The 60948-nt window shown below is 36.6% G+C and overlaps 2 protein-coding genes and 1 pseudogene across 2 annotated transcripts; all 3 read left to right on the top strand.

Annotated features, from left to right (window-relative positions):
- The first annotated feature begins 581 nt into the window (after positions 1–581).
- Positions 582–17747, top strand: LOC127431240 (leucine-rich repeat-containing protein 74B-like). The gene is made up of 9 exons (XM_051681589.1): positions 582–731; positions 7129–7314; positions 8165–8297; positions 8907–9113; positions 12830–12939; positions 15078–15198; positions 15600–15676; positions 15857–15952; positions 16059–17747. Exons 1-9 carry the CDS (start codon positions 582–584, stop codon positions 16239–16241), a joined length of 1263 nt encoding a protein of 420 aa, XP_051537549.1. The 3' UTR covers positions 16242–17747.
- A 2792-nt stretch (positions 17748–20539) lies between these two features.
- On the top strand, positions 20540–27127 carry LOC127431236 (protein NipSnap homolog 1-like; annotated as a pseudogene).
- A 426-nt stretch (positions 27128–27553) lies between these two features.
- LOC127430511 (cytosolic arginine sensor for mTORC1 subunit 1-like) lies at positions 27554–52749 on the top strand. The gene is made up of 9 exons (XM_051680343.1): positions 27554–27848; positions 39511–39581; positions 42530–42723; positions 47423–47558; positions 48368–48491; positions 48913–49023; positions 49111–49193; positions 49539–49633; positions 50441–52749. The coding sequence occupies exons 1-9, from the start codon at positions 27733–27735 to the stop codon at positions 50507–50509; spliced, it is 999 nt and encodes a 332-aa protein (XP_051536303.1). The 5' UTR covers positions 27554–27732; the 3' UTR covers positions 50510–52749.
- The last annotated feature ends 8199 nt before the right edge of the window (positions 52750–60948 follow it).

The raw sequence follows: 60948 nt of genomic DNA, 5'->3' as shown, positions 1-60948 counted from the left end.
ATACAGAATAAGTAACAAGTAAAAGAACAAGTGGTAATATTTAAAAATTATAAATAAAAATGAAATATACAAAGCTATAACAACTTATTATAATTAATATTCCAATTATGTGTTGAAAGTTGCTGCTTCTTTAGCTTTTAGATAGAAGCTGATATTACTGAGAAGAGAAAATACAATGTATTTTTAGTCTTATATACAGTACTTGTTTCTTATACCAGTCACTGCAGGAAATGATTGAGTGCAACATTTTTAGAGAGGAATGACACCATGGCAACCATTTAACAAAACAATTGAGTTGAACAATAGGCCATCCTCACTGTTCAGCCTCTCCTGCTCATTGGATGATCTGTGCTAAAATGCAGCTCTGCAATTAGTCAGAATGAATGTCATTCAAATACGATCCTCCCAGAGCAGGTTAGTCTGGCAGCAGACGACACCACTGCACTGATTTGCTTTCTTTTGGATTTGATTTTATAAAGGATATTGATTCTGTCTGGCTTAGGAAACCAAGAGAATCAGATGTGGTTTAGTTTGATTACAACACTCTCCTTCACAAGATTTAACAAACACACAAATACAGAATGGTTGTGGTCAAAAAAGTTAAACAAGAAAGTATCCTACCATCAGTGTGTGAAGATGAAGGTGAAAATGAAGAGGATTTTAGAGGAATCGCAATCAGGCCAGCCAGCAGACCCAGAAGTCTATACAGCAGAGGGAGTGTGAATGGCCAAGTGAGTGTCACTGCTTCTGATATTGATGACTTAGAGTAGTTCACCCAAAAATAATAATTCTGTCATAATTTACTCACTCAAACCTTCTTCCAAACTTGTATGACTTTCTTCTGAGGAACAGAATCCCATTCTTTTTATGTCATTTCTTATGCTTGTATGTTATAGAATATGTATTGTTGTAAGGGTAAGTGGGCTTAAAGATCCCAATAAACAGCTTCACAAGTGCAGATTTATTTCCAGTGTTGAGGTATTTCCGATTGAAACAGGAAATTTGAGTGGGACAAAGTAAACGGTTGGAAGAGGGACATTCTCATTCTAGACTAGAGTGCATTTTATTGGACAAAAATTAGGACACAGTCCTGAGTGATAATGTATCAACATTGGTTCAGTTTTCCCTGGAAGAGAAAAACTGTAAATCTTTAATGCACTGTATATGGGTGTTTCTTCAACACTTGGGAACTTCATGTCCCAGGGGTTTATTTGTATTATAACCAATAGATTTCAACTTTTCCCTGTTTGTTATGTGAAGGTTACATTAAAACTGACTTGGAACTTGTAACCAGGCCTTCGTCATTTATTTTTGATACTTTTCAAATATCATTTATGTACATATTTTACTGTTTTACCTTTGTCCTAGACCCAGACATTCAATATTAAAATACAATAAAATGTCAATACAAAATACAAATTAATACATGTTTAAAATGATAATAATGACATCACATTAAAACTGATAATCTAGAAAAAAATATTTTTATAAATTTTTCAATTCTGAAAAATTTACTAAAATTCCCAACATTTTGCCCCCAATAACGTTTCACAAGTTAGTGTACTTGTTAATCTGTGAAGAGCATGCTTGACATGAAATATGAGACAAGTGATGTTTGACGAAAACAAAGAAAAATCAAGTTATCACTTTTGAGCAGAATATTTTTATTGGGCGTCATTTCCAATCAAGCTGTAATTTTGCCAAATTTTGCAAAAAGTGTGAAAATAATATTTAATTGTGTGTATTTAGCATACATAAAATGTTACCTATGAAATAAGCCTTAGCAAGACAAAAACAGTGACATTTTATTGAAAAGTAACATTAAAAATGTCATTTTCATCAGCGTCATTTACACCAAGAATTCTATTAAACACAATAAAGACTTTGAGATGGGGTGGAAATTACACTGTAGTGGGAATTGTCATGACTTAAAGAGAAAACATTTTTTTCCTGTGGTGCAAGTACATACAGTACACTGCTGGACATTTTTGCACCCAGGTGTAAATACAGTAGAATCTGCCACACAACATGGCTATTTGCACCCCAGTAGTCTAGTGGAAACATACTTCCTTAAAAGCATTGTTGCAGTGGCATGGGGTGTAATGCTGGCGTGATTGTGTCTTTTCGTGTGGGCATCCCGGGTTCAAATCTGCCTTTGTCCTACTCTTTTTCCATTCTGTTTTCTGTCTCCACTCTTAATATTTTATTTAATACTACTTATAATAATAAATAAAAATTAATATAAAAGGTAACTTTAGTAATATTGTAGTAACCATGTTTTTGGCGGAAACCATAGTTTTGATGCAGTTAACCATGGTGTTACTACAGTAATATGGCGTTAATATTATAGTAACCATGTTTAATTTTGTGGTTACTATGATTTAACAACAAAATACCATGGTGATACTATGGTAACAGTAGTAAAACCATGGTTAATTTTTGTAAAGGAAGCAGGCCCGGCTCCATTTCTAAGATGTAAAGTGGGCCATATGACCCTCTGAGTGGGTTGAACAGTTGGAGGCGTGGGTGTGGGTGTGGTTGTCAAGGTGGGCCAAGCTTATAATTGGGTGGGCCAGGCTCCCATGTGGAGCCGGGCCTGAAAGGAAGGTTGGGTTTAGGGTTAGGTTTAGGTGGAGGGGTTTGTGTAGTGTGTCTGTGGGACACTAAATAAACACAATAAACACAATGCAGTGATGACCCTATACTGTATGTTAGTATTTAAATAGGGGTGCAAATAGTGTCTGCCACTATTTGCACCTAGGTGCAAATAACATCTACAGTTATTTGTACCAGGGTTGGGGCGCAAATAATATTTAAAACTATTTGCACTGAGGTGTAAATAGCATCTATCTTTATTTGCACCAGGGTGCAAATGGCATCTGCCTATTAAAAATTAGTAAGAGTGTGAAAAATGTTTTATTGAGCCTTTAAAGTCTAGAAGTCCACAATGCAAAAAGTGCCTAAAGTTGAATAAACATCCAATATATAATGAAGTTTTTGTTAATTTTAAGGAGTTTTGTCAATGTTGTCGACTTAAAGATGGACACTCACATAAACGTGGACTAAAAGCCAAAAGAAAAAAAAAATGTGTATTAGGGTCTTTAATATCTTTTAGTCAAGACATGCTCTCAGAAAGATAAACAACCTTGTTGGTCCTGGAGCAACGCTCTTATCAAACAATCAGATTTTAGGGTTCGGGTTAGGGTTAGGAGCCAGCGTTAGAATTAAGAAAGGGGCTGGGGGAACCCCATGGTTACTTGTAGGCTAAGCTAAAGCAAGATACTGTTCAAGCATATGCTAAACAACAAATTAGTATTGCTGAGTATATGTCTATGTATGCTTATTTGAGTACAAGCGCGTCCTTGAAGTTTTGTATTCAAACAATTTTGCTTAGAGAGTGCCGAGATCACCCAGCCAGTATCAAATCATAAAAGTGGGGTTTCAGAATGACTATTATACAGATGAGGAGGAAGGTGAGGTGGAGGAAGGTAGAACTAGTTACCCAGGTGACGGACTACAGAAGGAGGGCGAGTGTGTAATCTGTGATGAATATTATGACATAGACCTGGAACTCGACAGCTTTCACAGTAAGAGTTCTTATTAAAAGTGAGAGTGTGAACCTGGGCACACAGAGAAAGTGGGCCGCCAGGGCTACGTGGGTGATGCACGTTCTGATAGAGGGTGTCCAACAGTTAAGGGCCACAGAATATGATGTTGCCACTCAACAGGGAATAAAACAGGCAAACGTCCATGAGTCATGCCTGTAATTGCAGACAAACCTCTCTCACTCTCTCTCATTTTTCACCTGCTTGTTCTGCAGATAGCGAAACACCTACACACTCTTCTACATATACATAAATCATGGCTCCATCCATCTCTTTAGCTGTCTCTCTGATGGCTGTTTATTCAGCTTATTAGAGGTGGCCATCTGCTAGATTACTGCTGTGTGCCTCCGCATAGCTTAATGAATGGCTTGGGAATTTTCCACATTCATGATAATAGCGTATCTCAATGAGAAACAATGATGTATTGTTGTCGTATTTGGTTTACAAACTGACACCAGCTCATTTCAATTGAGGTGTGGGGTTGCATGTGTGACTACACATAGGTTATCTTCCTTATTGACTGCATTTATTAGTAGTGTTTGCCAACACATGCATCACTATTACTGTTACACACACTGAGAATTAGGGATTTGAACAAACCCCTGAACCTTAAAGAGCACCTATTATGGTTTTTAAACATGCCTAATTTTGTTTAAAAGGTCTCATACAATAGATTTACATGCATCCAAGGTCAAAAAACACTTTAATATGCTCATAATTTAAATTGCAGCATTACCTTTTTTTCCCAGTGTCAAAAACGACTCGTTCAATGATCCGTTCTAAAGGATTCATTTTAAACTCTTCCTTTCAGAGAGCCTACTCTGCTCTGATTGGTCAGATGTCCCAGTCTGTTGTGATTGGTCTACCGCTTAGTGTAGTGTTTGAGGGCAGTTCAAAGCTGTTCGCGAGCAGCCAATGAAGACCAGAGGTGGATTTTTTGTTACCATGTTAGTACAGGAAGTAAGTCTGGAATTACTAATGACTCGTTTCAGGTGTTCAGAATCGGTTCTTTCTTTTGGGAGTCAATAACTCCATTTGTCGTGCGCTTTGATTTTTGAAACTTTGCAGACTTTTTTACATTCACAAACAGCTATATAACACACTACATGAAAGGTAATATTTGAAAAACCATAATAGGTGCTCTTTAAGTATTAAAATTTGGAGCTTTATTCCCACACTGTTTGTGCTAGGAACATGAATGATACCTCAAATTGTGTTCCTTGTTGAAGGGAGGTGTGCTTTCTAAGCAATCAGATTTACGGCGAAAATGGGTGAAAAAGTCCCTTAAATGTATTATGAAGGAGGGAATCCGAGGTAGGTGTGCACCAGCTGTGTGTAAGTTCTCACTTTATTTGGGACGTTAAGTTCAAAATAAGGGCTTTAGTAACTACTAAAAAAGTTTTTGAGTTAGTGCTTAACTTGGTTGCACCACCAGTTCTTAATGCAAGACTATGGTCATAAGCTCTGTGTAAAGCATAAACGCATTAATCGATCCAATAAGTAGCCTTCAAATTGGTAAAAATAAGTATTGAAAAAAGTTTTATCATGTTACGGTTTATGTTCATGCCCTTTTTATCCACTATGTCCTTATTGTTTTATGTATATTCCTTACTGACTGCAAATATTCTGTATGTATATATATATATATATATATATATATATATATATATATACACACACACACACACACACACACACACACACACACAGTATATATAAACAATATAAAATATCCTAATACATTTTGTGTGTGTATGCCAGTGACACTGCTAAATGTACAGGAAAATGCTCTGTTTAGATTGGTTTAATGCTGAAGAGCCGCTAAAAAATAATTTACTACTAAATGTAAAACTAATGTAAATGAGTGTACATGTCGACATCATCACACATGAGCACATTAATGTCATTCATTAAGCTTGATTTTTTTTTATTCCCTCCTGGTAGGAGGCTTCCATAAATATTTTGTTTACACATAAGGTTACATTTCACCTAAGTTTAATGGTGCAACACTAAATTATTTAGTAGTAGTGCATAACTTCGTACCCATTTATGCTACAACTGGTTTAAGTAACTTATGCATGTCTGGTACAGTTGGCCTCAGAATATCATTAGGGCTTTTCACACTGCCCTTAACAACAATTTATCGTCTTTTCAAACCCCGCTTTTAACCTCGGGTAAAGGGAGTTGGCACAGCTTTTAACCCAGGGTTATGAAAAATTAAAATGCTCTCTTCATTTACTCCCCCTCATGCCATCCCAGATGTTTATGACTTTCTTTCTTCTGCTGAACACAAACATAGATTTTTAGAAATAAATATCTCAGTTCTGTAAATCCATACAATGCAAGTGAATGGTGGCCAGAACTTTGAAGCTCCAAAAAGTAAATAAAGGCAGCATAAAAGTAATCCACACGACTCCAGTGTTTTAATCCATGTCATCTGAAGCAATATGATGAGAAACAGATCAATATTTAAGTCCTTTTTTACTATAAATTCTCCTCGTTCCCCCGTAGCTGGCAATATGCACAAAGAATGCGAATCACCAAAAACACAAGAAGAAGAATGTGAAAGTGGAGATTGATAATAAAAAAAGATGTAAATATTGATCTGTTTCTCACTCACACCAATCATTTAGCATCTGAAGACATGGATTTAACCACTAGAGTCATATGGATTATTTTTATGCTGCCTTTATATGCTTTTTGGACTTTCGAATGTCTGGTCACCTTTCACTTGCATTCTATGGACATACAGAGCTGAGATATTCTTCAAAAGATATTTGTTTATGTTCTGCAGAAGAAAGAAAGTCAAAAACATTTGGCATGGCATGAGGTTGAGTAAATGATGAGAGAATTTTCATTTTTGGGTGAACTATCCCTTTAAGCATGACCCTGGGTTAAGAATTTCAAGTGTGAAAAGCCCTATAGAGACTTGAGGATGGGTGTGGTGATGTGGGTGTGGCTGAGCGACGTCTGTAGAGAGCGAGGCCGGAAGAGGAAAAACGGTAAGGATTGACACCTGTGGGAAATTATCTCTAACAGCTGTTCTGTGTTGCAGTGAGAGCTGGAGAGGGATAAAAGAGGCAATCCAGATCACCGGAGGAGAGAGACGCACGAAGCCGAGTTCTTGTGTGTGTGCATTTATTAAGCTGAAAAGCAAACCCGTTTGTTACACTGAAAAGTGTGTGAAAAATAAAGATTTGTGTTGAACATTTACCCGATCCTTGCTTCCTCCTTGAGAAGAAAGTCAGAGACCTAGTCACAATGGGCTTTTGTGACTTGGACTGGTAAGCAACCACCAAGTAACACCCTAGAAACTATATAACTAAAAACATCCAGAACACCTTAGCAACTGAATAGCAAGGCCCTGGCAACCACCCACAATCCCATAGTATCACGTCAGCAAATTTTGTACGGGCAAGCACCATTCACAGTTTCTGTACAAAATTTAAAAATTTAGTTTGTTTTACTACTTGTCTGACTGTATTGGTGGATATAGATTGACAATTTGCATTGTTTATACTAGCGATATTCTACTAAAGAGAAGAATGAGAATGATTATGTTCTAGATGAAAGACCACCATTTGACCCTACAGGCCATCTTTGCTACAGAGAGGCATGTAGGATGCTGAACGTTATTCCAGTATCCCACTTCCTTCGAAATATCAACCAAAGTGAGCTAAACATGATGCATTGTGGGTTGGGTACACAGGTAAGGGCAAAGAAAGACAAATTTTGTGACAATAATACCTAATGTCATACGCAAGGTGAAGAGTGTAATTTCTGCGCCACTAGTGGCGCTAAACGGAATTGCAAAAATACTGCAATTGCCCTGCATCCCATTGGTTGGGAAAAAAACTGTCCAATGGCAGCCCTAAACTTACACCATTGGTTGAGCTAATGTTTCAGTTTTGGGCTGGACAGGTTACTCAAACTAATAGAGCAATGTTCTGAAAGGGCCATAGAACCACAGTTTACACTTTTTAGGAAAATCAACGTGTAATGGCTTATTTGTTTCTTTATTAAACTGGGATAGAAGAAAGGATTTTAAGGTGCACTCAGTAACTTTTGTCTTTGTGTCATATTGGACTTATACTGACACCTAGCGGCTTGGATGCAGCATAATTTAAAATCAATAGTTTTCAGTTTCAGATGCCATTGCAGAAATTTAGTATTCACAGTCAGTCATGATTACTTTAATCAATGAGTGAAAGTGTCAAATAACAGGACGGTTACTGAGATTAAGCAAGTGGTATTCAGGTGGTCATGTGATTCTAAAATGGCAGCCCCCATGTGCGGACCCTCTCCATGTAGAATAAAACAGCTTTTATAAGAGTCTTCATTTTATTGTGTATTTGAGTGGTCATGATTTCTTACATATATTGCAAAAATTACAATTCATGTCTTTAAGAGTTAAACTTTTTTAATGAGGAAAAAAATTACTGAGTGCACCATTAAACACACAATTTTTTTAAAAACACCTCACCTTTAAGAACATAAATGAAATAAAGAGAGAAAAAACAAGCATTACACATTTTAACAAGTTTTTGGTGCCTCTGTAGGGCAACAAAGCTCTGGCAGTTGCCTTGGAAACCAACACGTCCATCCTGAAGCTGAATCTGGGAGATAATTCGATGGAAGGAATGGGCGGGGCTGACATTGCTGGCATGCTCAAAGAGAATTGTTACATCACAGGTGACTTTCAACCATGGGTGCCTCACTGTCCCAAACTACTGCCTTGTTTTGTGTTTGTCTTTGAGGTTTCTCCAGTTGTGTGAACTTAAAGTCTGTGTGATCCAGTATGTGAGGCAAGGTTGTCATATTTTTATAGACATGGTGGCTTGGACAGACTGCTATGTATTTTTAAAACATTCACAATGGTCTTGATCTTGGTCACATGCAGTGGGGTCCAAAATTCAAATGTTTGGTAACACTTTATTTTACAGTGTTCTTGTTACACATATTACATGTATTAGCCCTAGTAATAACAGTCAACTATGCATAAATACAAGTACCTAACCCTAAACCAAACCCTAACCCTAAACCTTTAGTAAGTACATGTTGTTTATCAGTAATAATCAGTAATTACTTGTGTAATTACACTGTAACAAGGACATGGTAAAATAAAGTGTAACCTGATTTTTGTTTTTACAAAGTATATTATCAGCATTAAAATCTTAGTAAAACATTGGGGGGAAAAAAAGGTTTATATTAATTTTAAAATATCTTAGAATTTGTTTTATACCCCTTTTGCTTTAATGTTAAAATAATCAAAATACAAACTTTGTCCTTATATAATTTCAGAAATTGATCTGTCAGAAAACTGGATGGGTGAGAATGGATCCAGGGCTTTGGCTGGCATCCTGCTGGAAAACACTGTCCTGCTTTCACTCAACCTCTCAGGGAACCATCTGGATGAGCATGCGGCAAGACACCTGGCACCAGCTCTGACAGGCAACCAGAAGCTTCAGCACCTCGACCTGAGCCACAACAAATTCGGAGATATGGCAGGTATGAGATGGTGTTAAAAGCTTCCAGTAAATGGCTCGTTCATTTGATATGATTGCTGCTGACCCCGTATTCAATAACTTTGCTTTTAAAGTCGTATTTAAAGTTTGTGGCTGAATTTCTACAATGGCATCGGAAACTGAAAACTATTGATTTTAAATAATTCTGCATCCAAGCCGCTAGGTGTCAGTGTAAGTCCAAGATGACACAAAGACAAAAGTTACTGAATGCACCTTAAAAGGAATTTTCCGGGTTCAATACAAGTTAAGCTCAATCAAAAGCATTTGTGGCATAATGTTAATTACAACAAAAAATTATTTTGACTTATCCCTTATTTTCTTTAGAGGGGTCATGAAGTGAAGAATCAAATTTTCCTTGATATTTAGACATATAAGAGGAACAGTACTATAAACATACTGTAAATGTCAGAACTCAAAACTTCCTCCCCAGTCTAAAAAGAGCATTTATATTTGCCACCCTACTGAGACGTCTCGTTTTGAAATCTGTCTGTTCGTGACATCACGAAACATTGCTCATTTGTATTTACACATCCCACAACAAGTGTCATCACTCCCTTGACCCCGCCCACTGGCGCGCAGTTCAAGTCAAGAGAGCAGGCTAAGTATTCCTAACATAACACCAAAGGGGACCCATCTGGGCTATTCTGAATTATTTTGTATATAAACATGAACTACACAGACTCTTTGACTGCTGCCATGTATCTTGCTGCTTTTAAAAGACACATGTCAAGTTACAACTCTGAAAGGGAGAAGCAATTCTCTGTCATTCAGCTGCTGCCTCTTGCTGTTTTGAGCACAATGCATCATGGACACGTTCTTTCGCCCTTCTGCGCTATTTTTAGTTGTTGTGGGGTTTTTTTTGGCTCATGTCAGCATGGATTTGCTTGTTAACAGTCATAATATGATTCAAGCTTTGCAAAGGAAATGTTTTTGAAGAATGGGGCAGTTGAAAACACTTCAAATACATAAGTAAATGGTTTCATTCATGAATATTTCAAATGTCATGACTGTTTGATAGTTTATGGTGCTGAGTGTTAACAGTTGTGGTTGAGATGAGCAATTTAATAAATTAAGATACAATGTGTTGGATGTACGTTATTTGTAAACCCTGCGATTTTGTTTTATAATGTCGAGGTTCGTTTTCTTCTGACTGAGTTTGCTGAATTTGAGGGGCTGCATGATGTTAGCCAATCATAACAGTGGGCGTTTACGTTGAAGTTTTAAGGAGGCTCATAGGTCAAAACGGACCATTTCAGACAGAGGGCCAAAAATGGGGTCGAAAATGATCATATATTACTAAATTGTGACTGTTTTGGCTCAAAAAAACTTTTATAACATTATCATTGGCCATCAGGGAAGATAACAATATTATAAAAAAAGCACTTAAAGACCCCTTTAAAAATGGCAACAATCGAGGTTACAGTGAGACACTTAGAATGAAAGTGAATGGGGACCATTTTTAAAGGGAGGGTTTAAAGGCAGAAATGGGAATCTGTTTTATATTTTATAAAAGCACTTACACTTACAAAACTCGTTCGCTATTTGAGCTGTAAAGTTATTTAAATCATAATTTACTGAGATTACAGGGTTTATGGCATTAAGTCGTCATGCAGGGGGGTGCCCAGGATTTTTTGACAGGGGTGGCAAAGGGGTGGCAAGAGTCAAGTAAGGGGCATTCAGTAAGTTCGTCTGATGGATGATAGTTCTGATAGTTCTGACTTTCAACCTGTGACCGCACATTTTATATTAATGCACTAAGTTGCTTGGCAACTGCAAATCTTTACAGTTAGGATAATGAACTGTATCACTTGGTGGAAGAATTGTTTATTCTGATTATTATTCATGAAAGAACTCCAGTTGAAGGTGGTAAAATTTATGTAATGTAAGTTGAGTACACTTCACCTACAGACAAGATGCATAGAGAAGACAAAGTAAAATTGAAGAGAATAAATCCAGCAACACTTGTAGAAGGGAGAAATTTATTAGACAAAAAAAAAACATCAAAAAAAAAAAAACACCGCATTTCGGCACACAAGCCTTCATCAGGGTTAACAAAGTTAAAACAGAGCAGATACAAAGCAGTTATTTAAATACAGTTATTTAATTTTTCACCAACTCTTCATTCATTCCTAGAGGAGATAAAGTTTTTAAATTAAAAATCCAAAATACCTCCTGTCTTTTTGTGATCCATATTACCACCTTTGGCAGTAGGTTTAATCACTTCAATCCTTCAAATGATTACAGAGTTGATGATAAATTGATTTTTATAATCTTCAACATTTTTTTTTTTTTTTTTTTTTTTTTTAAGTGTTTTGAAGTGTATTGGTTCTGTAATTGCAGGTCTTGTATTAAGTTGTAAGGTTGTTGGTTCAATCCCCACAGCCACCACCATTGTGTGCTTGAGCAAGACACTTAACTCCAGGTTGCTCCAGTGGGATTGTCCCTGTAATAAGTGCACTGTAAGTCGCTTGGATAAAAGCATCTTCCAAATGCATAAATGTAAATGTAAGTTGTTTCTTGTGAATGGTCTCCATGATGTGTAATTTGATGTGTGTGGTTTTCTTATTGACCTACTCTTTTACCTAATTAGTGCAATTATAACTGTCATTCCCTGATTGATAAGACTGTCCTGTCCATCTCATTGGCCAGAAGATACACTTTAAATAACTGTTTTGTATCTTCTCTATTTTAACTTTGTAAACCCTGATGAAGGCTTGTGTGCTTAAATGCTTCTACAAGGGAGTTCTACAAGTGTTGCTGGATTTATCCTCTTCAAAATGTATGTAATGCACAGCCTCTCATGTTAAGGATTACTGCTTTTTTAAATGAAATATTAAATGTCAGTAGTTTAAGTCAAAACCTGTTGATAAAACCTCAAGATTTCCTAATTTTATGCAAACACATATGACTCACCAAAAAGTACAGTATATGTACATATTTCCATGTCTTTCTCTGAGACTGTACTGATCAACATCTCTTTGAAATAACAAGTCTTTTTTTTTATAGCTAAGTGCTCTCTTCATAACTACAATGCAAATGGGAAATGATACTTGGCTTCAACACTCAGGCACAAAATTTTCATATTTGCAAGCGCCTGGCTCTGAGATATCCAGAGGGCTGGATCTCAAATCATCAGAACTACAGTATGATGATGAGGGATATGGAATGTAGTCCTCAACCCCCATAGCTGTCAACATGAATGACAGAGTGTGAAAATAGGGAAATTGCCACAATAATCCAAGAGAAAAATATTGCAAAGAATCATCAAGAGGAACTCCTTCATGACCTGCTATGATTCATACACCCTTAACAGATTCTGTTGGCACATCTCTGTTCATTTCACATATGGCGAGGGCTTTCTTTCTATAATCCTACACAACTGATGATTATGGTTGGCATTGTATCCTAGTGACATTTGAAAATATGTTCAATAAGGCTTGATACAATTATGTAATATCAAATACAATATTTATATTCTTCATTTCATTAAGAGCTTTGAAAATGGCAACAGTTTATGGAGATGCTATTTGTCACCTGTACACTACACTGAAATAACCTAAAAATGTGGTAACATCTAAATTAACTGGTTTTATTCAAATCAAACATCACTGAATCAACCAATTAATAATAATTAAAAAAACAAATTTTTATTGTAAAACATACAATCTCCCTTTCTTCTCCACCTACCTCTCTCTCCAGGAAAAATCCTGGGTGCTGCTATTGCCGAGAACACAGCAATGAAGTCACTTAATCTGGCTTGGAATTGCATTCGAGGAAAAGCAGCCATTGCATTTGCTAAAGGCCTGGGGGTAAAAGGGAAATGTTCCTCCTCTGCCAGAGTCACTCAGAGTCAAAGACTTTTTCTGATCAACTCTTAAACAACTCTCAGATGTCATAAAGTGCTGTTAGACCCACCGTGCTATTAGTTTTGCATTAATGGGTTAATTTAATATGGAATTTATGTATTTCATTGATGTTTTAATATAAAAGAGTTAATTTTATACATAAAACATACTGTAACTTTCTGAACTCAAAAAATCCTCCCCAGTCCCAGAAGATTCCCATTCATTGAAACTGAGCTTTATGACGTCAGTAAGATATATAACATGACTGTCGACATTGAACAATGGGGCAGACAGTTAAAAACTATATTGAAGCAAACATGCAGCACAGTGCAGAATCTCATTTCACATGCGAAGAGGGCATTTACCAACTCTTATGAGTTTTACCAAATCAACGAGTTGTCCAACATTTATGACAACTCGTAATAATTCATCTGAGGTGGCAAAATCATAAGATATCCTGTGACTTGGCTTGTACAAAAATGTATAACTTTTATTACAATAGAGACCTCCCAGTCAACAAACAGAATTTCAAATTGATAAAATACTTGCCATAAAATTTTAGCTCGCCTCCTATCCAACACTTTATTTTTAGAAAAGAAATGACAGTGAACACATTTGGTTACTCATTCCATATTTATGCAATACAAAGGACTGATGTATATCAATAACCTGTAATTCGCTTCCCTTGTCTCTTTCCAAACCCCAATGATTTCTTTCCTTCATGGTACACAAATGTTATTTTCCTATTAAAATCATGGTTAGGTTTAGTCTTGGGCTTGTGATTAAAGGAATATTCTGGGTTCAAAACAAGTTAAGCTTAATCGACAGCATTTGTGCCACACTGTAAAAAGTACTATGTGATAACTTCTTAAAAAAAAGTATGGTTACAATATTACACATAATATTTTTAAGAACTTGTTTTCTTAAAATAAAAACTCCTTAATTAAATCATGAGAAGTGACCCAAATTAGTTAGTATTTAAGCCTCGTTTAAAAAAATAAATAAATGAAATCTCCTTAATTAAATCATGTGAAGTGACTCAAATTAGAAAGTATATGACACATGATGAATTTTAACATAATGTGTTTATTCTACTAATAATATTAACATAATTTACTGATTTTTATTGTATTATATAACTGTTGTGAAGTTACATACATTTGCTAATTTGCATATGCAAATGAATGGTGAAATTTTATATATATATATATACAGTACTGTGCAAAGTTTTAGGCACTTGGAAAAAATGTTGCACAGTGAGGATGTCTTCAAAAATAAGTCATAAAATGTTTTCTTTTATCAATTAACATCATACAAAGTTGAGTAAACATAAAAAAAGCTAAATCAATATTCAGTGTGACCACCTTTGCCTTCAAAACAGCACCAATTCTCCTAGGTACACCTGGACACAGTTTTTCTTGGTTGTTGGCAGATAGGATGTTCCAAGCTTCTTGGAGAATTTTCCACAGTTCTTCTATCTATTTCGGCTGTCTCAATTACTTCTGTCTCTTCTTGTAATTCCCAGACTGACTCAATATTCAGTGGGGGGCTTTGTGGGGACCATGCCATCTGTTACAGGGCTCCCTGTTCTTCTATTCTATTCTATTCTATTTGCAAAAGAAATGATTGGTAGTCTAAAATGTATATTTCCTATTGATACACTAAAGCTGAAAATATAAATAACCATCTCAAGAAAAATGTTTTTGTGAAGACTTCTGCACAATACTGTATACATATACATACATATATATATATATATATATATATATATATATATATATATATATATATTATGCTTTTTAGATCTTATTTACATAAAATCCCAAACTAAGTGCATCATTTTATTGTTTTTATTTCACAGAATTAGAAATGTTGAAAAAAAAAAAAAAAAGAAACAGTACAGTACACCTGTATTGTTTCCGGTCAGCAAAGTAAGTAGCCCTTCTTGATCTGAATAGGAGGGTTAAACAATAGGTGCACTTACTGTAATTTCTCTATACATACATATATATATATATATATATATATATATATATATATATATATATATATATATATATATATATATTGCTGTAATCCAAGTGTTGGGTTTAATTTTAAAGGGAAATGTCTTCCTGCGGACCCTGGATTTGTCGTACAACGGCCTGGGCAAAGAGGGAGCCATCGCTCTAGAGGAAGCACTCAAACACAACAACACACTTGAGGATCTGAATATTGGGTACTGTCGTCATTGCTGTATTTATGGGATGCAGGACCTGCTCACTTATGAGTCAATGTTTTGAAGGCACAAACAGTCCTCATTTCTTTTTTAAAAGACGACAGATTGTTTGATGGGTGTTTGTGAGGGTAAGATAAATATTTTTAACATTTTAGGAAGCATTGTCCTTGATTTATTGCAGCAATCATGAGGTGGCAGTCTGTTTGAATGGCTCAGTGTTTGTCTCTTAAATTGGTTTGAATGTTCACAATGCACAGTTATTCATATGATTTATTTGTAGTGGAGAAATTAACAAATACAAGCCTTAGCAAAGTCAAAAAAGCTGACATTTACAGTAAAAGTGCCTTCAAAACTCTACTGTTGCTGCCTTAAAATATTTACATGTTGTCTTTGTCTTTTTCTCTAGCAAAAATTGCTTACCTTGAAGGTGCCATCCATTTTGCGCTGGGCCTCAAAGTGAACACAACTCCACGAATTCTCAAAGTACAACTTTCTACACAAAATATCAACATGGTAGCAGCAGGGAATTATTGGATTACATAATACAAGGACAAAAAGCCATTTTAAGCTATTTTTAAGCATAACTTTCAAGTTAGTGTCAGAGATTTATGGCATTTCTTTGTTTTTATATCACACATTTTATTGGTTTTCTGTGGGATCCAGATGTCTCGGAATCCAATGCAGTCAGCAGGGTGCTTCACCATTCTAAAATCAGTACAAGTAAACCCAGAATCTGTGATAGAGTTCTTGGACTTCACTGTAGGTGCCTCTTTACCATTAATTTCCTATTTTTCCCTTCACTCCTTAGATACTGTATATACTGGGTTTTCTAATCTCAGTATATCTTACTAAAGCTTTCTTGTAGGACATCTGCGTGGACCAAGAATTTGAAGACTTTTTTAACACCATGAAAGACACACTTCCAAACCTTCAAGTGGAACATGGTGGGAAAATAAAGACTGCACCAAAAAAAGTGCTGAACTTTATTCAAAAACATGTAATCTGGACAATCTACTTGTGCCATCCATGTGGTCAGTTAAAGGGTTAATTCACGCAAAAAATGGTTTACTCTCATGTGGTTACAAACCCTAATGACTTTCTTCCTTCAGTGTAACACAAGAAGATACATTTTGAATAATGTTGATGCTGCTCTTTCCCATACAATGAAAGTGAATGGTGACTGAAATAATGACAGAATTTTCATTTTTGGGTAAACTATCTCTTTAACTGAATGCAAATATATTTTTCAACAACCGAAAATCTAAACAAGGACTTGTATGTATCCCAGACCCCTCCACATGGTTCACTGTAACATGTTATTTAGTTGTTCAGCAAAATTAGAATTCTTGACCGAATAATGAACCCAGCAGTTCAGCTCATACGCTTACGTCAGGGGAATCGTCCCCTGGAGGATTACGTAGAGGACTTTTGCGCTCTGGCCAGCCAGGTGGATTTTAATGTGGTCGCCCTCAAGGACATTTTTAGGGTGGGGTTAAGTGAGCCGATCTCCTCCTTGATGCCTGGCGGTCACAGTTCCCTCAGCCTGGCTCAATATATCGACCTCGCCCTACGAATCATTGGTTTCACGTTCACTATGGGGGAGGCGGACGCCGAGCCAGAGTTCCATGACATGGCATGTCACAGCAATGCCTCAGCCTGCTCCATGCCACGTCACAGCCACACCTGAGCAGTTGGACCTGGAGATGGTTCCAACCCTTATACCCACCCTTAGTTTTCCTGAGCAGGCAAGGGGAACTTTCGGCCCTCCGACCCCGCCTGGACACTCCGAGCCCTTGATTTCGCCTTGACCTGTCGGTCCCTCGACATTGCCTCAGCTCTACGTTCCCTCGGCTCCACTGCGGTCCTTCAGCCTGTCGGCTTTGCCAGGGTCCCTCGTCCCTCCGGCTCCTCTTTGGTCTGTCGGTCACCTGGCTCTGCCTTGGCTCTCCGATCCTCTGGCTGCGCCTCGTTCCTCCGATCTGTCAGCTCCACCGGGGACCTCCTTCCCTACGGCTCCACCTTGGTCCTCAGTCCCACTGGCTCCACCTCAATCTTCCAGTCCCCCAGCTCCGCCTTGCTCCTCCGAGCCTCCAGCACTGCCTTGGTCCTCCCTGCCATCGGCTCCACCCTAGCCCTTCGACTCTTCAGCTACTCTCCGGGCACCAAGTTCCATGGCTCCGCTCCTCGAGCCTCTCATGGCTCCACCCTGGTTCCATGCCCCTCACCCTTTCTCGCCACACCCCACGCCTCAAGACCCCCCCCCCAGCACTTTGAATTTATGTCATGTTTTACATGTTTTGTTTATGTGTTGGGGCGTCAGGAGCCGCCCCTTAGTGGGGGGGATATGTCATGTGTATTTTGTTGATTCATGTCTTTTATTTTGAAAAGTTTAGTTTCCTGTTCCCTTGTCATGTGATTTCATGTTTTCCCTCCATGTTCATGTGTCATGTTTTCATTGGTTTATTTTTTAGTTAGCTTGTTATCAGTTCTGTTTGTTCATTGGTTTATGTTCTCCCATGTCTTGTATTTAAGCCCTCATGTTCACCATTGTCTAGTGGTCAAGTATTGAATGTATGTGGATGTGTTTTGCTCCTAGCCAAGTCAAGCCATGTTATGTTTATGTCAAGTCAAGTTCATGTTTCACGTTTATAGTTAGGGTTTTGGTTTCACTTTTGTAAATAAACTGCACTTGGGTTCTTCTCATCATCATCGTCTTCGTCATTGCCAGCAGCCAGCATCGTTACAGTCATCAAATACAAACGTCTTTTATGCTCCAATGAATGCTGCTATAAGCCCTAAATAGCTAAAAAGAAAAAGAAAAAAAAAGTTTATATCTGCTTTTACCTTTGGACGTTCTCTAAAAAATTTGCCATTGCTTACTTGTCTGTGATCTTGCTTGGCTGAATAATCTAATATTATAGCTTAGATGTTCAGAACAAAATATGCCACCCAGAAGGAAAAGCATGCAAAACAAATAATCAGAAAATATGTTTTTGACTATTGATAATGAAATGTTTTATATCATCGCAAAGGGGAGGATCTCAGGTTTCTAATGAAACCTAGATTGAGCTTCTAGTCACTCAAAAGCTAAGATATTCAAGGAAATATTGCGGGTGGCAGCCCAAAAATGCACCAGAGTATAAGGGGTTAAACAAGCTTTAATATCATGTATTTAAGGAACTTTGACTCATTTATCGATATTATTTAATGTTTATCACTTACTTTGTATATCTCCCTGGGTGGCAACATATGTGTGAAGTCACGCACCTGCATCTTGGCTAAATCAGAGTTGAAAATTTCCACACGAGTTTCCAAGTTGGAATTCCGACTTCAAGTGGCATTCCATTGCACTTTTCCGAGTAGGAAGTTGGAAAATCCAAATTTCTGAGTTGAATGGAATGCAGCCTAAGTGCATTCACTCCTAAAATCTGACCAAAATTTCAGTTTCAGGCTGCAGATGATGCTTGGACCACTCAATATGTTTGGCAGACTTGGGACAATGGTAATTAGTACATAGATTCAGAATGTATAAATTGCATAATTTTATTTTAACATGGTTGGAAGTGATTGGATGATGCTGGCCATTACTTTCAGAACTGAATCAGAATTAATTATGGTAATGTCTGTAACATCTCAAAAATAACCAACACTCAGGCTATTTATATTTCACAACTTAGTCTGGCTGTCCACATACTGTATGTTGCCATCAGTTTTTAGGGAAACTATTTGCTCTAGAAAATATTTATTTATTAATTTGTTTTTGCATGTTCATTAGGTGTTACTAGTTACAAATCAAAAAGGGAACTGTAAAATGCACACAGAAGTCACACTCGTGGCTAATTTAATTGTAGGCTAGTATTTTGTCAGAAGCTTTGTTACTATGGTAATTTTTAAAAGGGTTCTCTGTTTGACTCAACTTTAATTACATCAACAGCCAAACCAACAAATTAATCATTGTGATTAATCAGTTTTTAAACTTCAGAGCACTTGAGAAAATCAAAGTTGCAAATGGACCTGTAGTCCAACAGTTCACGCTTGTCAAACATTAACTCAGAGAACAGCACGAGTGTTGCTGCTCCAACAGCGACATATACTGGAGTCTGGACTGGAGTATATAAACAATAAGCAAAAATAATGGCGACAGCGCGATCTCTGCTTATCCTCGAGAGACAGCAGCAGTTATTAAACAAGGTGCATTCAGCATGGCAATATTCACTGAATGAACTTCTGGAAAACCATTGCATGCAATATGATCAAATTTGCAAATCTACGTTGGTTAACAAAACACATGTAAGTAAAACAGAATTTCAGCAATGCAGATCCTGGAATCCATGCAGTCAGTCATCTGTATACTCAAGTACAGTATGTGGGTACTAGTATACAGATAACATGGGCATGAGCTTTTTTTTTTAACAGCATCAACATTTTAGGTTATAATGTGGCCTTTTTTAATGTATAAGGGAAAGTGAAGGTTATATTTTAGATTGCATGACTGTTCACCATTTTTCAACATTTTAAGCATCTTTTTTTTATTTTATTTTTTTAGCTTTTGTACAGTTCATTTAAATTATTAAAATATATATATATTGCATGTAGTCTCTCACTTAACCCTAAAATGCATAAGGCAGCCTATAGTTTTGTTATACGATCAAATGAACTAATTGTTTTTCACATTTAGTTAAAGTTAGGGTTATTTTTATGTTCAAAGGGAGTTTATACCCCTAGATTTCTTACATGGGTAATTTTTTTTATTTTTTTTGGGGGGGGGGGGGGGGGGGGGGATTTTCCATCCATATGTGTAATTACATCCATCCATATGTGTCATTACATATAGGCAATGTTAAATAACATCTTGTTCATGCTCATTTACATTGAGTAAAATAAAAATGTTTATAATGCTTCATTTTATCCATAGTGATTTACAGAATACTTATTACAGTGACAGTTGCCCTTGACGAACCTGGGGTTAGGAAGATATGTTAATTATTATTAAAATGCATTTTCAATGACAAAACAAGTTGTGTTATGAAGGATGTGTGTGCATTCTAGGAAAGTTTAGCTATGCATTCTATGGCTAATATGAGGTCATCAAATCAGCATGTGTAATAATTATACAAGAATGATAAAGTGCTATTTGAAATAGTTGTAGATGAAGTATAGCATGCCACACTGCAGGACACTGCTTGAAATGTCATGTCAACTACCCATGTGCATATTGGTTTTATAATATTTTGCATTTCAGCATGTGATGCATCGTATATTTCTGAAACACTTTCTGAAACAGTTTTTCTTGTGAAACTCTATAGAGATTTTGCAAATAAAAGGGATAAAGACTGGTTGAGTTCCATGTTTGCACACAACGTGGATGCCAGGAAAGATGCCCACTCCAATCTGCTCTCCAAGAAAGAAACCAGCAACCTCTACAAGATACAGTGTGAGCCAGTCCATCTTCAACCTTCAAGGATGTGCTGAAATGTTTTGTCCTCGAGACAAATTGAGCATGCAATATAATTGATAGGAATTGCTAAAAATATTTCACTACCTATATATTGTGTTTTTTCGTTGTTTTGCTCCAGTCAAACAGCTCAAAACAGTATATTTTGAACTAATTGCTTTAATAAATCAGGCTCCAACATGTTTATTTGTGGATTTATTTTTTCACGAGACCAGCTGTGCAGAGAATTGTAATGAAAATTGGTTTTAGAAAAATTAGGTTGATTTTTCATAAAATGTCTGCTATAAGTGAAAAAAAGTTAATTCAGAGTATTGGGAGTACTTCACTATAAGGTTCTTTATGTTAACATTAGTTAATGCATTAGGCATCATGAGCTAATAATGAACAACCATTTTTACAGCATTCATTCATCTTGGTAAAAGTTCATTTATAATATACTATTGTTCATTGATAATTTATGTTAGTTCATAATGCATTTACTAATGTTTTAATGTTAAAGGTATAGTTCAACCAAATATTGTAATTCTCTCATCATTTACTCACCCTCATGCCATCCCAGAGGTGTATGACTTTCTTTCTTCTGCTGAACACAAAAACAAAGATTTTTAGAACAATATTTCAGCTATGTTGGTCCTCACAATACAAGTGAATGGTGACCAGACCTTTGAAGCTCCAAAAAAATGACATAAAGGCAGCATAAAAGTAATCCAAATGACTCCAGTGGTTAAAGGAATAGTTTGCCCAAAAATGAAAATTCTCTCATCATTTACTCACCCTCATGCCATCCCAGATGTGTATGACTTTCTTTCTTCTGCAGAACACAAAAGAAGATTTTTAGAATAATATCTCAGCTCTTTTGGTCCATACAATGCAAGTGAATGGGTGCCAACATTGTGAAGCTCCAAATATCATATAGGTCTGCATAAAAGTAATCCATACAACTCCAGTGGCTTAATCCATGTTTTCAGAAGCGATATGATAGGTGGGGGTGAGCAATAGATCAATATTTAAGTCATTTTTCACTATATATTATCCTCCCTGTTCAGTCAACTTCCATTTTAACTTTCACTTTCACATTCTTCTTCTTTTGTTTTTGGTTATTCACATTCTTCATGCATGTGCCCCCCACTGCACAGGGAGAAGAATTTCTAGTAAAAATTTACTTAAATATTGATATGTTTCTCACCCAAAAATATCATATCACTTCTGAAGATATGGATTTAACCACTGGAGTCATATGGATTATTTTTATGCACCCTTTATGTGCTTTTTGGAGTGTCAAAATTTTGGCATCCATTCACTTGCATTATATGGACCTACAGAGCTAAAACATTCTTCTAAAAATCTAAGTTTGTGTTCTGCAGAATAGAGAAAGTCATACACATACTGGATGGCATGAGGGTGAGTAAATTATGAGAGAATTTTTGGGTGAACTATTCCTTTAAATCCATATCTTCAGTAGCGATATGTTAAGTGTGGGTGAGAAACAGATACATTTTTAAGTCTTTTTTTTTAACCATAAATCTCCACTTTCACCTTCAAAATGTGGAAATAATGTAAAAGTGAAAGTGGAGATTTGTAGTAAAAAAGGACTTGAAAATGTATCTTTTTCTCACCCACACTTATTTTATTGCTTATGAAGACATAGATTTAACCACTACAATCGTATGGATTACTTTTATGTGGGCTTTATGCAATTGGAGCTTCAAAGGTCTGGTCACTGTTCACTTGTGTTGTATGGACCAACAGAGCTGAAATATTCTTCTAAAAATCTTCGATTGTGTTCAGCAGAAGAAAGAAAGTCATACACATCTGGGATGGCATGGGGGTGAGTAAATGATGAAATACTTTTCATTGTTGGGTGAAATATCCCTTTTAAATGTATGAGTATGTGTAGAAATTAACATTATCCAAGATTAATAAATGCAAATGTATTGTTAACTATTGCATTAACTAATGTTAATGTATATAACCTTATTGTAAAGTGTATCCTCTCAAATATTTGACATTCAATACTAATTGTCCAAGTTTCCCTCATCTACAAAGTTGAGATTAAATACTGTTTTTAACACATTAAGGTGCCACTGAATTGGGTACATTTGTCTTTCCTGACATCTCCAAATCCTGTTTTATCTTTCAGTTCACAATGTCAAGCCAGAATGCTTGGAGGCATACAACAAATTGTCATGAGCTCCCATTTGATTTTGCAATTATGCATAGCTGATTAAGTCTTGTCACCTAAATCTCAGAATATTTTCTTTGTATGTTGTTGTTGTTTTTAATATGACACTAGCCGGCTTGCATTGCCTTAATTTATGTAATTTGATTCCTTGATTGTGCTGTTTCACTTGCCTATATAATCATAATTATTTTGTCTACAGTTGTAAATTTGCTTAAAAATGAATACAGTTACTAGGCAACATGCCTTTTAAATAGCCAATTTACAGTCCTTTTTCTCTTTATGATGTGTTAAAGGTTTCCTTTGTTACATTAATACAACACAGAAACTTACTTAAGTTAACTAACAAGACAAATAAGTTTCTAAACTTCTTCCACTGTCTAATTTAAGGTGCAGAAAGAGCTTCATCATGATGCCGATTATCCATGTCAAGTCACTGGAAGCTGGAACACCTGGTATGGTGAACAAGATCAGGCAGGTGTGATGGAAATATGAAGAATAGCATTTAAAAAAAAACAATGTACCTTAAGCTAAGAGTACCTGTTCCTCTCCGATGTCTTTTTGCATGCAGTATATAAACTGTAGTATATATGTATACTTGTATTTCTGAATTGTCAACGCACCAGATACTTTGCATAGTACTAGAGTGACACATGCTGTTTTGTTGTTGTAGTGCATCTCTGGAGATACTCTGGTGGCTATCCTGCTCTGTGTTTATGCAAACTGAACCTCAATACAGTATTTAACACATTTAATTTTATTTACAGTTTGGATGAAAGGGGCCGTTCACACAGGATGCGTCTTGCGTCCATCTGCAATCTCTTTTAATTGGTTGGTCTATGCAAACATTCACTAGTTTCCTGTTTTTTTTTTTTTTAATGTTCTGTCAAGTTACAAGATGTTCACTTTTTTAAAAACGAGTCTTGAGACCACTGTATTCTATTCGATCCTGCTGCTTTTTGTTGGTTTTTTGTTGATGATGCAATTCGTAACGTTCAAGGAGTATTGGAGTATTATCTTAAGAAAACTGAAATGTTGTTAGAACATTTGTGTGATAACCTTAGACCTTATTCAGAAATTTTGTCCATTTGCTATTTTTAGTTTATTTATTTTTTTTATATCCAGAAATTAACATTCCAAGAATGGTCCAGAAACCAAAGATTGTTAGCTGTGTATTGCATGCCCTTATATATATTCAAATGTTTCCTGTGTGGGCATATCTTGCGTTTTGAAAAGAAAGGAGTAAAATGCTGATCTCTCAACGGAACCAGCTTCTTCTGGAGTTTAGTTTCTGGAACGAGCAGGCACCCAGAAGTGGACCCAGCATTTATGAACTGAGATCATATAGACTAAAGGTAAAGGACACTGCATTGTTCAGTTTTATAATACATTACATTTTACTCTTTTTTACTCTTTAACTTATAATTTCTGTGTTCTGGTTTATTTGTCCTGTAATGTTTGTGTTTTCTCAATTCAGCCTGGTACAATGATTGAATGGGGAAATCATTGGTAAGTCTGTGTGGGATTTGCGCTTTTTAACATGGGAATTAAAGTTTTATTCTATAAAGTTCATGTTCCATATTTGAGCTGTTTTTTTATTATTATTATTTTATTTCACAGGGCCAGAGCAATCAAATACAGACTGGAAAACAATGAAGCAGTGGGCGGCTGCTTCACACAGATATACATTTTATGTTGTTCATCATTTTTGGGGTGAGTAAATCATGTTTTCTCCTCCTTACTATGCTCTTACCTTTCACATTCACACTTAAAAATGATGAAATCAACAACATAAGCTATTATCTTGAGGAGAGGGTAACCTAAAAACAAATTACCTCCTTCTGGTCTGAGTATATTATTGATCATGAGCCTTTAAAAAATCTCTAAATTGTATTGAATATGTTTGATTATAACGACCTGCAGACCAGAGAAGACACCAGGAACGCTGCTTGGTTAAAAGAGGGATGGGGAGCCAGTGTGCACTATCCAAGTGAGGAAATACAATATTTCTATCTGTTTTATTTCGCCATCTGTTGGATCTCAGAAGAATTGTTCACATATGTCACATTAGTATAGATCAGTGGTCCTCAATTGGTTTAGGGACCCAGATTCGACATTGCCAGGGTTGGAGAATAACGGAATACATGTAACAGGATTTCATTTTTAAAATACAAAACATGAGTAACTGTATTCCACTACAGTTACATTTTAAATAATTGGTAATTAGAATACAGTTACATTCAAAATTACTTTGATTACTGAAGAGATTACTTTGCATTTTATTGTTATTTGTTTCATTTAATATTTAGTCCTTTCAGATGGAAAACATTTATACATATAAATGATGTGATCCAAAGTGCATTTGAACAGTGGTGAAACACTTTCTTATGATGTGTTACATTCATACGAGCAGACAGAGAAGTAAGTTTAATGTCTGAAGCAGAAATATACCTTGTGTAAACTGTGATGTGAACATTTATGCTATAATATACTATTTCTTGCCATTTTACATGCACCTGATACCAGGTACGATCATATTTTTTATCAAGAAAATCCACACTGGATCATATATTTAATTATTTATTTCTAGTAAGACATTTGATATTAAGGCAAAAATCTTATTCTTAATTAGATTTTTTCTTTCTGTAAAAATATCTAAAAATCCTTCAAACAAGATACATTTTCTTTAGAAGCAACACTGCATAAGACATTTAGGTTTTTCAGAGAATGTATTTTTAACATGTATATTTTGTCTTACTGTATTGACAGAGTTTTTATAGTCAAAACAAGTGAAAATATCTACCACGAAGAAGTAATCCAAAACATTTAGAATACGTTACTGAATTTCTAATCTAACGAAATATGTTACAAATTACTTTTTACAGCATGTATTCTGTAATCTGTAGTGGAATACATTTTAAAAGTAACCCTCCCAACCCTGGACATCATATGGCAACCCAGCACAGTACCAATAAAAAAATGTTATCGTAAAAAAAAGTAACAAAATTGTTCTTAAAATAAAACACGAAAGTTAATATTGCCATGATGTGCATACTCCCAATAATATGCTAAATTAATTCATTTATTAAATTAATTCATACAAAAATGAATAGGCAAAATAGGAAAATTTTGCAAATGCATAAACAACAGATGTGTGATTACGTGTCTAACACATGAAACAAACACTGGTTCAATAATTGTATTAGCAATATTATTAAGTTACAGATCAATTTGCTCCAGAATATCATATCAGAATATTGATATAGGACACACAGTCTTTGATATAATGGTAGCTTTTTCTCCTTCCTGTTAAATGTTGATAATCCCAATTATTTTGCTATCCTAAAAATGAATAATTTTATGGTTAGCTCCATTTTATTATTTGCATAATTGCAACTTTACATAATTAAATCAATAAATGCATTAACAATTAATTAATAAGTTAATGTTTAATTAATTAAAAAGATTTAATAGAAGGCAGTACCACAAATGCTACCATGATGTATAGATATTTTATCATTTATATTTTTATATTTTTCTTTTTTTGTCATGTTATAGTAATGAGAATTGGGGGTGTAAAATGTCATCAAAACAATGTTACAATGCCAAACAATCTTAAGGGTCCTAATAGTATACTTTTTTTATTTTTATTTTTTTATAAATAAACTATATTTATATATATATATATATATATTTTATTATTTTTTTTTTTTAAGTGTAATAGTTGAACAAAGAGCATTGTTTTTGTTTTGTTTATTTATATTTAAAGAATTTTGTTTGAATCTTTTTCTTTTTTCCTTTTTATTTATTTATTTATTTATTTTATTTTTTTATTTTATTTTTTTTTTTTTTTTTGGCGTACATTCAGTTAGAGAGCTCTGTAATTGGTATTCTTACTAGTAAAAATTAAATTAGAGTGCTCTGTAATTGGAATTCTTACTAGTTAAAATGCAATTATGTCGAGTAACGCTGGGAACATTAAAAGATAATTTGGCTTTCCATAGGACGTCTTCAGTTGGAACCATAGGAGTAGAAAAGTATTGGCGGGTAGAATGACAATTCGCATGAAACGTTCTGTCTCGTAATGGGCGGGGCTTAGAGTCCCCGACGTTACCTCAAATTATATATTTTCTATTACAATTGATCTTTGTGTATTTCCTTTTTAAGTGCTATTAACTTTTTTTCTAGTTTTATTAATTATGTCTTAACAGTTGTCCAGACCGCTACCTGCCATATGGTACCTGTTACTTTTCTCTACGCTATTCAATATGGACCAATCACAGTCGTTTGTGATGACTGAACCAGGGGCCATTCTCACCAATCTCGTTATTGCGTCAATTGACCGTTGTGCTGCCTGTCGCTGTTTTTCCACCGTCTCGCGCGCATGTCAAGTTAAAAAGAACTTCAACTATTAAAAAGCGTCTGTTCGAGACATGTGCGTTCTGCTCTAATCGCTAAAGACTTTGTAGGAGTTTCTATGGCGGATTCCCTTACGCATGTCAGGTGCCAATCCTTGTAATAAACCGATTTAAACGTCACAAAACGTGTATATGTTTTAATGTATAAATGTTTCCAATGACACCAACCAAAAAGCTCCTTAAATTTTCATGCGCCTCAATGGAGGATTGGCCTTTTGAGCCAACAAGCGCCCCCTGGAGGAAGACAATTTACGTCTCATTATTAAATGGCAAATATTGCCCTCAATTAATTCGGTAATACAATTACATCGAATTTGTCTCTCCCACCAGCAGCCAGTGTGTCCAATGCACGATGATCATAAGCGTTTCGCGAGCGCAGGTGTGCGTAACATAATATAGGTGGATCTCGCGTGGCGGTATTTAACGCGCCTACCTGCCTTGCAAAAAAAAAATTCATAATATCGGCGTCTTCCGGGGTTACTCGGAGATGATGGATCTACACATATTGGATCACAGTTTAAGGGTGACATGTATAAGCAAACCCGGACTGGAGCATTACACACACCCACTGATCAAACTGATTTTTCTAAGAAACAGGACGAGGTAAGAGCATTGTAATAATGTTTTTTTACGCGTTTGTTTGATGGTATCTCATTATTTTATTCAAGTGCATTATAGAGATGCATGCCTGTTAAAACTGCATCATTCATCCGAATGCAAGTGGAACGAGCATTCAAGCCTCACCCTGTTTTGGTAGTTACAAGAGGTGATAAATAGCAAAAGAATGTCATAACATGTACAGACCCACGGGCCCCTTTACATATTTACTCCTCTATGATATAATATCATGATGACACGTTGCTAATGGCCGTGAAAGGAAGCGGTTGCACTAGGATGTCTCATAAAGTGAGCTATTTCTTGAAAGTTTGGTGTTTGGTGCACACGTATAAACAACTTGAGGCAATAGCTGTGCCTTAAAGGAATAGTTCACCCAAAAATGAAAATTCTCTCATCATTTACTCACCCTCATGCCATCCCAGATGTGTATGGCTTTCTTTCTTCTGCAGAACACAAACACAGATTTTTAGAAGAATATCTCAGTTCTTTAGGTCCATACAATGCAAGTTAACGCTGACCAAAATTTTGAAGCTCCAAAAAGGACAAAAGGTAATCCATGTTCTCCAGTATTTTAATCCAAAATTTGGTCACCATGAGCATGCATTATGTGGATCTAGATCTTAGATATTCTTCTAAAAATCTTTGTTTGTGTTCTGCAGAAGAAAGAATGTCATACACACCTGGGATGGTATGAGGGTGAGTAAATGATGAGAGAATGTTTTATTTTTGAGTGAACTATTCCTTTAAAGCCTAGTTGTGAATGCCAAAAATGCAGTCTAGGTAGGCAGCTCACTAGGCTTTCAAACATAGCCAATGATGAACTTTTCCTCCAAACTTCTTTGCATTTGACTGCACTATAACCCATAGTTTATATTCACTCACAGTGTGTTTTTTTAATTTTAAATGTTATGATGGACCTTTTCGATGCACATACAAACAGTGTCCCCCAAAAGAATAAATGTCATTGCATTAGATAAGAGAAAATTGACCATACTAAAACAGAGACATTTATTTTAAAGAAAGATTACACAAGCATGCTTTTCAAGCTTGAGGGGAACTGACTTCGTACATCCACTAAAGAAACGACTCTTGTACCTGTTGATTAAATGAAGAAAGGGCTAAGAAAATTAAAGTTAGCTCTGAGTTTAAGATCTAGCATTGTCTGTTTGTCGATGCTACCTGCTTTGATATTTTGTTATCTAAATGTAATGACATTCATGCATAGTGTGTGGCTTAAGTGTCCAAATACTTTTAGGGCCAATGTACCGCAACCAATTTGTTGTTTAAATGGAGTACAAAAGGCTTGACGTAAAAAAACATATCATTGTACTTGGGACATTTCCCAACAGCACCCTCTGGAGTCACTGTGTTCTTCAACACCAGTTTTTAACCGTAAAGTTATAATACAGTACAACTGAGGATCAGGGCTAGAATCTTCGTGAACAGTTTTTAAAGGAATGTTCCAGGTTTAATACAAGTTGTGCTCAATTGACAGCATAATGTTGATTACCTAAAAAAATAAATAAAATCACAGTTCCAGTGAGGCACTTACATTGGAAGTGAATGGGTCCATTCATAAATATTAAAATACACTGTTTCAAAAGTATATCCACAAGACTTACAGTACACATTATACATGTTAACGTGATTTTACCTAAGTGTTGATAAAATTGCTTACTCTGTTCTCTGGCGTTGTGTCGTCATGGCAATGTTGTTACATTGGATATAACTTTACACTAATAAGATTAGTAAGCAATTTGATCACACTAAAATAACAATTCCCCCCTGGAACTTTAAAAAACCAAAAGTAATCTTTGACTTAACAAGAAACAAAAAATCTGAAACCCACCCAAATTACTTTCAACAACAACTCCTTTTCATTGGAGAAATATTTCCATCACATATCCCTATATATGCAGATGGATCAAAATCATGTATCATCTGCATTTGTGATCAACCATCAAAAAAAAATGGAATATCCATCCCCAATCACAGCTCAATTTTTACAGCAGAGGCAAACGCTATGGTCTTAGCATTGGTCTTCATAAAGACTATGCAGCAGAGAAACTTTCTGATAATTTCAGATTCAAAATCATGTCTTCAGGCAATGTCATCTTTAAAAAATGATCACCCAATGCTTGAAAAGATTCTATGCAAGCTGCTGGATTTGGAGGCCCAAAATTTCAATATCTGCTTCTGCTGGGTACCTGGACACTGTGGAATCCCCGGAAATGAGGAAGCAGACACTGCTGCAAAAGAGGCGTTATCAGCGGATTTCAAAAAGTGTCCAATACCTCCCACTGACCTAAAACCAATAATAAATTCATATATTAAAAACAAATAGCAAATTTTGTGGGATCAGTGCACCATGAACAAACTCCATGAAATCAGCCCTATTGTTGGCAAAAGAAGTTCCTCTCTGTTTTCAAATCACTGGGACCAGATCGTCTACACTCGCTGTTGAATAGGTCACTCCAGGATGACAAGTTTTTAATATTGGGAGAAGATTCACCAACATGTACCTTCTGCCAGAATCCATTATCCCTGAAACATGTTTTATTAGACTGTACTGGTCTTAACCCCATGAGAAACCTTTTTTATTCAGTCAGCACTCTGGAAGAAATGTTTTACAAAGTCAACACACCAAACACAGTTTTAGAGTTTTTAGGAAAAATAGATTTTAAAAACCTTTTATAGAATTCCTTACACATTTCTCGCCATGGAAATAGCCATAGAAGCTGGCATGGCGTTAAAAACAAATAAATATCACACTAAAATAATGTTAACACGTATGTTTACATCTTGTGGCTAAACGTTTGAAACAATGCATATTCTAAAGTTTATTCGCTGGCCCCCATACTTTGTAAGTGCCATCCTGTAATGAAATTTTAATTTTAAAAATAAATTGGGGTCGATTCAGTTTTTCCAATTTATTTTTTTTATTGGTAATCACCATTATGCCACAAATGCTGTTGATTTATTGGCGTTTTCATTTTGGAAACTCTTCCCTGTCCACACTTTTGTTTTCGAATGTTTTCCGAAAGTTGTTGGTCCACACTGAAATGTCTGAGAACACTTAAATCCCTTTACTGCACATGCAAAAAAACTGAAAAAACAAAGCAATAAGTGTGGCCCTGTGTCATTTCCATTTACGGTCTGAAACGCAATGGAGCACAAGAGTGCCCACCTACTTTTTCAGCTGTCTGTGTTCCGGAAGTATTTTTCCTATTAGGCTTTTCATAAAATCCTTCATAAGAGTTTTAAGCCATGAACCAAAGCAACCAGCATTCACAATATTACAATCTTTGATTTGAAGCAAAAAAGATTTTGAAAATCATACAAAAGGACAAAGGTACAAGACTGTGTACTTACCGTCTTTCATGTGGGCAAGATCTACAATCCCATGAAGCATTGCGAATGATGTAATCGAATAAATGATGGATATATATAAAGCTATTGATTTTTGATAAGTATAAAAAATGTATTTAAAGTTTTCCAATATATACAAATATATGTGTAGTTTGAGGATGAAGTGCACATATGTGCAAGTGCAAATGAGATTTGAGAGCTATGGCAGCTGAGGGCAAGCTTTTAGGTGAATAACGACTTAAATTTCAACCTTTCCCTAACACAAAGCTATTGAATAGCTTAAGAAGACTTGGAACATAGCGTACGGACAAGTCTTATGGGCCACTTTATGGTGTTTTTTTTTCTCTTTATTGTTTGAAAGTATGTTAGATTTTGAAGCAAGTTAGCCCTTTGTCATCTCCCTTTGTGTTCCAAATAAGAAAGAAAAGGCAGAAATATAACTATGTAAACGCAGACACTTCTAACCATGCAAGCTCTTTTTTTTTATTTTTTATTATTATTTATTTATTTTTATTTTTTTGCATAGTTGGCATCTAAAATGTGTCCAACCGCAGTTCCATAACTTAACGCAAGTATGCATTGCATTCTCAATGTTGCCACATGGGTTGCCTTTGCCTTAAGTGTATGTAAGACATTAGTGTAAACTGTCCGCTTCTGCAATGAGTTTTCTCTTTCAAGTAAGCAACTGTCATGGAGGAGCAACTTGCCTGAATAGTAACAAATCCAGATTAATAGCAGACTTTCGAAGGAAACTCTATCGCCCCATTGAGTACTTAGGTTTGTTACTGCCACAGTAACGCAAGAACGCACATTAGTATAGGCCAAAGTATACTTCGGGTGTCCGTTTTGCACGGTATGTGTGATGCAAATTGCGTCATCAGCACAGCCACGCGCCGCCTAGATTTTCTTGACCAGAGCACGCGGTCTTATGCTGTGCACGTCGCTGACGCATGCGGCGGTTATTGACCGTACTAAAAGAGAATCGCAAAGAAGTTGTAGTGGGCATGCGTCAAACGCATTCGTATTCGGTCAGAAGAATATACTCACAAAGGCAACGCGGTCGACCAGTCGCGAGCCGATTTGGAACGCGCCAAAACGAAGTATATATGGGCCTTACACTGGCGGCCAAAAGTTTGGAGTAATGTACAGATTTTGCTGTTTTGGAAGGAAATTGGTTCTTTAATTCACCAAGTGGCATTCAACTGATCACAAAGTATAGTCAGGACATTACTGATGTAAAAAAACAGCACCATCACTATTTGAAAAAATTCATTTTTGATCAAACCTAGACAGGCCCCATTTCCAGCAGCCATCACTCCAACACCTTATCCTTGAATAATCATGCTAAATTGCTAATTTGGTACTAGAAAATCACTTGCCATTATATCAAACACAGCTGAAAGCTATTTGGTTCATTAAATAAAGCTTATCATTGTCTTTGTGTTTGTTTTTGAGTTGCCACAGTATGCAATAGACTGGCATGTCTTAAGGTCAATATTAGGTCAAAAAATGGCAAAAAAGAAACAGCTTTCTCTAGAAACTCATCAGTCAATCGTTGTTTTGAGGAATGAAGGCTATACAATACTTGAAATTGCCAAAAAAAAACCTGAAGATTTCATACAAAGTTCTACACTACAGCCTTCAAAGACAAAGGACAACTGGCTCTAACAAGGACAGAAAGAGATGTTGAAGGTCAGATGTACAACTAAACAAGAGGATAAATACATCAGAGTCTCTAGTTTGAGAAATAGCTGCCTCATGTCCTCAGCTGACAGCTTCATTGAATTCTACCCGCTCGACCTGAGTTTCATGTACAACAGTAAAGAGAAGACTCGGGTGCAGGCCTTATGGGAAGAATTGCAAAGAAAAAGCCACTATTGAAACAGGAAAAACAAAAACAAATGGTTAGAGTGGGCAGAGAAACGCAGACATTAGACAACAGATAATTGGAAAAGAGTGTTATGGATCTTAACCCCATTGAGCGTTTGTGGGATCAGCTAGACTGTAAGGTGTGTGAGAAGTGCCCGACAAGACAGACACATCTATGGCAAGTGCTACAGGAAGCTTGGCGTGAAATGTCACCTGAGTATCTGGACAAACTGACAGCTAGAATGCCAAGGATCTGCAAAGCTGTCATTGCTGCATGTGGAGGATTTTTTGATGAGAACTCTTTGAAGTAGTTTAAGAAGCTCTGAACATTTTTTTCAAATTATAGTAATTTTTTATGTTATTAATGTCCTGACTATATTGTGATCAGTTGAATGCCACTTTGGTAAATAAAAGTACCAATTTCTTTCCATAAGAGCAAAATCTGTATATTATTCCAAACTTTTGGCCACTAGTGTATATTCAACCGGACCATTTGCAACACATTGACCAAGTGCCCTACATCTGCATATGTTCTTGCGTAAAGAATTTTTCTGGCCAAAGTCATACATACAGGTTTTAAACTAAATGCGGGCAAATCAATTACTTAAAAAAAAAAAAAAAAAAAAAACATTTTTGGGTGAAAAATTACAGTTGAAGTCAGAAGTTTACATACACCTTAGCCAAATACATTTAAACTCAGTTTTTCACAAGTCCTGACATTTAATCGTAGAAAACATTCGCTGTCTTAGGTCAGTTAGGATCACTACTTTATTTTAAGAATGTGAAATGTCAGAATAATAGTAGAGAGAATGATTTATTTTAGCTTTTATTTCTTTCATCACATTCCCAGTGGGTAAGACGTTTACATACATTTTGTTAGTATTTGGTAGCATTGCCTTTTAAATTGTTTAACTTGGGTCAAACATTTTGGGTAGCCTTCCACAAGCTTCTCACAATATGTTGCTGGAATTTTGGCCCATTCCTCCAGACAGAACTGGTGTAACTGAGTCAGGTTTGTAGGTCTCCTTGCTCGCACACGCTTTTTCAGTTCTGCCCACAAATTTTCTATCAGATTAAGGTGAGGGCTTTGTGATGGCCACTCCAATACCTTGACTTTGTTGTCTTTAAGCCATTGTAACGTCTGTGTAAGATCAGTGATGGTTAATTACACTTTGTTTAAAAAAAAACCCTTTTAGCCTTTTGACATTTGCATATAAATTACTGACCTGGCCTCCTCGTTTACATTTTATATGGGTGCTAAATTGCAGATGGTCTTTATCACTATCAAAAGTATGCTAAAACAGGTCGCCTCTGGAGTGTCTCCATCAAGCTTCAAACACATTCCACAGAAAAGGGGGTGACCCCCCGTGCCAGGCACCAGAGCAGTTGTCTGTCTCCAGTAATTCCAATACACGTCACACACACACCTAAAGACATTTTCTCTATTTTAGGCCATAGTAAGCAGTTATAAATGTATCTGCTATATGCATGTGTTGTATGTATATTCCCCTATTATATTAACTTAGTTAAAACCCTTTACTTGTATTAGTTAGACGTTAAATGCCTATATTCAAGTGTATGAGTGTATCTCTGTTTAATATCGTCTGGAGGTTACCTTCTTGGTATCAAAATGATCTTCCCTTTATTTCTCACACAATAATGTACACCATGTGATCGTGAAATGCATCGAACAATTCTTACTATGTTTTGAATTAAAAGCTGCACTAGCGGTCCAGATCAGCAATAAAATGCGAATGGGCCATAAACGGAGACAAAGGATGTCTCTCCCGCTCAAAATGCATGCCTCTGATTGGCCACTCCACCCACAAAATGGGTGCGGCAATGAACTAGTAAAACTCCAGAACGCAGACTAATCATCGCTCAAAACTCTTCTTCTTGAGACCAACACACTCCAAAACTCTCCTCTTGAGTTTAACCTTCTGGCAGTGTTTACCTTCAAGTAACTTTGTGGATTTCCTGTGGACTTCTTCAACTCACTCCTAAAGAAATCGTCGAGAACCTCGTCTACCGCATCAAGACTCTTATTCAGCAACAAACCAATGCAAGTAACCATTTACAACTGATTAGATGCGCGTTTAAGTTTGAACCCCTTTTAAGGTGAATTGTGCCTCTGATGATTCTCATTTAGGTTGTGGTTAATTGATGTGAAATATTGCCATTCTTTGCTCTTCTCTCTCCTTTCCTTACTTTCCTTCATTCTATATATGTATGTTTTGCTTAGTTTGTTTGTATGTTAGTTATAGTTTCATTTATTAAATCCCTTATATTCACAATTGATTGTCTCTGTGTTCCGCTCACAATTCAAAGTCACTGAATGTTGCTCCTTGCTACATGCTAAACTACTGCTAGCACTGTATAAGTAGGAAGGCTATTGTTCCTTGGCCAGGAAAGTAATCTTCCTAGAATTGATAAATAATTATATTGTCTGCTCGGTGGACGGACAGATCAAGTAATTGTAATGTCGATTCTGCTACAGTTAATTCTAAGATCTAATCTAAATATTTATTATTAATTATAACCAGTTATAATTAATTATAAATAATTCCCTTTTTAAGCTAATTTGCTACACCATTTTGCCACAACTATGGAGGTGTGCTTGGGGTAACTGTCCATTTGGAAGACCCATTTGCGACTAAGCTTTAACTTCCTGGCTGATGTCTTCTGATGTCTTGCTTCAATATATCCACATACTTTTCCTTCCTTATGACGCCATCTATTTTGTGAAGCGCACCAGTCCCTCCTGAAGCAAAGCACCCCCACAGCATGATGTTGCTACACCCATGCCGGTTGGGATGGTGTTCTTCAACTTGCAAGCCTCACCCTTTTTCCTCCAAACATAACGATGGTCATTATGGCCAAACAGTTCAATTTTTGTTTCATCTGACCAGAGGACATTTCTCCAAAAAGTAAGATCTTTGTCCCCATGTGCACTTCCAAACTGTATTCTGGCTTTTTTATGCCGGTTTTGGAGCAGTGGCGTCTTTCTTGCTGAGCAGTCTTTCAGGTTATGTCTATACAGGACTCATTTTACTGTGGCTATAGATACTTGTCTACCTGTTTCCTCCAGCATCTTCACAAGGTCCTTTGCTGTTGTTCTGGGGTTGACAGAATGCATCTCCTTCCAGAGGTGTTTATACTTGCGTACTATTGTTTGTACAGTTGAACATGGTACCTTTTTAGGTGTTTGGAAATTTCTCCCAATGATGAACCAGACTTTTGGAGGTCCACAATTTCTTTTGGCTGATTTATTTTGATTTTCCCATGATGTCAGGCAAAGAGGAACGGAGTTTGAAGGTAGGCCTTAAAATACATCCACAGGTACACCTCCAGTTCAGTACACCTCCTATCAGAAGCTAATTGTCTAAAGGCTTGACATAATTTTCTTGAATTTTCCTGCTTGAAGGCACAGTTAACTTGGTGTATGTAAACTTCTGACCCACTGGAATCGTGATATAGTCAATTAAAAGTGGAACAATCTGTCTGTAAACAATTGTTGGAAAAATTACTTGTCATGCACAAAGTAGATGTCCTAAACGACTTGCCAAAACTATAGTTTGCTAATATGAAATCTGTGGAGTGGTTTAAAAATGAGTTTTAATGACTTCAACCTAAGTGTATGTAAACTTCTGACTTCAACTGTATCTTAATGTTCTCCACTTTAGGGTTGCAGTAGTATACCGGTTTCAAGGTATACCATGGTATGAAAATTGATGGTTTTCATACTATGTACATTTGCTTATCTACGGTATTGAGAAAAAAAAAATGCAACCGGACGGAGAATCTCACCTGCGCGTGCGCATCTCCTTTCCTCCTCGACTGCCAGTCAGACTCGTCAACTTGCACCACACACACATGCAGCGGAGAAAATGTCAGAGAGAGGCGAGGGGGTCTGACATAAGTGTGTGTGTGTGTGTGTGTGTGTGTTTGTGTGAGTTAAAGCAGTGTTTCTCAACTGGTGGGTTGCGACCCAAAAGTGTGTCGCAGGTCTATTCGTACTGGGTCGCGGACAGAAGGGGAAGAACAATGCCATGGTTCTCCCACTGAAGATATTTCAGCGGCCGCCCAAGTGATAGCCTATTTAGGACAGCCGAGGCAAAATGAATGATAATCTCACAATCAGCTAAAGGCTTCTCATCTGCACTTTCGCATGAGTGTAACGGAACCAGCTCGCAATCATGATCTACTCTTCTCTCTGGTGTGGGCGTGCAACAACCGGGCTTCCCTCAATAATGCAGACCTCAAAACTGATGTGACCAATTTCAATTCTATTGAGAATTTTCTAGTTTAAAGCGTTACAGAGGAAGTCAAGTCGAACCTCTCAAACAGTAGGCAGCCCTGACATGCCAAACAGCACTGAGGAAAAGAGCAACACTGTGCTATGCGCTAATTTCTTTTTTTCATTATTTCACGATTTTACATGAGGAAAAGTAACTTATGTTTTGACAATGTTATAGTTTCATATGAAATTATCTAAAGGTAGAATCTGTTAGACCTCATTTTATATCAACAGTGGCAGTTGTAGTTAAAGTTTCAAGATGTGTTTCAGCTAGTATTTATTTTTTAATAAATACTATAATTTGTTATTATTATTATTATTTAAGACTAGCTACACTGACCTAACCATGGTAATGAGGAGCCTTTCCTCCTGTGTAATATGTATGTTCTGTTTGAAATTAGGAAACAAACGGGATAATAATGGGCTCATAAAAGTAAATATGCTCTTCAATTTTTAAAAGGAGGGGAGAGAAAACTTCCTCTAGCTTTTGTTGTTGACGTCAGCAACAAAAATGTCACGATGCATGTCCTTGTACTAAAACCTTCTGTTTTCACTCCTTTAAGGGTCATTGTAACTGATAATAATAATTGTGTAATACCGTGAAACCGTGATATTTTCTGAGACGGTTATCGTACCATGAAAATCTCATACCGTTGCAACCCTACTCCACTTGCAGCTTTGAGCATAGAGCATCTCATACCGTTGCATCTTGAGCATCTCATACCGTTGCAACCCTACTCCACTTGCAGCTTTGAGCATAGAGAGAGTTTTTTCCAAACAGCCCTTGTGTGAATGGTTCATGCACCATGTACGACCAATATTTTCAAAAGCTGTGCAAGGACACTTTGAGACAGATGGTCAAGTTACATTTATTCCTCATGAAAAAGTTTGGTTTTTACCACCTCACACACTTAGTTTTTCACTCTTGTGTATTTTCCCCTTCCATTTCACCTTTTTTGTCTCATTCCCTCCCTCTGCCTTTTCTCACCACATCTTGGTGCATTCACAGGAAGTTGAACCTTAGGAGCTCTATTGTAGATGTTTTTCGGAAGTGTGAGACTAGCTAACACAATGCTGCTGTGCTAAGGGTGGGGATTTATTATTTCCCCTTGGTTTGGCCATGCATGGATCAACCGATTCTTTGGAGTCTGGATTGTATTCCGCTGAGTTGATTCAGCTGCACTGGCCTGCTGTGTAAAGGAAGGCCTGTGGGTGACTGCCAGTATAATACCACAGCTTTTCCTGAAGATAAGAAACTGGCAGATGTTTAAAAGCGCACCTGCTCTTGTCTATAATAAAGTCATGATGCTATGCTCCATGATTTTGTCATATTCGGATCAGTCGAATGCAGCATCAAGCAAAGCAGTCAAAGATGTGCGTCTTGCAGGTTTACACATTGAAAAACAGTGCAGAGAGATGAAAAACATGTTTGGTGTGAACAGCCCCTTATTAAGGTGCCTAATTTTGTGGGGGCAAGCACCACTCAAATTTTCTGCTGTAAAAATCTAGTTTTAGGTTACAGTATTCATTTTGGTTGAGTAATGTGTTTAAATGTGTATTTTACATTTAACTTTTTTGATAATGGAGAACCTGATGCAATGCAAATGATTGAGTTAGATAGTAATTAGACCACATGACCGCCATAACTAATAAGTATTGTTTCATCATGAGTTTGTAAAATTGATGTGGGTAGATTCCAGTTAACAAGCAAGTTCTTTTGTGCAGTTGAAGACATTAAGGCACAGTCCCTTTCCAATAATTCCCTGTAGCTGCTGCCCCCACTTCCCCTCAGTTCTGTTGTCCGTACACAATAGATCAGACTGAATGAAGTGGAGCATGTTGTTCTGGGTTTCTGGACCGGCACTTAAAGAATTTGGGTCAAAGCCCATCATGAAGAAACTAATTCGCCAAAACACATTATCTATCTTGCATTCTTTCTTTTACTTGTACATTAACCACTGAGCATCTGCAATTTTATCAATGAACCACCAATCCAGCCTAAATTACATTGTAGAATCTCTCTCTCTGTCTGAAACACTCTCTCTTTACAACAATATGGCATTGTTTTTGTTCGTAATACAATGTCTGATTTGTATTATCTCTCTCTCACAGATGCAAATTTTTTAGTCTAACGGAAACTCCGGAACATTACACAGTTGTCCTTGATGAAGAGGGATTTAAAGGTATCGCACACACACACTACTCTCCAAAGGCCCTTGTGTACAAAGTCCATTGACATTCTGTGTTGCCATGAAGTAAACTGAATTATGTAATCAGTTTAAGCTTTTTTTTTTTTTTTTTCAGGATTAACTGCTCGTCTGTCGTCTTTAAGTGAAGTTTGCCAAGTTGTAGATATAGGAGTCGTATTTAAGTCCACTTATAATATTAGTCAAGGTTTCTTCTCTTTTAGCACATCTCTGCTCTCTTATGACTTTCCAAAAGAAAGATGAGGGAATCATGAAAATAGGATCTGTCAGCTAATGCATAATTCAGATAATTTTTTCTGTCTGTGGTTTAATGTTCTGGTTGTAAATATCTGAGCTATTTCTGCTGTAAGTGATAATGGCTGGATGCAGCACATATGGTTAATCGAGGCAGAGGAGGAACATGATGCGTTTAGCTTTGATTCGTTTCAATGCATGAATTGTCCAAATGGATTGAATTCAGATGTCAATGCGACCGACTAGTTGAATTCTGATTTTTGTTACAAGTGAGTTTTTTTTCCTATAGTGAAAGTACAACACTTATGTTCCAATTTAAATCAAAGAGCTTCAAAGGTTTAAAAATGGGCTTCATTAATGAAATGTGAGCAGAACTGTTTTTTTTTTATTTATTTTATTTTTTTTTATAAGTAATTCATAAAACCATTCTTCCATATGAATATTCTGAACGATTGAATTAGGCCCAATGAGTATAGTTGGAATTGGCCAGCCAAAAAAATGTTTCCCTTTCAATAAGAGATCTTGGAATGTTTTTAACATTGACCATTTTTATGTTTTAAACATTTGTTTACACATTGATGGTTACAGTGAATGTAAAAGCAGTGTTTCGTTTCATTACCAAGCCTGAAACCTCAGTGCTGTTTAACTACATCTTTGCAGTGAACTACATCTTTGCTTTAAACTGAACATACTGAACTTTTTTTTTTTTCGTCTTGAACTCACACTGACACCTTGAGGCATGGATGCAGCTTCATTCAAACACAATAGATTTCAACAACAGTAATTGTAGGAATTCACTAATCTCAATCGGTCATGATTAATTTAATTAGTGGATGGAAGTGTCCAATAACAGGATGATTTATTGAGTTAAGCAAGTAGTATTTGGCTGGTCATGTGATCATAACATGGCAGTGCCCATGAAGGGACCCTCTCCGTGTGTATTTTAAACAGCTTTTATAAGGTTACTGATATGACTGGAGACTTCATCTCATGTGAGTGCTTATGATTTTATACAAATGTTTCAAAATTACAATACATTTCTTTAGGAGTAAAGGGAAAAAATGCTGAGTGCACCTTTAATTAGGCCATGTCCACACTAAAATGTTTTCGGTTTAAACATGTTCAACTTTTTTCCATTTCCTAATGTAATTTAGTTTTCAACCTTTTCCAAATTATGCAGTATTAAAAAGCGTTTTTGAAAGCCTCCATTTTCAGTAGAGGAAAATGCTTATCCTGGATGGGTGAGCGGTGGAAACGTAGCAAAATCGATGCGATTTCAACCAAATATGTATTAGTGTGGATGTGACCTTAGTCAGCACAGCAAAAGTGTTTCTCAATTCAGCTTATCTCCTTATTCATAATCTACTAATATTCAATTAAGATACAAGGGATAACCACAGTCATTTAATAAAAAAATATTTATTTTTGAGGTTGTACAAAAGGTAATTCATGCTATCACACTTTCGAGGGAAATGTCAAAGTTCATTGACTTTAAGAAGACTGATTCGTGGACAGGTGAGACAGTACATGGACACAAGAGTTCATGTCTGTTATTGTTGAACTCTTTTGTATGGCTGTCCTCGGCCTTTGACCCACACAGCTGTTTCCTTTTATGCTGAGAAAATTCTGCACCTCAACAGCAAATGTTCTTTCCCCTTCTCATCAACCTCAGGAAGGCAAAAAACAAAAAAAAAAACAAAGAGAAAGGACAAAGTTTTGGGATGCTCTTGAGTTTGCAGGTGTTCTGAAATGAGAACAAGTTGTTTTCTCTATGTTTGAAAGAGATATACAATGGGGTTCAAAAATCGAATTTTTTCCTGGAAATTTAGAAATATTTAAAACAAAGAAATGTTATGACACATATTGAATAAGAAGTATTTTGCAGTGTCTAGGCCTCTAATCAAAAACTTTGAGCATGTTAACTCCTTTGTAAAAATAAGTCAGTTTTCTTTCCTCAGTTGAAGCACACAAGATGCTCTTTGAAGCATTTTCAGATCATGCTGGAAAACATGGATCATCAGGTTGTGTTCATGCCATCTTGAGTATATGCTGTCATTAAAGAAAAGAGGGGCATACCAAATACTAAACAATTCTGAAATTCATGTTAATTTTTACATTCAACTTTTCACTCAGTGTTATGCTGATGGTATAGTTTATAATGGTATGTCAGAAACTGATCAGATCCTTTTTTTATGGGCTTGTATAATTTGGCTCTTTCATACTTTATTCATTTACAGAATGACCCTGTTAACTTTTATACTGTCATGTTGTTAAAACACAATGCCCATCCTTTTAAGACACAGATGGCACTGATGTGTGACTTCTGGCATCAACATTTGTTTTAAATATTTCTAAATTTCCAGGCTTAAATTAGATTTTTTTAAAAGTCCAATTGCTTCGAAAAGTAATAGTACACCTCTCCTAAATAATCTGTACTATGGATATGAATGATAAATCAAACTGCGCAAACTGTGTCGAATGAGTTACACACTTAAATTGAATCCATACTGTAGTGTTGGGGATTTGATCAAACCCTATGCCTTGTCATGTAAAATATGCTAGCTTTTCTTGGAATATGTTGTAAAACGTGTTTGGGTTTTAAAGGAAATAAACAAACCTGTTTAAATTTTGATTGGTATGTTTGACATATGCCAGGCCTATATGTGGTGCCCAACTTTTTCTGTCTCCAGAACTACAGCCATCAGAGCACTTACAGGTGGAGGGCTCCACTTGGCTCCCACTTAACGTCGTCTCCAATGGCAATGCCTCCAGTAGCTCACAAGCTGTGGGTGTCACCAAGATCGCCAAGTCCGTTATCGCTCCATTGGCCGAGCAGCACGTGTCCGTCTTCATGCTTTCCACGTACCAGACAGACTTTATTCTGGTAAGCATGTGTGTCTGTGTGATCCTTGACACACTGGTCTGCAATTAAACTGTCCTATATTGCAAATACGCTGATATATCTGTGTAAGGCTCCAATAAATCAGTCGGGCACTAGTGTCAAGGTGGTCTTTGGCAAACTTCAGGAGTGCAGAAATGTTTTTGTTGGAAAGCAGTGGCTTCATTCGTGGTGTCCTGCCATGGACCCCATGCCTGTTTAATGTTTTCTGTATAGTAGACTCATGAACGGAGATGTTAACCAGTTCCAATGATTACTTCCAGTCTTTAGCTGTCACTCTAGGGTTCTTTTTATACTTCATTGAGCATTCTGCAATGTGCCTTTTGAGTCATTTTTGCTGGACGGGCACATATAGGGAGAGTAGCCACAGGACTAAATGGTCTCCATTTATAGACGGTTTGTCTAACTGTGGACAGATGAATATTTAAGCTCTGAGAACTTTGTAACCCTTTCCAGCTTTATGCAAAGCAACAATTATTGATGGTAGGTCTTCTGAGATCTATTTTTTTTTTTTTCGAGGAATGGTCCACGTCAGCAGATGTTTGCTATTTCACAGAAACTTAAAATGTTTGAGTGCTTTTTATAAGTCAAAGTAGCTCTAACCCACACCTCCAATCTTGTTTCATTAATTGAATGCCAGGTTTGCTAACTCTTGACTCTAATTAGCTTGTGTTGACATCATTAGCCTAGGGGTTCGCATATATTTTACAACCTACACTGTGAATGTTTGAGTGATGTATTCAATATGTAAAAGAACGGTACAGTAATTTGTGTTATTAGTTTAAAACAGATTGTGTATGTTCATTATTGTAACTAGATTTTAAGACAAATTTATACATAAATGCAGGTAATTCCAAAGGGTTCACGTACTTTTTCTTGCCCCTGTGTATATACAGTTGAAGTCAGAAGTTTACATACACCTTAGCCAAATACATTTAAACTCAGTTTTTCACAATTCCTGACATTTAATCGTAGAAGACATTCCCTGTCTTAGGTCAATTAGGATCACTATTTTAAGAATGTGAAATGTCAGAATAATAGCAGAGAGAATGATTTATTTCAGCTTTTATTTCTTTCATCACATTCCCAGTGGGTCAAAAGTTTACATCCACTTTTGTTAGTATTTGGTAGCATTGCCTTTTAAATTGTTTTAACTCGGGTCAAACATTTTGGGTAGCCTTCCACAAGCTTCTCCCTATAATTTGCTGGAATTTTGGCCCATTCCTCCAGACAGAACTGGTGTAACTGGAGTCAGGTTAGACAGGTTTGACTTTTTCAATTCTGCCCATAAATTTTCTATCGGATTGAGGTCAGGGCTTTGTGATGGCCGCTCCAATACCGTGACTTTGTTGTCCTTAAGCCATTTTGCCACAACTTTGGAGGTATGCTTGGGGTCATTGTCCATTTGGAAGACCCATTTGCAACCAATCTTTAAATTCCTGGCTGATTGTTGCTTCAATATATCCACATAATTTTCCTTCCTCATGATGCTAAGTGCACCAGTCCCTCCTGCAGCAAAGCATCCCCACAACATGATGCTGCCACTCTCATGCTTCACGGTTGGGATGGTGTTCTTCGGCTTGCAAGGCTCACCCTTTTCCTACAAACATAACGATGATCTTTATGGCCAAACAGTTACATTTTTGTTTCATCAGATCAGAGGACATTTCTCCAAAAAGTAAAGTAGTTTGTAGTTTGGCTTTTTTATGGTGGTTTTGGAGCAGTGGCTTCTTCCTTGCTGAGCAGCCTTTAAGGTTATGTTGATATAGGACTCGTTTTTACTGTGGATATAGATACTTGTCTACCTATTTACTCCAGCATCTTCACAAGGTCCTTTGCTGTTGTTCTTGGATTGATTTGCACTTTTCGCACCAAACTACGTTCATCTCTAGGAGGAAATGTGTCTCCTTCCTGAGCGGTAGGATGGCTGCATGGTCCCATGGTGTTTATACTTGCTTACTATTGTTTGTGCAGATGAATGTGGTACCTTCAGGCATTTGGAAATTGCTCCCAAGGATGAACCAGACTGGTGGAGGCCCACAGTTTTTGGCTGATTTCTTTTGATTTTTCCTATGATGTCAAGCAAAGAGGAACTGAGTTTGAAGTTAGGCCTTAAAATACATCCACAGGTACACCTCCAGTTGTCTCCAAATAGCCTATCAGAAGCTAATTGGCTAGTTGCCTAAAAGCTTGACATCATTTTCTGGAATTGTCTCAGCTGCTTAACTTGGTGTATGTAAATTTCTGACCCACTGGAATTGTGAGAGTCAATTAAAAGTAAAACAATCTGTCTGTAAACAATTGTTGGAAAAATTGCTCATGTAATGCACAAAGTACATCTATTTATTCATGCAAATATCTGATTAGCCAATCGTGTGGCAGCAGTTTAATGTATAAAATAAAGCAGATATGGGTCAGGAGCTTCAGTTAATGTTCGCATCAACCATCAAAAATTTGATCTCTGATTTAGACCGTGGCATGATTGTTGGTGCAAGATGATTTCTGTAACTGCTGATCTCCTGGGATTTTCACACACAACAGTCTCTAGTGTGAATAGAGAATGATGCGAAAAACAAAAAACAACCAGTGAGCGGCAGTTCTGTGGATTAAAACGCCTTGTTGATGAGAGGTCAACGGAGAATAGCCAGACTGGTTCGAGCTGACAAAGGCTACGGTAACTCAGATAACCCCTCTGTTCAATTGTAGTGAGCAGAATAGCATCTTAGAATGCACATGTCGAACCTTGAGGCGGATGGGCTACAACAGCAGAAGACCACGTTGGGTTCCACTTCTGTCAGCCAAGAACAGAAAACTGAGGCTGCAGTGGGCCTACCTTTTATGTACCTCAGCAGAAATCTAGATTTGTCAGACCAGGCGATTTGTTTTTCTAATCGTCTACTGTCCAGTTTTGATGAGCCTGTGCCCACTGCAGCCTCAGTTTCCTGTTCTAAGCTGACAGTAATGGTACCCAGAGGGGTCTTCTGCTGCTGTAGCCCATTCACCTTAATGTTTGACGTATTGTATGTTCAGAAATGCTTTTCTGCATAGCACTGTTGTAACGTGTGCTTATTTGTGTTACTGTCACCTTCCTGTCAGCTTGGATCAGTCTGGCCATTCTACTCTGGCCTCTGTCATTAACAAGCCATTTTTGCCCACAGAACTGCTGCTCGCTGGATGTTTTTCGCACCATTCTCTGTACACTCTTGAGACTGTGTATGAAAATCCCAGGAGATTAGCAGTTACAGAAATACTCAAACTAGCCCGTGTGGCACCAACAATCATGCCACGGTCTAAATCACTGAGAAAATTTTTCCCCATTCTGATGGTTGATGTTCACTTTAACTGAAGCTCCTGACTCATATCAGCATTATTTAATACATTTAAACTGCTGCCACATGATTGGCTGATTAGATAATTGCATAAGTAGATCTACAGGTGTACCTAATAAAGTGGTGTGTGTGTGTGCGCGCATGCCTGGCCAAAAAAAAAAATTGCATACTCTAATATTTTGTTGGACCGCCTTTAGCTTTGATTACGGCGTGCATTTGTCATGGTATTGTTTCGACAACCTTATGCAACATCACAACAATTATTTCCATCCATATTTGCATACATTTTTGGCCGATATCTTGTATATAGCGTTTTAGTGATCTGATCACGATCAATCAGGATGTTTTTCCATGAAGCTGACGGTTCACCACTATCCTTCCAGGTTTTAATAATGCGTTGGACATTTCTTTACCCAATTCCTTAGTTTTCTTTGCTTGATGCTGGCCAATAATTTGCCCCTTATGAAACACAGTTACATCTTTTCCACGACCACGGGATACATCTTCCGACATGGTTGTTTAAGAAATGAAAAGCTACGGGGCCTGGGTAGCTCAGCGAGTAAACACGCTGACTACCGTCCCTGGAGTTCACGAGTTCGAATCCCAGGGCATGCTGAGTGACTCCAGCCAGGTATCCTAAGCAACCAAATTGGCCCGGTTGCTAGGGAGGGTAGAGTCACATGGGGTAACCTCCTCGTGATAGCTATAATGTGATTTGCTCTCGGTGGGGTGAGTTGTGCGTGGATACTGCGGTGGATAGCGTGAAGCCTTCACACACGCTATGCCTCCGCGGTAACGTGCTCGACAAGCCATGTGATAAGATGCACAGGTTGACGGTCTCAGACGTGGGCGGAGGCAACTGAGATTCGTCCTCCACCACCCGGATTGAGGCAAGTCACTACGCCACGAGCACTTGGAGCGCATTGGGAATTGTGCAATCCAAAATTGGGGAGGGAAAAAAAAAAATAAAAAAAAGCTACACACTTCATCAGTTAGGTTTAAAAGAATTGTTGCCAGCTGAAACATATTAATCACTGTGATAATGATCCTATCATAGGCTTTTAAGTATCTGTTTATTTAAATCCAAACGGCGACTTTTGTTTTTGGCCAGGAAGTGTGTGTGTGTGTGTGTGTGTGTGTGTGTGTGTAAAATAAATATATATATATATATATATATATATATATATATATATGAGAGAGATATTAGTATATATCAAATGTGGCTAATTGGGTTTGCTTGTATCTTAATTTTTTTTTATTTTGGACTTCAGAAAGTGCTGGTAGGTGTTTTGGGTACAAAAATGATACCATGCTGTATATACTAAAAGTGTGTGTGTGGTTTTTTTTTTTTGTAGGTGCGAGAGAAAGATTTGTCAGTGGTGGTGGAGACTCTAGAGACGGAGTTTAATATTTTCAGAGAGGAGGGGGGTGAGCCTGTGCCTCTCCACAGTCAGGACGCCTGGGACGGCCTCCATCGGAACGGCAGAGAGAGTGAGACTGAAGTTAAAGAGGGACACATTCTGACATTCACAAAGACATAAGTCTGGATCTTATCCAGTTTTATTTTGTGTCTTTTTAAAATTCTGAAACTATGTCGTTATTATGGAAGTCTTTTTTTTTTTTTTTTTTTTTTTTTTTTTTTAAACATTCCTTTTTTACTTGCCATAGTTTCAGAATTCTTTGCTAAAATCAGTTGTTTTTTCTGAGACAAGCTTATTCTTTTTGTAGTTGTTTTCATCACCAGACACATTAACAGTGTATACACTAAACAAGTGTTTGTGTCCTACTACGCTTGTTACTGTATTTATTTTGTGACATTTAAAGAGTCGTGTGTGTGTGTGTGTGTGTGTGTGTGTGTGTGTGTGTGTGTGTGTGTGTGTGTGTGTGTGTGTGTGTGTGTGTGTGTGTGTGTGTGTGTGTGTGTGTGTGTGTGTGTGTGTGTGTGTGTGTGTGTGTGTGTGTGTGTGTGTGTGTGTGTGTGTGTGTGTGTGTGTGTGTGTGTGTGTGTGTGTGTGTGTGTGTGTGTGTGTGTGTGTGTGTGTGTGTGTGTGTGTGTGTGTGTGTGTGTGTGTGTGTGTGTGTGTGTGTGTGTGTGTGTGTGTGTGTGTGTGTGTGTGTGTGTGTGTGTGTGTGTGTGTGTGTGTGTGTGTGTGTGTGTGTGTGTGTGTGTGTGTGTGTGTGTGTGTGGGTGGGTGGGTGGGTGGGTGGGTGGGTGGGTGGGTGGGTGGGTGGGTGGGTGGGTGGGTGGGTGGGTGGGTGGGTGGGTGGGTGGGTGGGTGGGTTCGTGGGTTCGGGTTCAGTTCCACATGCAACGGTTCATCCCGTCTTGATTCCGGAAAATCAGTTCTGTGTAATGAGTCTAGATCCAGACACTCTGCCAACGATTGCCACTACCCTTATAGACGTTCTGTTCTACTCTAACAGGTATGAATCATTCTGTCATAAACTCATGTAGTAATCTTTTCTGCATGTTAACACCTAAGGTGTAAACACCACACCATTAGCAGACCAATATTGATCTAATATTTCTCTGCCACAGAGGGTTCTTGAATCATATCAGTTTAACACACTTTTGACTCTGTGCTGACACCTGCTGATAAAACTGTATACAGTACTTTGTTTGGATCAAAAGCATGGATGCATCCCTAAAAAAACAAAATAAAAAACTTGAATATAGGCTAGCCCTTTTCCATTCATTTTAAAAGTGTGCAGACATATTTGAAGATAACAAGTCCTAATTAAAGTATTGTAATGTTTACAATAACTTGTTTAATTGCCTATAGCATCCTTATAAGCTACTGAGTGCCAGTGCTGACATTTGTTTTTCTTGCAATATCTCTTACAGTCCAAAAGAGGGCGCCAGTGTCGATCAGAACATGGAATGCATCAAGTTCTTCTCATTCTCTCTGATTGATGGATACATCTCCTTGGTGATGGACACAGAAGCACAGAGACAGTAAGACCCTCATATAGTGACATTTGCAGGTGTTAATATCAAGGCTTTGTCATTGCCGCATTTGAGAAAATGTGTCTCTCTCTTCAGATTTCCTGCAGATCTTCTCTTCACCAGCAGTTCTGGTGAGCTCTGGAGGATGGTGAGGATAGGAGGACAGCCTCTTGGGTTCGGTGAGCTACTACACTTACAGTTTTATTACTAATGAGATTTTTCTTGGTCTTTTAAAATAAAAGTTTTATCTATTATGTTGACAGACTCTATAGTTCACAACCAATTATAACAGATGTCATTTGCATATGTCAGGTTCCAATTACCTGCTTAGTACCCTATGTAGGTAGTAGATATCAGGGTAGCTCACTAGGTTGAGCATGTCATTGATTTGGTGTCAGCCTGATCAATCATTAGTCCTGACAATAGCAGAAGCTCTATTTATAAGTGATAGATAAATAGACACAATCGATTAAATCTGAAAACTGCATGAATCCCAGTTACTGACGTTTCTCTGTCCTTTTCAGATGAGTGTGGGATAGTTGCTCAGATCTCTCAGCCCCTTGCAGACAGTGATATATCGGCTTATTACATCAGTACCTTTAGTTTTGATCATGCTCTGGTAAGAATTATTTTCCTCTCTTTTCACACACTTATTTTTAAGCTTGTTTTAATGGCAGGTGCTGAGATCTAGAGGGCCTTTATTGACAAAGATTTTTATCTTACCACTAAGAGTTCTCCAAAGAGTTCCTATCTAGGAGTTTTTGCATAAAACCTATTCACAAAACTGCTAAGAGCAAGTTTTAGTGAGGAAATTTTAAGATAAGAGTAAGGCAGAGTTGACCTCATTGCTATGGATGACATAACGTTTTATTAGCACTATTTTAAATCGCCCTCAGTGATTGGTAGACAGGGAACCTCTATTTGTCAGCTAAGACAGACAATGATATATACATACAGTAGATGATGGATGGATGCAAGGGTGTAGATTTGGCTTGAATATGGGGGGGTTACAGTTTTATTTAGATGTGGCCAGGGAACCTTTATCTATTACACTTTTAATTGTGTTTACAGTGTTTAATGTTGTATTGTATTGATTTGGATGTGACTGGCTGCTGTTACACTCCATCAATCCATATGCATTCATATGGTGTGTTGAAATCCCATTCATTCCTATGGGTGAGCGCTAGTCCTTTAGGAGACAGTATGAATCATCTCGTCTGTTTACACCCAACCTGCAAATGGTTGCGTACCATTAGCATGTGTCGATCTGCTGATGGCATGTGAAATTCTGTGTTTGACTCTGTGAATACTGGATATTTGGATGAGACTTAATCATCCATTTGTTTGTGTACTCAACTATTCTTCTAACGCTTTCCCAAAATCTTTGTAGCTCTCACTGTTTTTCGGATTTTGTTTTCTTTCTCAGGTGCCAGAAGAAGACATTGTAAGTGTGACTGAGATGCTTCAAGCTCAGATGAAGGATGTGTCCCACTGAAGCCCTTGTTAAATGCGTCTTTAGGTTGAGGAGTGTCGAAAAATGTCCATACAGTGGATGGTAGATCTTTACTGAGCCATTAACACAGTATTACACCCCCAATCATCTAGCCATAACCAGAGGGGTGCTACAGTTCAGGGTTTGTGAGCTTGGGGTGGTTTTTAAACAAATGCCTACCCTTAAACTGTGCTTTAGCAGAAACATTGTTGATCATATCCCATTAGAGAGAATCCCAAGTATTTTATATGCTTATTTGAAGGACATTGACATTGCATATCTTTGCAGAAGCCCGACTGTTTGAAGCACTTGTGAATTAGAAGTTATGATGTGTGCCATTTGATTTGTGGCCTTTATTACTTCAATGCAATGGGATAATAAGCAAATATTGAGATGTTTCGTCCTGAAATATGAAACTGGAAAATCCCTATTGGGGTTTAATGGCTGCCATTATTTTATGCCTTTTGCAGTGCAAGAACTCTTACTATTGTGAGTACTCTGCTCAGGCAAGTCTTCCAGTATTGTCAGGTTTTTTTTTAATTATTGTTTTAAAGGGATAGTTCTCCCCAAAATGAAAATTGTCACATTTTACTCACCTTCTTTCTTGCTTTCATAGTATGCAAAAGGAGATGTTAGATGTCAGCTTCAGTCACCATTCACTTTCATTGCATTTTGTTCCATACAATAAAAGAAAGAGAGCCATTTGGGTTTTGGAACAACATGAGGGTGAGTAAATGATGACCGAATATTCATTTTTGGGTTCACTATCCCTTTAAGAGCAAGGAACATATATTTTACTTTTGTAACCTTTGGTGTCATTTAAATATTGCACATAAATAAGCAGTTACGGATGGTGACCTAAAGGGCAATTAATGAGCATTTCAAACATATCTTTGCACTGTTCGAGTGATTATAGTGATTATTTCATGAAAAATCGGATATAACCAAACCACAAGTGTTTACAACAAAGTTATTCAAGTGAATCGCACGAAGAACATGTCCGTGTCATATTTCACGCTAAAATCAAATGAAATTTCCCATAAAGAAAATGAATCCTGGTTGCTTATTTGTAAGGACCATTAAGTATTTTTACACTGGCATTATTTTAATGACAGTTAAGTCATTCTCATTACTATAATTCCAAAAAATGTGCATTGCTTTACTGCGTTGGGGGGAATATGCTTAATTGTTATGAAAAAAATGTCACAATGCAAAAAAATACAATAAAAAATCTTTATAAATGGATCTTATCTTTAATAAACGGATACTATTATGGAAGCGTAATCAGCATTGATTTGGCTTTTATTTTGCCCACAAACCGATTAGAAAACTTTCATCTATTTGAAATAACTTTGTAGCAGATATTTTTTTGAAATAAAGAAAATCCTCTTGCACAGCTGTCTCTTTTAATGACGGCACATTGGACTATGCTCGTTACATTTCTGCCTTTGCTGCCTCTAAAAGAGGCTCAGCATCAGTGTGGCCTTACAATCTCTCATAATATTTGTTTTATCCCAGAGCAGGATGTTCTTTTGGAACTAATTTTGTTCACTACGAAGGAACCATGCTCAAAGGAGAGATATATGACCATATGTATATGCAAATTTGGAAACAATTGTATTGAAGCAATTGTTTAGGACATTTATCCTCAATGTGTGGTTTTGATTATTACAGGAGCCCCAAAAATGACTTTTAAAATGACCTATGGAGAACTTTCTCATTCCAGCCATCGGTTTAATGAGTTGGTTTAAAGTTCTGTTCCATCATTTACATTAATATTAGTAAATGCATTAGGTGTCATGAACTAACAATGAAGAATATTTTTAGCAGCATTTATTAATCTTGGTTTGTTAATTGATAAACACACATTTGTTCATCGTTAGCTCATATTGGTTTATAATGCATTAACTAATGTTAACGTATACAACTTATAATTTAAAAAATGGATTGGTAAATGTTGAAATGAACATTAACCAAGGGTAATACATTTTATTAACGTTTAAAGAAATTCCAGTGCCATCAAGGAAAGATTTTCATGTTTATTTTTTTTTTTTTTGGCAAAGACCAAGGCTATGACAAAAATCCATTTGTAAAGGTCAGTACTCGTAAGAATTTGTTATTCTTTCTTGCTTTTTGTAGCCTATGCTTTGGGCATTTACCTAAAGTCATTTTTGGTACATTTTATACAGTGTCAAAAGAATTGCATACCAGAGTTTGTAACTGCTTATTCAATAAACGACCGTAAAATACTTGTTTTGTGTTTTTTCTAAGACTTATACAAATCATGTGCACATTTAAGGGGCCATACAAAACTTCACAACACTTTTTATATGTAAAATATCAAAGCGATTTTATTTCACCCCAAAAACAAAAAAAGTTGATCCTTGAGAAATTACACCATGTTTTAGTTTACTGAAGTAGGAATATTTAATGTACAATCAATATATGGTGTATTGTAACACATGATTATAATGCATTTAAAGGACTTAAATAATGCAATATATAAATACAGGTTTCAGAGAAAGTACCAATAATAAAGAAGCATATTTGGACATTCCTGCTTTATCTCCCCTTTAGTGTTTTTTTTTTTTGTTCTTTTTTTTTTTTTTTTTTTTTTTCCTTTTTCTCCCAATTTGGAATGCCCAATTCCCAATGTGCTTTTAAGTCCTTGTGGTCACACAGTGATTCACCTCAGTCTGGGTGGCGGAGGACGTATCCCAGTTGCCTCCGCGTCTGAGACCGTCAACCCGCGCATCTTATCACGTGGCTTGTTGGGCGCATTGCCACAGAGACATGGCGCGTGTGGAGGCTTCACACCATCCACGCTCGACTCAGCACGTGCCCCACCAAGAACAAACCACATTATAGCGACCACGAGGAGTTTACCTCATGTGGCTCGGAATTTAAAGAGCTTAGCCTCTAAAGAGGGAGGAGACGGGAGTGAATATTCAAGACACAAAACAATCGCCATTGATAAGTATGGTACACCCAGATAATGGCTAAAGATTACATATTAAAATCATTATTTTCCAACTCCATCATTTAAAATTCCTTTGGTGAATAACATCAACAATAATACACCTTAAATCAAAACGAGGCTTGGCTTGATTTCATTGTTTGACATTACAAGACTGTACATTTTACAAATGTTCAGACAGCATCCCTAAAATGTATTTGTGTTATCAGGAAAGATCCTTTGATATTCAAAGGATGGTAATGCTACCAAAAAAAAATTTGTTAATTGCTCATGCATTTAAAACTCATTTTATTAGCAAAACATCTGTAATATCAAATGCTGTTTTCTACAGGAAAGACTAATTTGCCCAAACACTATTAATGTTTTCCTTGTGAAGTAAATGCTTTTGAACTTATTGACTTATTGCTTAATTTTTTAGCTGTCAGGAATAATATGCACTGTAAAAACTATGTTCAAGTTTTATTCATTTAATATATATATATATATATATATATATGATGTTAATTCAGTTGGATGGAAATTTGTTATACAATTGAAATGTGTAAATCTTAAAAATAGACATATTTTCAATGGGTGTATGTGTGTGTAATGTGCGTTATTATTTTAAACTATTTTTAGTCAATTTTTAAGATTTCTGCATTTCAGTTCTATAAGAATTGAGAAACCTTTAAAAAAAAATATTTTTTGTTTTTTTTTGTTTTACATTTTTATGAATTAAGAATAAAATAATGTGAATTATTTAAGTTTAACAAGGAGTATGAACTTTAAAAACTTAAAGTAAATAAAATGCATTCGTTTTAAACAATATACTGTAGTTTGGTAAATGCCAAAGCAACTACATTTGCTTTGGCATTAATTCAAATAGTTTTATACTTGGCAAAGTTTAGAAACATTTGTTTAAATCTTACTGTTGCCATGAATTTCTATTATTTCATTGAATTTTGAGAAATTTGAGAGGCTGAAGTTTTTACAACTTCATTGGTAGATTTGGTTTTGCTTTAAAGTGTGAAGTTCCTTTTAAAATTAAAAATATGATTGACAATTTGAAAAGGGACACGCCGACAACTCATAAATTAGCAAAAAGTATATATAAGCATATCAGCAGACATATAAAATCAAATTTAAAAAGTTAATTGAAATACGTTAAAGTGGAAATAAATTAATCAAATCGTCAACAAACAATAATATTAATAATAAAATACAAACAAAATAATTACCATAATCTTGTTAAAGCTACAGGCCCATTAAAAAACACCTTGAGAAGTACATTTTACATGTCTCCACAGCTTATGATGTGGCAAAAAAGTTGTTTTTTTAAATAATGGTCAGTGAAATAACCCATCTCTTACCAACCACTTTATCTGTGAAATGTTGAACCACCTTATATGTAATACAAAGCACGGTATCTTCATCTGAGAAGATGCATTTAAAAGAAGCTCCCTCTAGTTTAACAGAGAGTCTGAGCATGATGCAGTTGTGGGCAGGAAGTGATAACAATCTCAGTCTACATGAGAATATCAATCACTAAAAAAGATTACAAACATAGTGGTTAGCCTGGCACTTTCTTTTGCCATGACGGTGGTTTCATTTTTATCAAAGTGAAAAAAAAAAATCACACTTCTGTTTAATTCTGTCATTTGATGATGCGTCTTTGTTATTATCATCAATAAATATGCAGATCAATCATTCAGATTATATACTTGTGAATTACCTTACTCAAAACTGTTCTTGCCACTGTCTATTGCAAATATACAGACACAGATGTTTGCCAGAGTCAAAATACAAGAAAAATCCTGTGAAGCAAGAAGCAACCGTTTAAACTCTTCTGTGGAAATGTGGCACTTTCAGTTCTATGATGAAGATGCAAATGAGCTTTCAACATTTATCAGATTATAAACGCTAATCAGACTGAAAATCTGTGTACAATGTTACCTCAATCACAGGGAAATGGTAAAAATTTGTAGAGCATGCTTTTTAATTCCTCTGCCATGGGAAAATGCAAATTATTCCCTTCTTGTGATACATATGTGGTGAAAAATACAGTGGATTATGGAATTTGACACAAGTAAAACAAGTCTGTGAAAGGCTTTTCAAACTATGAGTGCGTTTACATGCACGATATTATATTGATTAATGCTTAATTAGCTGCCACTGCCAAGATCAGCGTAAGGTAGGGCCATTACTAAGAAACGATCAGCGTAAGAAAATACGATCAGTGCCAGCACAGGAAAAAATGCACCCCCTAGCAACCCCCTTAGACAATGGGGCTTCCATGGCGGAAGGGGGTTAGGTCATAAACGGTTAATGCAAAACATGCATAGATCGTTTGTCCATTACTCTAATTTCGAATTGCATGTAAACACAATTATTCAATGCGTGCAAGTATTGTGCACATGCCTGTTTATGCTCTGACTTTAAAAGCAGAGAATATACTGATTATGTCAAATCTCACAATGTTTTGAAAATGCTAATTTTTGGTAGTAATCAGCGTATGGGAGTTCATGTAAAGCACTCACTGACTTGATTCTGTTGGCAATAGACTAAAATTCTCTCTTGCAGCCTGGCACCAGAACACATAAGGCCTAATAGTTAGCAATTTGTTGATAGAATTATTTAACATTATTATTATTATCATTTGTGATAATCCAAAATGCGCAGCCAGGAATCACGGTCTTTAGATCATCTTAATTGCAATGTACCTGTCTGTTATTTTATGACTGAGTATTGCTCCCTTCACATACTATCAGAATTATCGTAAATACGAGTTTTCTATTCAGAAGTTGCACATGAACGACCCCTCAAGTCGTAATTACTAGTTGAGATATAAACATGCCAATTAGAGAACGGTTAATGGATACAAGTGGCACAATGGTGCAGCTCCTATCTACTTGAATGGGGAAAGACCGAAATCTGCAAAACGGTTGGTCATGATTACGACCAAAGAACATATTTCTAATCAGCAGTTAAAGCTACACTATGTAACTTTTGGCCCTCTAACAGTTAAAAAATAAAACTGCATGTGTCTTGCGGAAGAACATTGTTTTGGTTGTGCTTTGGCTCTGCTCCTCTGTGCGGATGAATGTGGTTCGAGGCACCGGTGTATACATGAATACAGGACATCTTATCAGAGCGAATGGACAAATAAATAACTAAAGAAAGGAAAAGACAGATATCTGAAAACATGTTATCTGAGCAGGTAAGTGCCATATCTTTTGCTGTTGTTTTGACTTATTGGAAACATTGATGCTTTGAAATGAACGACGTTACAAAAGTTAGGCAACGTTTGTTAACATTAGACATAACGATTGCTAGTCTGATAAGGTCAAACGTTGTGAAGTTTTTATAATTGCAGGATTTTCTGGCCAAATAGACCACAGTAGTAACTAATTTATAGATTGTCATTGTTACCAACCAGTGGTCAACATCATTTCAAGACTCACATGTCCTTGGCAAGCCTAGGACTAAAGGATTTGCCTTTATAAAGAAAATACACACATGTGAGCAAGTGAAAAGTTCTGCACCGATTACAGTTTAATTATTGTATTTCACTACACACACACAGACATACATTATATACATAAACCATATCAATAAAATACCTGTTGAGTAAGAAAAAAGCCATCTCTGGGTCGCTTTTAAATTCTTTCAGATCTCAGAGTTGTCACCAACTCTGAAAAGCCAAGCCGATGTTGATTCGGGTTTTATTACGGACTCTACGGACTATTACGGTCGCTTTCACTTTTTGCTTGTAGACTCTGCTCTTTTCGGGGTTTCTTTGTTTTTACAACTGGTGGTTTGTCATTTTGAATGATCCATGGTCAATTTTTCTCATTCGTTTTGACACTATAGTAGCCGGATCTTATTCCCACACACGCAAGGGTGAATGATGTATGTATGGAATTTGTTTAGCTCAGATCAAGCTAAAAAAAAACATTATTTTTTAGGCTGGTCCAGCTAATGCGAATGTGTGTTTTCGACCTGACCGACAGGCGATGTCTGTATCTAAAAGGTGACTGGCTTTTTTACCTGTAAGATGGGACTTCCTTTTCGAAATCCGCCATTTTATGCACTCCAATTTCTTCCACTTATTTTAATACAAGTGGTCTGTCTTGGGCTAAACACTCTTTGATAAAACATACAGTATCATGGTGTCAAAGTAAGAGTTCCCCAAGGAATATGCAGAAATGAACCTGGTGTCGTCCTCCATGTTTCCTGTTCTTTCCAACAACAAAGCACTTGAAAACAGCGTACTCATAATTACCACTTCATTAGTGGGATGTAGGATTATTCCAATAGCACTTGAAGGCACCCAAAGGAGTACAGCATTTTTTTAAGGCCAGAAAATTCACTAATATCTATCTATCTTTTTTGTGAATGCGGAAGTGAACCACTCATACATACATTCACTTAGCACTTTATTAGGAACACTATGGTCCTAATAAAGTGCCCAAAGTGGTCTACTGCTGTTGTAGCCCATTGTAGCTCTCTGTTTTACTTATGGTCGACTCTTTTACTGATGGTTCATGTTTTGTTCAGTGTTTCAAATAAAATACTTCTCCGTACAATCTCAACATGTCTGTTTATTTTCTCTTAACACTTCTGCCTGTGTTGTTATTCTTCCTTACTCCTTGCATAGTATCCATCACATAACACTTAACACAGTGCCATCTAGTGGCTTTCTTGAGTAACAGGCACAATCAATGAATATCATTACAGGTTCCTTTTTATTTTCACAGATTACTTGAGCAACCTTGAATCACTTTCAGTAACCATGAATCACCGTGAGTAGCTTTGAATCATTGTGAATCACCGTGAGTACCTTTGAATGATTGTGAATCACCGTGAGTAGCTTTGAATCACTGTGAGTAGCTTTGAATCATTATGAATCACTGTAAGAGCTGTATGAAAACAGAAAAATACAATAAAGAATGAAATAAAACAATGTATACAAATTAATATGTAAACAAAATAAACCATTTAAATTAAACATAGTTTCACCGTGTTATAACGAAGTATTACTACACATACTACACAGAGACCTTGCCATGTAAACAATCCAATGAGTCAGCACGATGCATACAAACAGGTAAAAAAAAAATGTACAAACAGGTAAATTCACTCAATATAACACACACCTTGTTCTTCACTGAAAACCAGGACTAAAAACTGAATATACTTATGAAGAATCCGTGTTAAGTCAGTGCATGATGCAGGATTGAAGGAGAAGGACGCTCTAAATGCACTCTGTGAATGTTTAGAAAGTTTTCACTTATCAAAATAAGTGAAAATTTTCGAAATATTCACAGAGTGCATTTAATTCGTCCTTCTCCTTCAATCCTGTGTCATGCACTGACTTAACATGAGCTGTAAAGACCGAAAAAAGATGTAACGTGCCTTTCAAAATAAAAGTCCTCAAACTCCAATCTCAGTGGACATAAATGAAATAAGTCTGATTACTCAAATACAAAAAAATATAGACTGTAAATAGTGAAATATAAACAATATATATGTACATTCCATTAAAAGTAATTAATGGTCATTTACACCCATTCACCTAAAGGGTCGACGTATTGTGCATTCTGAGATGCTATTCTGCTCACTACAATTATACAGAGTGGTTATCTGAGTTACTGTAGCCTTTGACCTTTTGTCTGCTCAAACCAGTCTGGCCACTCTCCGTCGACCTCTCTCATCAAGGCGTTTCCATCCGCAGAACTGCCGCTCACTGGATGTTTTTTGTTTTTGGTAAATTCTAGAGACAGTTCTGCGTGAAAATCCCAGAAGATCAGCAGTTACAGAAATACTCAAATCAGCTGTCTGACACCAACAATCATGCCACAGTCAAAAAAATTTCCCTATTCTGATGGTTGAAGTGAACATTAACTGAAGCTCCTGACCCATATCTGTATGATTTTATGCATTGCACTGCTGCCACACGATTGGTTGCTCAGTGAGAGTATGTTGATTTTTAAAGTCCAAGTAGCCAACTTGAAACAGAATAAGTCATAATCCAAATTCTTTAAAATATTTGGCAAACCAGTAGAAAGCAAAGGATTTGTCAACCATTTAAACTGTTTTTTCAGTTATGTATTTCAAAGGTGTCTAAAGATGGTCAGCTAACAAATTTGAGCACAGAATAAAATTATGCTAGTACTGTAGGTCTATACATCCCAACATGTACATCCCAACATATAAACAACAGCAAGATGATTGATCTAATCTGATATAGCAAGACCTTAAATTTGAAAGTCTTGGAGCAAAAGGACTGATCTGAAAGGAAGAGTTCTTTGATTTGCTGCAATATGACAGACAAATCATGAAAATAGTAAATACAGCTTGATTACCAGTGCCCTCAGTGAAGCATGGGGGTGGCAGCATCATGTTGTGGGGGGCTTTGCTGCAGGAGGGACTGGTGCACTTCACAAAATAGATGACATCATGAAGCTAGACAACAGCTTAATTTTTCTGGCAGGGTCAAACAACCCAAAGTATTGTTAACTGTATGGTAGAGTCCTTTTATCCAAAGCCAAAGGACTATCTATCCTTCACTTTCTCTTTTCGTTAATGATTGTACAGCCAAAGGAATTAACAGAATTTTTCTGGACTTCATATGGAAAAACAAACCTCATAAACTTAAGAAAACGGTGCTTTTAAATAGCAGAAGAAAAAAAAAAAGGTGGACTTGAAGTGTTAGATTTTAATGATGCTGTAAACACCTTTAAGATTAATTGGCTTAAAAGGTGTTAAATAAATCCCAATTTTATATGTTTTTTTTTTTTTATCCCTAATTATGTCTTTAACAAAATAGGTGGCCTTTCCTTTGTATTAAAATGAAATTACCTAATAAGCTGCCAGTTGTGTTATCTAAATTTCATCAGCAGGCTCTTCTTTCCTGGAAGTTATGTTACACCCACAATTTTTCACCACATAAGACTCTTTTGTGGAATAACTATTAGAAATAAATCTCTCTTTTTTACAGCATGGTTTAAAAGGAACATATATGGAATCTTTTCAATTTTTGATAAACCTGGCAATGTCTTGTCTTATGAGCATTTTATGTCTGTTTATGACTTCCCCATAAGAATATAATGCTGTGCTCAGAGCAATTCCTGCCGGCCTAATTCAACTTGTGAAGAGTCACTTAATGTTTGGTAAGGGAGACACAAAAGAGTCTGTTCTGATATTAGATGGAATAAGTATATTCAACAAAAAGTGTAATAATAAGCATATTCTCCAAATTTTCCAACGTAGAAACCATATTGTCCCTAAAGGTAAATTTCATTGGGCATCCTTTATTGAGTGTATAGAGTGGAAAAAAGCATGCTTGCTACCTCATAAGTACTACATCCCCAATAAGACCAAAAAAATTCATTTGACATTTTTGCATAAAATATATCCTGTGAATCTCATTGTGTCCAAATATACAGATGTTGACAGCACCTGCTCATTTTGTGGATGTGAGGAT

This window comes from Myxocyprinus asiaticus, chromosome 3 (assembly GCF_019703515.2).
Source record: "Myxocyprinus asiaticus isolate MX2 ecotype Aquarium Trade chromosome 3, UBuf_Myxa_2, whole genome shotgun sequence".
In the NCBI taxonomy this organism is placed as follows: Eukaryota; Metazoa; Chordata; class Actinopteri; order Cypriniformes; family Catostomidae; genus Myxocyprinus; species Myxocyprinus asiaticus.
This window is presented reverse-complemented; position numbering and strand designations above follow the sequence as displayed.

Coding starts and splice junctions, on each gene's coding strand:
- LOC127431240 (XM_051681589.1), top strand. CDS start 582: ATGGTTGTGGTCAAAAAAGTTAAACAAGAAAGTATCCTACCATCAGTG. Junction 15,199..15,599: donor GGATCTGAATATTGGGTACT/GTCGTCATTGCT, acceptor CTTTTTCTCTAG/CAAAAATTGCTTACCTTGAA. Junction 15,953..16,058: donor TAGAGTTCTTGGACTTCACT/GTAGGTGCCTCT, acceptor GCTTTCTTGTAG/GACATCTGCGTGGACCAAGA.
- LOC127430511 (XM_051680343.1), top strand. CDS start 27,733: ATGATGGATCTACACATATTGGATCACAGTTTAAGGGTGACATGTATA. Junction 39,582..42,529: donor TGATGAAGAGGGATTTAAAG/GTATCGCACACA, acceptor TTCTGTCTCCAG/AACTACAGCCATCAGAGCAC. Junction 49,634..50,440: donor TTAGTTTTGATCATGCTCTG/GTAAGAATTATT, acceptor TTTCTTTCTCAG/GTGCCAGAAGAAGACATTGT.